This window comes from Bubalus kerabau, chromosome 8 (genome assembly GCF_029407905.1).
Source record: "Bubalus kerabau isolate K-KA32 ecotype Philippines breed swamp buffalo chromosome 8, PCC_UOA_SB_1v2, whole genome shotgun sequence".
NCBI lineage: Eukaryota > Metazoa > Chordata > Mammalia > Artiodactyla > Bovidae > Bubalus > Bubalus kerabau.
In genome coordinates this window covers 103,298,517-103,370,605 of record NC_073631.1, presented here as the reverse complement: position 1 = coordinate 103,370,605, position 72,089 = coordinate 103,298,517, and the positions used below count along the sequence as shown (strand labels likewise).

The 72,089-nt window shown below is 40.0% G+C and overlaps 1 long non-coding RNA gene across 1 annotated transcript; it reads right to left on the bottom strand.

The window, feature by feature from the left end:
* Nucleotides 1-32,617: 32,617 nt before the first annotated feature.
* Nucleotides 32,618-49,072, bottom strand: LOC129658658 (uncharacterized). Its single transcript, XR_008717494.1, has 2 exons — nucleotides 48,992-49,072; nucleotides 32,618-33,015 (listed from the first exon to the last, which is right to left on the bottom strand). It is a non-coding gene; the product is annotated as an uncharacterized LOC129658658 (long non-coding RNA).
* Between the last annotated feature and the right edge of the window lie 23,017 nt (nucleotides 49,073-72,089).

The window sequence follows — 72,089 nt, the reverse complement described above, 5'->3', positions numbered from 1 at the left end:
GACTGACTTAGTTAGAACGATATTCATAGCACAAGTGAGCATCTGGTCACCCCTCATTAGTTTTCAAGATACGTAGTTCTTCCTTGCCTCTTTCCTTTTCCAGCCTTCAACTTACAATGTTCTAGAGAATGCCTATGTTGTATTCTCCCCTTGTTGATTAAATTTACTTAACATTGAAATAATGTCTTTCTTTCTACTGTAAAAATGGTATCCTTCTGTGGATCTAGGACTGTGGAAATTTTCTCTGTCAGATTTCTAGTTTACGCTCTCTGCTTCCATTATTTTTCTCACTGGCTACTTTCTCCAGTTACAACCTGCCCAAGTCTACCCCAACCACATATTCTCATCTCCTACCACAACCAGGAAATTACTATTTCCCTTTATAATATTTTAGGATTTCCCTGTAGCTCAAATGGTAAAGAATCTGCCTGCAATGCAGGAGACCTGGGTTCGATCCCTGGGTCAGGAAGATCCCCTGGAGGGGGGTATGACAACCCACTCTAGGAGTCTTGCCTGGAGAATCCCATGGACAGGGGAGCCTGGCGAGCTACAGTCCTTGGGGTTGCAAAGAGTCGGACATGACGGAGCAACTAACTACTGCTACTGCTTATAATATTTTATTAATGCTTCTGAAATATAGAACTGATGTAAAAAACCAATATCATACTTTTAAAAAAAGCTCTTGGAACTATACATTTAGATTTTAACAAAGGACTCCATGTAGCATTCCCACGTTTAAAATCACTTCTTGGGATCTGAGATATTTTCCTAAATTGGAAATAACAAGAAAGAGCTTAGGTGAAATCAAATAGTGAAATAAAGAAACTGAATAGGATACTGCAAGATCAGGACAGGAAGGAGGGGACTGTAGTTTCAATTCCCTCCAAGTATGGCAACAAAAAAGTGGCAAGGACTACTGTAAGTTAAAAATGCCAATGAATGCTACCTCCAAAGGCGTCTCTGACTCAGATTCTGTGTGTCTCCTGCCTGTGTGTTCTTGGAAGTGATTTCCTGCTTGGTTGTAACTCGAAGTAGCTTGTTCCTTTAGGTGGAAAAGATGCAATTTTGGGAGAGCACATTATTTCTAAGAGCTTTTCAGAGCAATGAGCTACCCACAAATGACTCATCAGAAAAGCTTTCAGATCCCAGAATGGCCAAGTTTATCACCTAAAAATGCTCCCAGAGAACTTTTTTCTCTCCTGCATCTTCCTGTCATTTGAACTTTCACCCACTGGTCTCCCAGCAGCGTTTCTCAGGGACTCATGAGTCGGGCACACATTTCCCAATGAGTTCATCCCCCCAGTGAGTTCATCCCTCCTGCCATGCCTCGGCACCCCACAGCATGATGGGCGGCCACAGGGCATTGATGGCAACTGTAGGGAGAATGGCCATCTGGCCATGTGCACCAAAACAGAGAACCACACACCTTTTAAATTTAGTTTGGAAGTGTGTTTACAGTTAACAAATACTTGCCCTGGCCCAGTCTCCCCAACCTCTGCTGCTGCTGCTGCTAAGTTGCTTCAGTCGTGTCCGACTCTGTGCGACCCCATGGACTGCAGCCTACCAGGCTCCCCCATCCCTGGGATTCTCCAGGCAAGAACACTGGAGTGGGTTGCCATTTCCTTCTCCAATGCATGAAAGTGGAAAGTGAAAGTGAAGTCGTTCAGTCGTGTCTGACTCTTTGCGACCCCATGGACTGCAGCCTACCAGGCTCCTTCGTCCATGGCATTTTCTGGGCAACAGTACAGGAGTGGGGTGCCATTGTCTTCTCCACTACCACTGTTTTATAAGGAACTTTTTCATTCTGTAGTAAACTAGGAGTAACTTGGGCCCTGAATTAATCACCCACCTCTATCAACAAATGTTACCAATGTACCCCTTCATATTTCAGTTAATTGAGACTATTTAAGAAGAATGGGATTTGTTGTAGTTGTTGTTCAGTCTCTAAGTCATGTTCAGCTCTTTGTGATCCCATGGACTGTAGCACTCCAGGCTTCTCTGTCCTTCACTGTCTCCTAGAGTTTGCTCAAACTCATGCCTATTGAGTCAACACCTTGCAACCATCTCATCCTCTGTCATCCCCTTCTCTGCCTGCCTTCAATCTTTCCCAGCATCAGGGTCTTTTCCAATAAGTCAGCTTTTCACATCAGGTGGCCAAAGTATTGGAGCTTCAGCTTCAGCATCAGTCCTTCCAATGAATATTCAGGGTTAATTTCTTTCAGGATTAACTGGCTTGATCTCCATGCAATCCAAGTTTCTCAAGAGACTTCCAAATGGGACTTGGGTGGATAGTAAAAAAGGTTAGTGTTTTTGAGGGGAAAGGGAGATTGGCAAGAACCAAGGTATAGAAAACTTGGAGACTGACGTCTCATGTCAAACTTGGAAATAAATAACAAAACATATAAATCTAAAATGTTGAATATTGTTTTGTGTTAAAACAGTTCTAAACAGAAATTAGGCAAAGGTTCTTTAAGTAACAAATGAATCTGGAGATCTGGATTAACAGACTGAATGCCTTGACTGGATGGTCAAAGCTATGAAGTAGGAAAGCTCTTTGAAATCATAGGACAAAATGGAATGTGAATCTGTGTAAACAGTGAATCTGTGTAATTGAGGATACACTGTAATAGTTGCATTTGTTTCTTAGGGCCACTGTAACAAATTACCACAAAATGGATTGTGGTAACACAAATACAAATTTATTGTCTCACAGTCCCAGAGGTCAGAAAGTCAAAATGGTCTCACTGGGCTAAAATCAAGGTGTTGGTAGGGCTGGGCCGTGTTCTTTAGGTTCTAGGGAAGAACTCATTTCCTTGCCCTCTCCAGCCTCAAGAGGCCACTCCCACTCTTTGACCTGTAGTCCTTTCCTCCATCTTCAAGGTCAGCAATGGCCAGTTGAGGCTTTATCACATCCTATCACTCATACAGTCTTCTGCTCCCTTTTCCAATTTAAGCATCCTTTTAAGTACACTGGACCCACCCAGATAATTCAGGACAGTCTTCTTAAAGTCAGGTCATCAGCAACCTTAATTCCATCTGCTACAATTCCTTTTTTCCATGTAAGGTAACATCTTCATAGAATCTGGGAATTGGGATGTGGACATCTTTGGAGGGCCATTACTCTGTCTACCACAAGAACTTTTTAAAAAAGCATTAAGAGCGACTTCCCTGGCAGACCCGTGGTTAAGACTTCACCTTCCAATGCAGGGAGTATGGGTTAGATCCCTGGTCAAGGAGCTAAGATTCCACAGGTCTTAGGGCCAAAAAACCAAAACATAAAACAGAAGCAGTGTTGTATCAATAACAAATTGTATTAATAAAGACTTTATTGTATTAATAGACTTTAAAAATGGTCCACATCAAAAAAAAAAAAAAAAGCATTTAGAGAATGACAATCAGTGAGAGAAGAAAACCCAGTGGAGAGAAGGGAAATGGGAACCCACAGTGTAGCTCACAAATTAAGGTAGGAATTACAAATTGAAATGAGTTTAGGAACTAGCTCTCCAAACGAACTATACTAGACTACACTTTGTATTCTAACTCGGGATCATTTGTAATGCTTCCCCATTGAAAGGGTAGGGGTGGTTGTTGCCCTTTTGTGAATCCATATTAAATGGAACAAAATTCTTTAATGGAGATTACTAATTCACTCATCAATCAAGGAAAGATTCAAGCACTGGTGTTCCATGAAGTTCTCCCTACCCTATGGGCAGAATTAATTTCTCTTCCTTGGATCACTGTCCCTTGTGCTTTCCTTTCCAACAGTACTTATCATCTGTAATGTAATTTCCTGTCTCCCTGCTGGATGATGAGGTCCTTTTGAGAACAGGGACCATGACTTAGACATCTTTGTATTCTAAGTACCCAGCAAGATGGCTAGCATAAGGAAAGCATTCAACATGCCTTCCTTACTGAATGAAAACCAGTGGGATGAATTGAGAATATTCTGAACTACCTCCAGGTCTTAGGGGAAGGTGACTGGATGGTATTTGGGGATTGGAAAGTAGAGGATAGCTTTAAAAATAAGAATAATGCACAGTAAATCTTTAAGTCCTGAGATGCATCTAAGAGAGGGAGACAGGAAACTGAAAGGAATTAAGAAATGAAGACATTTTCCCTGATAGACTGCAGATTGAAAAAGCAAGGTCAAAACTCGGATGAGAAAATTTACCTGCTGTGCCTTTATACATTCTGGACTATACTTAGCATACAAATGAATGTTGAAAAAAATACCCCAAGCACCAAAATGACAGATCCAGGAAGAGGAATGGACTATTACAAAATTTTTTAGCAGTTAGAATTTTTGGTCAATTAATGATATATGTTAGAAAAGTGTCCTCCATACACAATTTATTTTCATAATACTTTAAGGAAAATGTTGACACTAACCACCTAGGAAGAAGAACAAATTTCTGAACTTCTTCCATTCCTTCTGGAAATATAAGATTGATTTTGAAGTTTCATGAATTCCATGTTATATTTGGAAGAGAAGAGAAACTAAAACTCTGATCTAGCAAGAAGAAATCAAAAAGAGGGGTCAAGTTGTCACTAAACCAAGTTAGTCTTGCTCCATACACAGCAAACCAAAATGCTGAGGTTCCAAGGGTTGAGGTAAAAAGAGGGCTTATTCAAAAAGCAGGATAAGAAGGTACCAAAATATCTTAAAAGGTAGTTTCATTTCTAATTTTAATTATGGACCAAAGAAGTTACAGTAGAGAATTAGTAAGTCTCCATTTTTTATCTTGTACCTAATGACCAATAGCCAATTAGAAAGAGTAAGTGAACAAGGAGACCAAGAAAATCAGACTGTGTTCCATGAGCATGAGAATAGTGTGGAAGAGAACAGTACACCAAACAAGGAGGGGAAAAAACAGGTCACGAATAGTGTCCAGTAAACTCCAGTATTTTCAACGCAGGCAAAGAAAGAGGAGTTCATTAAAGCACTTGATAAGGATAAACTGAAGAGATGGGAGGAAAATTATGAGAACAATGTCTGGGAAACCATAGAGATCAGTGTTTCAAGCAACCAGTCAACAGGAGCACCAGATACTGCAAAATAAAAAAACATATGGTCAATAAGGTGACCATAGGTCTAAATATTTCCACTGAGCATAACACAAAAGAAAGAATTCACTTCTGGAAATATTAGACTTTTCCTCCGTATAGTTTATTTTTTAGCATAAAACCTTAATATCCCATCTTCACTCCAAATACATAAATTCAAACACACACACACATTCCTATTGATGCCTCACTAAAAATGACAAATGTTCAAGTAGGTAAGAAGAAAAAACAGTAATGCTGTTTTCATTTTCATAAAGGTCAGTGGACCAATTGGCTTCATTGATTTGGAAAGAAAAGCAACTAAAGCATTCAGCCACAAAGCTAAAGGTTAGGGCATGGTTAACTGACAGCAACCATGCCATTTTCAGAGCTAGACAGGCAGTTTTCCAGCTAATCAAAAGTGAATTGTCTTCATCAGGTAAATCTCATTAGATCTAAATGATCTCACAATATGACTTCCACTAAATCTGAAGACCAAAGTCTATGGATTAGAAGTACTGTGCCAAAGAAAGAAAAAGAGAAGAACGGGTATGAGTAATTAATCATTATTCATAAAGCATTCACTGCATCATGAGACAGGAAAGGTAGAGATTATCAGTTGGGTTTCCACATAAGGAATAGAGCTGAAGGCAGCCACATGACGACAACAGCAACACAAAAAGAACCTTAGAGGAAAGTCTGAACTCTAAATCACAATCACATTTTCTATACATGAAAAAAATTTGAATTGTTGATGAAACTGTATAGATGGGCATGCATCAAAACAAACCAATTAAGGATAGACTAAGTGCTCTGCTTCCCTGGTGGCTCAGTTGGTAAAGAGTCTGCCTGTGATTCAGGAGACCCGGGTTCGATCCCTGGGTTGGGAAGAGCCCTGGAGAAGAAAAAGGCAACCCACTCCTATACGCTTGCCTGGAGAATCCCATGGACAGAGGAGCCTGGCAGGCTACAGTCCATGGGGTCACAAGAGTCAGACACGACTGAGTGATTAAACATAACCTAAGTGTTCTGCTAAAGCTGCTCACACTCACCAGTCATCCTAATGTGTGTATTTCTTTCCAACTCCATGTTCAGTGATATTGTGCTGGTATTTTGAAAGCAGGCTTACGAGGAGCATTTTTTCCCAGCTTTATTCAGGTATGGTTGACAAAGAAATATTGTATATATTTAAGGTGTGCACTATGATGTTTTTGATATAGGTACACATTGTGAAGTGATTACCACAATCAAGCTAATTAAAATATCCATCACCTCCCATGGTTATGTGTGTGTGTGTGTGTGTGTGTGTGTGTGTGTGTGGTTAGAATACCTGAGATCTACTCTCTCAACAAATTTCAAGTGAACAACACAGTTATTAACTGCAGTCACCATGCTATATGTTGGGTCTCCAGATTTAACTTATAACTAAAAATGTATACCATTTAACCATTTGAATCCTGTGTTCTACATAAACTTTCATCTAAAGTTCCCTCTGATTTATTTACTCTCCCTTTGAGAATTTTATGGGTAAATTTTATCATAATACTATTATGGGAAAAATGCTGTAGGACCACTTCGGGCTTCCCAGTGGCTCATTCATAAGGAATCTGCCTGCCAATGCAGGAGACATGGGCTTGATCCCTGGGCCAGGAAGATCTCCTGGAGATGGCAACCCACTCCAGTATTCTTGCCTGGGAAATCTCATGGAAAGAGAAGCCTGGCAGGCTCAGTCCATGGGGTCGCAGAAGAGTCAGACACGAGTTAGCAACTAAACAACAACAAAGGACCTGAGGAACTCAGGCTTCTGGGGTGCTTAATCACATACACACTATGGTTGCCAGGGGTTGTTCCCTTGCCAATGAGGCAGTTCATTTATCTATATCTATTGGCAGTATCTGTTCACTATACTCAGGTTTTTGCTCCCAAAATTAAGAAGTATTTTAGGGGCACGTAATGCCCAGAAAAAGTTCTAATACTAACATGGAAAATGTGCTTGAATTACCCAAAATATATTATTTAACTTTGCTAATTTTCATTTCTTTACCTTCATTTGCTTCCAAATTCTTCGCTGTTGCTCATTTTCCCCACTCCCTTTTAAATTTTCTTTCCTATCATACCTTTACTCCCTGTGATTTGCTTCCTGTGCCCCAAACTATCATCTCTGTTTTAAACACTATTAAGATCATTTTAAAGTATTAAAATATTCATGGGAATAGAAACATAATCTCTTTAATACCAAGTAAGTCCTCTGACAATGGCCAGGCTTGGGGAAAACATAATTAAGAAGTCAGCTAGAGGAGTTTCCAAGGAAATTAGTTTTAAATAGATGGAAGTAATTAATCAGTAAAAACAAATACCTGATGGAAGGAAAGAGGTTTCCCTGGTGATTAGAAAAGAACTATTAAGGCTAGATTTGGGATAGTGACCGGTGTGCACACTGTGTGGTAATCTCTCCTCTCTGGCCTTTGAGGGGCTAAATGGAGCATAAAGCTATCTTCCCATGATTCAGATAAATACAGAGTAAGCACTGAATAGAGGACAGCAGGACTGGACAACCTGCAGAGACTCAGTTATAGGAAAACTGTAGGAACTTGAACACTGTGAAGGGGTTGCTAGGGGTCTCAGAGCCACGAATAAGCCTCAAACAGGGAATATTGAGGGTTCAGCGTTAGGGCTGGATTAGGTAAATTTTGGAAACAGTACAAGATTCGTGAAGTAGCTACTGACTTGTGCCAGGTGTATCTATTCATTTAAAAACTGGTTTAAGCTACATCATATTCATGTAAATAAATGTCTGTTAATATTAAACAAGATTATGGATACAAATGCATTTATCTATGCCTCTGAGAAGCCCAAATGTTCAATCAATAATTCAATTAAATTCAAATAATAGAGGCGATCCACTTTGGCTGGGAGCAATTTATCCAAAACGCAGCTGTACCCACTCTCTTAGTTATGCTCCTGCTGCTGCTGCTAAGTCACTTCAGTCATGTCCGACTCTGTGTGACCCCATAGACGGCAGACCACCAGGCTCCCCCATTTCTGGGATTCTCCAGGCAAGAGCACTGGAGTGGGTTGCCATTTCCTTCTCCAATGAATGAAAGTGAAAAGTGAAATTAAAGTCGCTCAGTCATATCCGACTCTTAGCAACCCCATGGACTGCAGCCTACGAGGCTCCTCAATCCATGGGATTTTCCAGGCAAGAGTACTGGAGTGGAGTGCCATTGCCTTCTCCAGTTATGCTCCTACCATTCCACTAATAAGGGCTTCCCTGGTGGTTCAGATGGTCAAGATTTTGCCTGCAATGCTGGAGACCCGGGTTTGATCTCTGAGTCAGGAAGATCCCCTGGAGAATGGCCACCCACTCCAGTATTCTTGCCTGGAGAATTCCACGGACAGAGGAGCCTGGCAGGTTATAGACCATGGGGTCACATAGAGACGGATATGACTGAGCAAGACTTATTATGTAACCTTGCCTTTCTGCCACCACCACCCTCCACCCCCCACAAATGTTAACTTCTTAAGGGTAGGGTTTAACTACTTTGTTCAATATTATGTTTCCAGCACTTGGAATAGGTGCTTGCATGCAAAAGGTATTCAATAAATATTAACTGAATGAATGAACCGTAGGCATAGTAACAGGTTATTAAGAACATTCTTCAGCATCCCATCTGTTGCAGTTCCAAACACTTAAAGCAATGGTACCACACAGACTCAGCTTCACAATTCTCCATTGCTGCTGCACCTTCCCTGTTCTCTGTTCCCATCTTGAGCTCACCCATATCCTTTCTCAGACTTACTCTCATTCCAAATCCAAATAGTTTTTTGTTTACTACTTCTCTCACAATCAAAAGTCATTTGGACAACCTGGAAAGTCATTGGATAAGGAGTACATAGATAAAAGTTTCCTGCAATCACAATAAAGAACATCTTCCTATTTCCTGCCTTCCATCAGTCAATTCAGAAGTTGTATAAAACATCAACTAAAAGGGTATATTATGGATGGTGCTGGGGATGCAGGGAGAAATGGATATCTGCATTTATCAAGGTCAAAGTAATATGAGCAGCATTGTTTATCTCAACCTGACAAAGTGCTGTAAACTCATCTTCCAACTGCAAATTGTAATTCTAACAGCAATCTTGAATTCTAACCTTGAAGATGTCTTACTTTTTGACTTGAATTCCTTCTCTCTTAAATGTTTTTCATTTAAGAATTGTACTATATGATGCTAACTTGCCTCTTTAATCCATAGTATATGACTACCAACCCCAAATATTTTGATCATAGAAACAGGATAGTAGACTGTGACTCATTCTCACCAAACTTTCAATTAATATCCCTTTAATGATATAGACTGAATGCATCTTCACAAAATGCATATATTGAAACTTGTTTCCCCAACATGATGGTTCTAGGAAGTGGGGCCTTTAGGGAGTGATTAGAGCATGAAGGTGGAACCCTCATGAATGGGGTGAGTGTCCTTATAAATGTGACCTCAGGAAGCTCCCTTCCCCCTTCTATCATGTAAGGGCACATAGACAGCCATCTGTGAACCAGGGTAGCCCTCACCAGACATAGAAACTGCCAGTAACTTGATCTTGGACTTCCTCCAGAGCTGTAAGAAACAAATTCCTGTAATTTATAAGCCAATTGATCTATGGTGTTTTAGTTAAAGCAGTCTGAAACAAGCAAGACACATAACGATGCAGAAAAAGACAAAATCTGGCATGAATTATCTAAACTAACAGTAATACATACTATAACTACAATTTTCATTATTTAAAACTATTTTCCTGAGGCTTAGGACTCAAAGACTGCCTTAAAAGCACACTAAGCTGTAATTGCTCTGATCTCCTGGGACTTATGTTCTGAGCAAAAAGAGTCATATTAGCTTCTCTCTTCAGAATCTTGTACTATATAATGCAGAATATAAAATGCTGATACAGAAGATGAGTGTTGATAACACTATAGCCCTGGGTCTAATGACACAAGACAAGAATAGAAGAAATAAAAGCAAAATGAATGGCCCTTGGAGGAGCACCTGTATAATCATAAGGAATTTGATTTTAAGGAATTTTGAATTTAAGGGACTAGATCTGATAGATAAGAGTGCCTGATGAACTATGGACGGAGGTTCGTGACATTGTACAGGAGACAGGGATCAAGACCATCCCCATGGAAAAGAAATGCAAAAAAGCAAAATGGCTGTCTGGGGAGGCCTTACAAATAGCTGTGAAAAGAAGAGAAGCAAAAAGCAAAGGAGAAAAGGAAAGATATAAGCATCTGAATGCAGAGTTCCAAAGAAGAGCAAGGAGAGATAAAGCCTTCCTCAGCGATCAATGCAAAGAATAGAGGAAAACAACAGAATGGGAAAAACTAGAGATGTCTTCAAGAAAATTAGAGATACCAAGGGAACATTCCATACAAAGATGGGCTTGATAAAGGACAGAAATGGTATGGACCTAACAGAAGCAGAAGATATTAAGAAGAGGTGGCAAGAAGATACAGAAGAACTTTACAAAAAAGATCTTCACTACCAAGATAACCACGATGGTGTGATCACTCACCTAGAGCCAGACATCCTGGAACGTGAAGTCAAGTGGGCCTTAGAAAGCATCACTATGAACAAAGCTAGTGGAGGTGATAGAATTCCAGTTGATCTCTTTCAAATCCTGAAAGATGATGCTGTGAAAGTGCTGCACTCAATATGCCAGCAAATTTGGAAAACTCAGCAGTGGCCACTGGACTGGAAAAGGTCAGTTATTCCAATCCCAAAGAAAGGCAATGGCAAAGAATGCTCAAACTACCGCACAACTGCACTCATCTCACACGCTAGTAAAGTAATGCTCAAAATTCTCCAAGCCAGGCTTCAGCAATACATGAACTGTGAATTTCCAGATGTTCAAGCTGGTTTTAGAAAACTCAGAGGAACCAGAGATCAAATTGGCAACATCCGCTGGATCATCGAAAAAGCAAGAGAGTTCCAGAAAAACATCTATTTCTGCTTTATTGACTGTGCCAAAGCCTTTGACTGTGTGGATCACAATAATCTGTGGAAAATTCTGAAAGAGATGGGAATACCAGACCACCTGACCTGCCCCTTGAGAAACCTATATGCAGGTCAGGAAGCAACAGTTAGAACTGGACATGGAACAACAGACTGGTTCCAAATGGGAAAAGGAGTACGTCAAGGCTGTATATTGTCACCCTGCTAACTTATATGCAGAGTACATCATGAGAAACGCTGGCTAGAAGAAGCACAAGCTGGAATTAAGATTGCCGGGAGAAATCTCAATAACCTCAGATATGCAGATGACACCACCCTTATGGCAGAAAGTGAAGAGGAACTCAAAAGCCTCTTGATGAAAGTGAAAGTGGAGAGTGAAAAAGTTGGCTTAAAGCTCAACATTCAGAAAACGAAGATCATGGCATCTGGTCCCACCACTTCATGGGAAATAGATGGGGAAACAGTGGAAACAGTGTCAGACTTTATTTTGGGGCTCCAAAATCACAGCAGATGGTGACTGTAGCCACGAAATTAGAAGACGTTTACTCCTTGGAAGGAAAGTTATGACCAACCTAGATAGTATATTCAAAAGCAGAGACATTACTTTGCCAGCAAAGGTCCGTCTAGTCAAGGCTATGGTTTTTCCAGTAGTCATGTATGGATGTGAGAGTTGGACTGTGAAGAAAGCTGAGCACCCAAGAATTGATGGTTTTGAACTGTGGTGTTGGAGAAGACTCTTGAGAGTCCCTTGGACTGCAAGGAGATCCAACCAGTCCATCCTAAAGGAGATCAGTCCTGGGTGTTCTTTGGAAGGACTGATGCTGAAGCTGAAACTCCAGTACTTTGGCCACCTCATGCGAAGAGTTGACTCATTGGAAAAGACTCTGATGCTGGGAGGGATTGGGGGCAGGAGGAGAAGGGGACGACAGAGGATGAGACGGCTGGATGGCATCACCGACTTGATGGACATGAGTTTGGGTGAACTCTGGGAGTTTGTGATGGACAGGGAGGCTTGGCGTGCTGCAATTCATGGGGTCGCAAAGAGTCGGACACGACTGAGCGACTGAACTGGACTCAACTGAACTGCAGGAACACCTGGTAGAAGGGGAAGGAAGAAGGTTGACACAGAATGCATGAAGAAAAGCACATGTCACCTGACCACCACACAGAGAACCTGAGAGACACAGCAAAGAGCCTAGATAAGTTCAGTAGCTCCATACCTGATCAGTGCTTGTTGGGCCTTGGAAACTCAGGTACATTTTGTGTCAATATTTAGGAAAGAATAAATTCAATAACCAACATGGGCTGTGATGGGATAAATTATACCAGAAACATTATTTATTATCAAGATTGAGTTTATTTCTCCTCTTCAAAATTAATAAGATAGACGGTATATCAAATTTAGAAAAGTGCTTATCACAAGCAAAGTACTTGTTTCAGAAAAATAAGTTTTTATTATCAATATGTTGTGGGGGAAAAAAGTGAATTGAAATGGAATAAAGAAAGACCATAAGGTCACTTAAAACATAATCACAGAACTGGAATCTACAAATGGGGGTGCTTCAGAAACAGAACAAAGTCTACTGAAAAGAAAATCAGTAATACGGAGAGCAAACTTGAGAAGGATTTCAAGGATACAGACCAGTATACTTCAGGTACAAATTATAAAGATATAATTTGTATATTTGTACAAAGATACAATTTGTATGGGCTTCCTAGGTGGCTCAGTGGTAAAGAATCCACCTGCCAATGCCAATGTTGGACCCCTGGGTTGGGAAGATCCCCTGGAGAAGGGAATGGCTATCCACTCCAGTATTCTTGCCTGGGAAATCCCATGGACAGAGGAGCCTGGCAGGCTACAGTCCATTGGGTCGCAAAGAATCAGCCATGACTTAGCAACTAACAGCCACAACAATAATTTGTATATTTGTATAATTTGTATACCAGCATATGTATGGTAAAAATTATAAAATAATGAAGATTATTTTTATAAAATTGAGTATATGAATAAGAAAATGCACACAATCCCAGAAGGAAAACAAAGCCGAAAATACGGAGTTAAAACCACAACTTACATTAGAAGCAAATGTCCTTAGCTTAAATAAGATACACCAAGTCCGTGAACTGAAAGAGCCTACCATGTACCAGGTGAAAACAAGAATGCATATTGGAGCATAAGCTGGCGGATTCTTAAAAAGTTGAAGAAAATAATCATGTAAACACCTAAGTAGGAAAGATCCAGTCATCTTCAAAGGAAAAAATAACTTTCAGGCTAAACTCAGACTTCTCCACCCCCTCAACCACATGAAACAGAATAATTTTTTAAACTTTATTTGATAAAATTTGTGAATCAAAGTCAGTTATTTTCATTTGTTTAAGCAAAGGGAAAGCATTTGTGAATAGGTAAAGATTCAGAGAAATCTTTAAAAAGGATGGATAAAACTCATATAAAAGAATTGGTAATGATCATATCGACTTAACATCAATCTTAGGCATGGGACAACAACAGATATATGTACCAAATGATTGTTAATAGGGAATATATATAATATTAAAATAATGAGTCAATCTATCATAATCTCTCTTAAGCAAGCCATTATTGGAAACCAGGAGGAAAAGGACAAATTATTTAACCTATATGCATAAGGAAACTCTAAAATTAATTTCTTAATTGTTTTAGATTTTGCAAAAAGAAATATTTTTGAGGCATTTTTTAAGAAGTAAAATCATCCACTAATAACATTTAAAATAGGATATATAAGAAAGAACTCTTAACTTAGTATGCTGCTGCTGCTAAGTCGCTTCAGTCGTGTCCGACTCTGTGCAGCCCCATAGACGGCAGCCCACCAGGCTCCTCCATCCATGGGATTTTCCAGGCAAGAGTACTGGAGTGGGGTGCCATTGCCTTTAAGTCAAAAACAAGTTATAAAAATAAATGTTAATGATTTATATTATATTAATAGGAAGCAAACTCTCCTTAATTGACTTAAAAACAAATCTCAACTACATTTCCTCTCTCACTGAGTTAATTTTGCTTCTTTGTCCAAAATTAATTGGTCATATTTGTGTGGGTCTGCTTTTGGTTTCTCTATTGTGTTTCTATTGGTCTATCTTCCATGCCTCCACCAATGCCAGACTGTTTTGATAACTACAGCTGTATAATAGGCCTTAACAATTAATAAGAGTGGTTTTTTTCCCTTTTTTTTGCAAAATTGTTTTGGCTATTTTAGGGCCTTCCTCCTACACTATAAATTTTAGAATAAGCTCATTTATCTCAACAAGAAGACCTACTGAGATTTTGGTAGAAATTGTGCTAAACTTAATGTCAGTTTAGGGAGACTTGACCTTTACTATGTTACACCTGAATGCAAGCACTTTTAAAGCATCAATCAAAAAAAAAAAAAAACACTAAAAAATAATTCAAGAATTCATTAATAAAATTCAAAGGTACATAACTGACAAAATGATGGATAATATTAATATTCTTATAGATAAAACATTCACAGAAATCAATACTTATTCTCAATATACTAAAAAGGCAAACAAAAGCACAAAATACCTGAACAGGACAATCCACAGAAGAAGATTTAAAGGCACAACTCCACTAATAATCAGACAAATTTAAATTAAGACTAAAACCAAACTAAAATAATAGTTTATATCTACCAAACTGACAAATACTTGAAAGTATTCAGGGCTGAGTTATTAAAATGGAGTAAGGCAAGTTCTTAATCACTTTTAGTAACAGTAATACTGGTTATGAGTATTCTGCAAAGCATTTGGGAATATCTATCTGGAATCTTAAAAAAAAAGTTTGTCCTTTATCCCAGTATTTTCACTTATAGAAAACTACCTTCATAAAAATAATCAGAAATGCAGTCAACATTTTATATAAAAAATGTACATCACAAAATTGATTGTAATCGTGAAAAAGAGGGGGAAAACTCAATGTCCAATGATAGAAAATCGTTTAATAAATAATTATACAGCCATATGATCCAGTATTATGCAGCTATTAATAAATTATGTATTTGAATAATTTAGTGGTGTGATTCGGAGAAGGCAATGGCACCCTACTCCAGTACTCTTGCCTGGAAAATCCCATGGACGGAGGAGCCTGGTAGGCTGCAGTCCATGCTAAGGGTCGGACACGACTGAGCAACTTCACTTTCACTTTTCACTTTCATGCATTGGAGAAGGAAATGGCAACGCACTCCAGTGTTCTTGCCTGGAGAATCCCAGGGACAGGGGAGCCTGGTGGGCTGCCATCTATGGGGTGGCACAGAGTCGGATATGACTGAAGTGACTTAGCAGCAGTGGTGTGATTATTTACCATATAGTATCGCATTTAAACAACTATATACAAATATGTGAATGTAATATGAATTTAAAATATTTGTTTATTTTATATAGAAAATAAACTGAAAATATACAAAAATAATTTGTCAGTATCATAAGATTCTAATCAGTTTCCTTTTCCTATTTCTCTCTATTGCCTGTCTCTACAATAAGCGTGTAATGTATTCACTTTATAATGAGAAAAGTATTTCTTCATAAAGTACCAAGCAACTTTAGTCAAGACCTAGTTTTCCTAACTCAGATCATGAGCTGATGTAGAAGTGACCTACTTATGAAGTCCTTCTGAGGGCTGTTTGTTTGTGTGGGCATAGGAGCAGCTGATTCCCTCAATAGGTAGAAATATTTTTCCTAATGAATAGTTTCAGGAATGAACTGCTGACTACAATTGAAAAGGAAGATTAGAATAAATCACAGAAATGGCACTAATATGCATGAAGTTTTCCCAATAGAGAGTAGTCCCTTTAGGGGAGCCAGTGCCTATATCCTGTGGATTCTCTGTGCTGTTTCCAGCATGGAGTTCCTCAAAGTTCCCACTGCTGGAGAGAGCTGGAAATGAGGTGAGGCACACACCAAGCCACATATGCATGCCACTTGGATCTGAGTCACTCAAAGATTGACGGCCTGTTCCATAAATGTCTTAAAACTGCCAGAGAAGTACAGTGGGCTCAAGAATTTTTTAAATCATTTGTATGCAAATTATACCAAGAACAAAACTTAAAGCACACTTCAAAGTATTAAAAGTTCAAGCCTCATTAGCATCATAACCATACTCAGCAGTCCCTATTACTTAGCAATTTAAAGCAAACTTCAGGCCACATGAAATTGTGGCCTTTGAGTGATACAGTATATATCAGGTTGACCATCAGGACACTTTCGAATGTGAAGTGGATGGCATTCATAGTTAAGCTGGGACAATAAATGTAAACCAGAACTGGCTGGGCAAACTGGGATATGTGATCCACTGCCTCAGAATGATGGTATTTTAATCCAATCATATTCCATGCATGCTTCAACATCATAAAGACATTGGGTCTTCATTAAATTAATAAATAGCTACCTACTAGTACAATCTGTAGAACCGGCAGAAAAATCCTTAACAATAATTACCCAGTACTCCATTACCATATAAGTATTACTATGTGAATCTTCTGTTTTTCTGACAAGTATTTTAGGGAGGAATACTGTGATTTCAAACAGGTAACTTTGAGTCCAGGGCACACACAAAGATGTGTCAGCAAGTCCACAGTAAGTTTAAGGCAATATAAAAAGATATCTATTCTAAAAAGAAATAGCACCCCCTGCATGGCTCCATTTGGATGATTTACCCTTAATGGGCCTTCTCAACTCTCATGACCTTCCCCACATTTTCCCCCCAACACTCAGTTATGTACCCAAACCCCAAAATCTGACTCCAAAATATTGCATTTCAGTGTTTCCTGCAAATAAAAGACCTCTACTCCAGGCCTCTTATTCCCTCAAAACCTATCTTTCTGCCTCATGGAAACTTTCACTGCTTTGAGCATGTTCTTTCTTTAAGTCATTAGTCCTTCTCGATTTCTCATCTAATCCTGGGCATGATGATACATGTGGTAAGAGGCATAACTAATGCTAGCTGTTATATCAGACAATTCCAAGATCTCAGAGGCTTAATACAGTAAAAGGCTTTTTCTTGCTTTGTTGTTGTTGTTCAGTTGTTAGTCAGTTCAGTTCAGTCGATCAGTCATGTCCAACTCTTTGCGACGCCATGAATTGCAGCACGCCAAGCCTCCCTGTCCATCACCAACTCCCAGAGTTCACTCAAACTCACATCCATCAAGTTGGTCATGCCATCCAGCCATCTCATCCTCTGTCGTCCCCTTCTCCTCCTGCCCCCAAACCCTCCCAGCATCAGAGTCTTTTCCAACGAGTCAACTCTTCACATGAGGTGGCCAAAGTACTGGAGTTTCAGCTTCAGCATCAGTCCTTCCAACGAACACCCAGGACTGATCTCCTTTAGGATGGACTGATTGGATCTCCTTGCAGTCCAAGGGACTCTCAAGAGTTTTCTCCAATACCACAGTTCAAAAGCATCTATTCTTGGGCGCTCAGCTTTCTTCACAGTTCAACTCTCATATCCATACATGACTACTGGAAAAAACCATAGCCTTGACTAGATGGACCTTTGTTGGCAAAGTAATGTCTCTGCTTTTGAATGTACTATCTAGGTTGGTCATAACTTTCCTTCCAAGGAGTAAACGTCTTTTAATTTCATGGCTGCAATCAACATCTCCAGCCCAAAAAAATAAAGTCTGACACTGTTTCCACTGTTTCCCCATCTATTTCCCATGAAGTGATGGGACCAGATGCCATGATCTTCGTTTTATGAATGTTGAGCTTTAAGCCAACTTTTTCACTCTCCTCTTTCACTTTCATCCAGAGGCTTTTTAGTTCCTCTTCACTTTCTGCCACAAGGGTGGTGTCATCTGAATATCTGAGGTTATTGAGATTTCTCCCAGCAATCTAGATTCCAGCTTGTGCTTCTTCCAGTCCAGAGTTTCTCATGATGTACTTTGCATATAAGTTAAATAAGCACGGTGACAATATACAGCCTCGATGTACTCCTTTTCCTATTTGGAACCAGTCTGTTGTTCCATGTCCAGTTCTAACTGTTGCTTCCTGACCTGAATATAGGTTTCTTAAGAGGCAGGTCAGATGGTCTGGTATTCCCATCTCTTTCAGAATTTTCCCCAGTTTATTGTGATCTATACAGTCAAAGGCTTTGACATAGTCAATAAAGCAGAAATAGATGTTTTTCTGGAACTCTTGCTTTTTCCATGATCCAGCAGATGTTGGCAATTTGATCTCTGGTTCCTCTGCCTTTTCTAAAACCAGCTTGAACATCTGGAAATTCACAGTTCACATACTGCTGAAGCCTGCCTTGGAGGATTTCGAGCATTACTTTACTAGCGTGTGAGATGAGTGCAACTGTGCAGTAGTTTAGGCATTCTTTGGCATTGCCTTTCTTTGGGATTGGAATAAAACTGACCTTTTCCAGTCCTGTGGCCACTGCTGAGTTTTCCAAATTTGCTGGCATACTGAGTGCAGCACTTTCACAGCATCATCTTGAAGTGGTCAAACAGGAGATGGCAAGAGTGAACATCGACATTCTAGGAACCAGCGAACTAAAATGGACTGGAATGGGTGAATTTAACTCAGATGACCATTATATCTACTACTGTGGGCAGGAATCCCTTAGAAGAAATGGAGTAGCCATCATGGTTAACAAAAGAGTCCAAAATGCAGTACTTGGATGCAATCTCAAAAACGACAGAATGATCTCTGTTCATTTCCAAGGCAAACCATTCAATATCACAGTAATCCAAGTCTATGCCCCAACCAGTAATGCTGAAGAAGCTGAAGTTGAAAGGTTCTATGAAGACCTACAAGACCTTTTAGAACTAACACCCAAAAAAGATGTCCTTTTCATTACAGGAGACTGGAATGCAAAAGCAGGAAGCCAAGAAACACCTGGGGTAACAGGCAAATTTGGCCTTGGAATACAGAATGAAGCAGGGCAATGGCTAATAGAGTTTTGCCAAGAGAACGCACTGGTCATAGCAAACACCCTCTTCCAACAACACAAGAGAAGACTCTACACATGGACATCACCAGATGGTCAACACCAAAATCAGATTGATTATGTTCTTTGCAGCCAAAGATGGAGAAGCTCTATACAGTCAGCAAAAACAAGACCGGGAGCTGACTGTGGCTCAGACCATGAACTCTTTATTGCCAAATTCAGACTGAAATTGAAGAAAGTAGGGAAAACCACTAGACCATTCAGGTATGACCTAAATCAAATTCCTTATGATTATACAGCGGAAGTGAGAAATAGATTTAAGGGACTAGATCTGACAGATAGAGTGCCTGATGAACTATGGACGGAGGTTTGTGACATTGTACAGGAGACAGGGATCAAGACCATCCCCATGGAAAAGAAATGCAAAAAAGCAAAATGGCTGTCTGGGGAGGCCTTACAAATAGCCGTGAAAAGAAGAGAAGTGAAAAGCAAAGGAAAAAAGGAAAGATATAAGCATCTGAATGCAGAGTTCCAAAGAATAGCAAGGAGAGATGAGAAAGCCTTCCTCAGCAATCAATGCAAAGAAATAGAGGGAAACAACAGAATGGGAAAGACTAGAGATGTCTTCAAGAAAATTAGAGATACCAAGGGAACATTCCATGCAAAGATGGGCTTGATAAAGGACAGAAATGGTATGGACCTAACAGAAGCAGAAGATATTAAGAAGAGGTGGCAAGAATACACAGAAGAACTGTACAAAAAAGATCTTCAAGACCCAGATAATCACAATGGTGTGATCACTCACCTAGAGCCAGACATCCTGGAACATGAAGTCAAGTGGGCCTTAGAAAGCATCACTATGAACAAAGCTAGTGGAGGTGATGGAATTGCAGTTCAGTTGTTAAGTCATGTCCAACTGTTTTCAACCCCATGGACTGCAGCAAGCCAGACTTCTTTGTCCTTTACTATCTCCTAGAGTTTGCTCAAACTCAATCCATTGAGTCAATGATGCCATGCAACCATCTCATCCTCTGTCACCCTCTTCTTCCCCTGCCCTCCATCTTTCCCAGCATCAAGGTCTTTTCCAGTGAGTCAGTTTTTCACATCAGGTGGCCAAAGTATTGGAGCTTCAGCTTCAGTATCAGTCCTTCTAATGAATATTCAGGGTGGATTTCCTTTAGGATTGCCTGATTTGATCTCCCTGCTGTCCAAGGGACTCTCAAGAGTCTTCTCCAGCACCACAATTCAAAAGCATCAATTCTCAAAGTCAAATGCAGTCTGGGCAACTCTTGGGCAGAAACTCTAGGGTCACTAGAGACCTTCCATTTTAATACATGATTCTTCATACTTCGCAGAAGAAGAAAATGGAAAATCAAATCTTTGCTAGGGATATTATTAAGGGCTATGTCAAAAGTAGATTTTATTACCCATGTTTCATTGACCAAAATTGAGATCCTTACCCAATTTCAGGTAAGGCAGGGAAATGTAAGCTGTGTGTCCAGAAAGAGGAAATGAGATAGGTGAGTATGTAGCCATGTCTCTGTCATTGTATAACTTTAACTTTCACTATAGTTAACTCACTCACCAGGTATCTTTCTCCTGCAACTATTTAGAATATGTCATTTGTTGGGGCAGGGGGCATGATTCATCCCACATCATGAAGGGATACAGAATGTGGGATAAGGGTACGTTGCAAACCCAGGTCACCAACCTATAAACACACGTGCATAGCTATATGTACAAGTAAACAATTCACAAGACAGTTGGGTCTAGTGAGCAGTTAGAAATATAGGCAGCCTCACTAGCATACAAAGAAGTGTAAATTTTAAAAATAAGACACTATTTTCAAAATTAGGTGAGAAAAGACCAAAAGATAATATTAAATATGAAACAGAATGTAATGAAACTTGGCCCCTAAGGGAGGCAGTGGCAGTGAACAATCTTCCAGAGACAATTCAGAAATAAGTATCAAGGAGGGGCTTCCCAGGTGACTTAGTGGTAAAGAATCCACCTGCCAATGCAGGAGACATGGGTTCAACCCCTGGGTCGGGAAGATCCCCTGGAGAAGGAAGTGGCAACCCACTCCAGAATTCTTGCCTGGGAAAATCCAGGACAGAGGAGATTGGCAAGCCACAGACCAAGCAGTCACAAAGAGTCAGACATGACTGTGCAGCTCAACAACAACATCAAAAATCGTCACTCAAATCACTGAAGAAGTATTTATTGAATATTTACTAAGCACTGGGCACTGTTCTAAATCCTCTAATCTAGTAATTTCATTATTGGAAATGTATCCAAAAAAATTAGTGAACATGCAGACAAATATTAATGTACAAGGAATTCAGTGCAGTGTAAAAACAGCCTAAACTGACTAACAATAGTGACAGGAGTAAATACTTTCTGCTACATCTATATTTTAAATTATATAAAATGGAAAAAGAAAAATGTGAAGACTGTAATCTAAATAAATTCTACTTGTGTAATTTTATGAAAAGAGGAATAATCAAAATCTTGCACTTACATATGCACTTACTTCTCCTGTATATCTATTCAGTCAACATATATTTTTACTTTCTGTCAAATATGTGCTAGGACTTATAAAGAGAGAATCTGTAAGACCTCTGAGTGAATAAAACTAAAGGTCAACTCGTTTTATTTCCCATTATTGTTTCTCCATTTCACAGAAATTGCTGAAGAACAGGCCAGCATATAGTAGAGTGCTTTGTGCTTTGGTCATGAATAAAAATTTGTCTTAAAACATAATGGAAGAATAGAAGTCAGGAAAAAAAAGTGCAATTTCAGCCTCAAGTACATTCTGTTTAAGAAGAGATGGAAATTTGAATTTGAATTCACCTGTGAGGGCAGGCAGGTCCTTTAGAGGAAAGGAAAAGGCTAAGTGAGTCTTTTAAATTATGCATGGGTAAAGAGAAGATTCTGCTCAAGTGAAGAAGTTTGGAAAATCTGACACTCAAAATCTGAAAAAACTAAATGGAAAAGAGAGGAGAGGGCAATATTTTGGGGAGAGAAGATTGCTTCTGAGAGGTGTCAGGGAGGAAGAGATTCTCCTCTACACTTCTATGTTCTGGCTTGTCTAAGAATTAAATTGACATAAAACAGATTAACAGGAAAAAAATCACACAAAAATTCAAAAACATGTACACATTAGAGAGACTTAAGTCCTTTATCTAAACTTTTTAAAAGCAGTTAAGGGGGAAGTAACAAGAAAAACTTCCTGAGTCTTCTATTTCTTGAAAAAAACAATAATATTACTCAGCCATAAAAGGAATGAATGTGAGTCAGTTCTAATGAGGTGGATGAACCTACAGCCTATCATACAAAGTGAATTATTCAGAAAGAGAAAAACAAATATCGTATACTAATGCATATTTATGGACTCTAGAAAGATGGTACCAATGAAATTATTTTTAGGATACACAGACATAGAGAACAGACATGTGAGGAAGGAGAGGATGGGATGTATGAAGAGAGTAACATGGAAACTTACATTACCATATGTAAAATAGACAGCCAATGGGAATTTGCTGTATGACTCAGGGAACTCAAACTGGAGCTCTATCACAAGGGGTAGGGGAGAGGTGGGAGAGAGGGTCAAGGGGAAAGAGACATTGTACCTATGGCTGATTCATGTTGATGTTTGGCAGGAAACCAACACAATTCTGTAAAGCAATCATCCTTCAATTTAAAAAATTAATTAATTAAAAAATAATAATCAGTCTAAATTAATCTTCATGTCAATGAAACACATTTTAGTGTGGCAAATTTCTCTCCCCAACCGAGGAAAGGGTTGAAACTCAGGGGACTGGAAAGCAATGAAGAGAATATTTATTAGTTTCTGGGGTTGTGCTGTACCTTTAAGGGGATGGTAAGGAGGAGGGTGACAGGTTTTCACTAAGACCAAGGGTTCTGGGCCAGGCTGAGCTCCATGGAGGCCCAGGTGGCCATGTATACATGGTTCAGAGTCAGAGCAGGGCCAACTCTGGATGGAGCCTGGCAATTTCTGGAGCACGTCATCAGCACAGACAACAGTGTTCTTATAAGTGATGGTAGTGACAGGCCTTCCAAGTACTCATGACCAGTAGGCATGGCTAGTTGCGATCTGAAGCAGAAAAGGGTAAAAACAGACGTGATGGCATTTGTACCTGTGCCAAAACAATGGATGAGGAAACTCTCAGGTGATCCTGAGACTCCATCATCAAACAAGGAGAGGCTTAAAGCTTTGTGATCAAAACATGACTATTTTATTTGCTTTGCTAAGTTGTTTCAGTCGTGTCTGACTCTTTGCAACCCTATGGACTGTAGCCTGCCAGACTCCTCTGTCCAAGGGATTCTCCAGGTAGGAATACTGGAGTGGGTTGCCATGCCCTCCTCCAGGGAATCTTCCCAACCCAGGATCACACAAGTGTCTCTTATGTCTCCTGCACTGGCAGGCAGGTTCTTTACCACCTGGGAATAAAAGCAAGGAACATGGGTTTACTGTTCCTTTAATGATCAAGTTTCCACCATTTTCCACAATGAACACATACTTCTTTTTAAAAGGACAAATAGTTTCACACTCTCTCTGCCTCTTATTTTCCCTCTGGAAAGTGAAGACTAAAGAACCTCATTCCCATCCTCAACTGGGATTCCCCTAACCACAGACATATTCTCAGGAAAGTCGCCCATCACTTTCTAATGCTCAAAGCCAAAGGTAACTTCCCAACCTTTTTTTTTTTTTTTGTCTTCTTAGTCACACTGGATGCCATCAACCACCCTATGCTGAAAGTTCTCCCCTGAAGTCCCTGACTCTACTCTCTCTTCCCATTCCTTCTTCCACTCTGTCCACTCTTTGTCCAGCTTCTGGGCACCTCTTTTTCCAAACTGTCTTTCAGAAGCTGTTTTTTCCAGAGGTCAGCACTGAGTTGTCTTCACCTCCCTTACAAATTTTCCCTGGGCCATTTCATCCACACCAACCTATAAACTCTCATAGCTTCACTTACAGTTAAATCCAGAGAGCCTAAAACTGTTCCTTAGACATTGGAGGTATGGTCCTTACTTAGTCAGATTTCAAGTCAGATCATTTTTAACATTCTCCTCACCTAGGCAACAAAATTATTTTCAGAAATCATCACAAAATAATTAGTAGTAATCATTATTTTCTCAGTTTGCTTTCAATTTTAATACAACACACAATGAAGGATAAATTTGCATTTTAAAACATTATTCAGTGGCAGGGGATGGGGAACAGGAGAGGTTGGTAAAGACAAACTTTCAGCTATAAGATAAATAACATCTGAGGAGCCAGTGTATAATGTGGTGACTATAGGTGATAAAATGTGTTGTATGACTGAGGTTTGCTGGGAGGATGGAACTGAGATGGTCTCACCCAAAACAAAACAAAAAAAGGAGAGAGAGGGGGTAAAGATAGATAAGTGAAATGATGCATGTGTTAATTAATGAGATACAGTAATCCTTTCTTGATGTCTATTTGTGTCAAGCCACTGTGATGTACAATTTAAATATCTTACAATTTTGTCAATTATACCTCAATAAAGCTGAAATTTAAAAAAAAATGTTAAGTTTTAAAACATTATTCAAACTGAGTAAAATATTTCAGATATGAACTAAAATTCACACTTAATTTCCCACTATTTTCAATTAAAACACAAATGTAAAATTTCCAAGTGTCAAATGGCATGACAGAATTGGCATAACACAAGTTCTGTTTCTTCACCTTCACAATTCATTGTGCTAGCATTGTTATATCTAATCTATTGTTTAAATGCAAAAATTGCATCACAGAGAATGAAGACAAGAACTCAAGCACAAGTGTACTTCAAGTAATTCCGAACTATTATAAACTTACTCTTGAAACAAAAGCATGTAGCTGAACTCCCATGTGTCAAGGGATGAATACATAACAAGGAAGTCTTTGAATTAATTCCCCCATGTAGAAGACAATGTTTGTGAATATCCGATAAGAATTAAAATGTGGTAATTTGTAGCTTGCAGATATATTGCTAAAATCAATAGCAACCGCAGCAATTGTTTAGAATTTAAATGAACAAAAGACTTTTTTCAAGGAGGAGTATTTTATTACTGGCATCGTGGCACTTTGAGGACAGTAATGAGATCAACACTTACTCAGTTTTACTCTGTAGAGCCAATACACCGTCTCATTGCCTGCACCCCGGCCTGGCTGCTGTTAGTATAGTATTGACAACAGATATTTGCTGAACGGCTGAATCCATTTATCCCATGATTCTAGGGCTGCTTCTTCAGCTGAGACTTCTAAAGAGACCCTGTATTTCTTCTAGGCCTGTATTTCTGTCACCTGACGTGGGGAAATGAACAAGATGGTGCCAGACAGCCTCTCTCGCCCCATGTTCTGTGAGCAATGAGTCTGCACCGTTGTGTAACAGCTGAGCTCGCTTATAGCGTTACACATGCGCGTCACGAGGTACTCGCTTGTCCGCCGGCTACTTTGTGCGGTTCACCTGTGTGAGCGTCACCTGGAAAAGCCCGGAAGGGTTGTGTGCAGTTCTATTGTGTTATGTTATGTCTGGTGCTACCACTGCTGTGCTAGCCAGAAGAGAAGAAACGTGTCAGCAGTTCCAATGGCCCCTCGAGTCTTCTTCCAACCTCTTAGCTCGCGCCTTGCCTACCCTGGGTTCAGCGAACAGTGCGGACAGTGTATCCCGGCGAGACAGTTGGCACTCTGAGCCGGAGCAGCGATACACCTGAATTCACCTGACTGTCCCACAGCAACCTCAGGTCTGTGGCCCCAAAAGTGCTCCTTTTTCTGCTCCTCGTTGGTGAATGGCACCAAATTCTACTGTTTTCAGCCAGAAACTTGAGATTCCTGTCTTCTTATTGCTCCCAAACCCAGAAGCTACCTATTTTACTTCTTACGCATTTCCAGAACCTATTCTCTACCTCTCCATTCTCACTAACCTGGGCTAATTCTTCATTTGATCTTCTGCCCAAGACCATTATGAAACAAAGTTATTCCGTCTATTTCAGTCTTTCTTCATGCTAACCTCCCTGAACTTCCCTAAATCCCTCATCTTTAAAAGGGGTATTAATCTCTAGTGCAGAAAATTACTGTGGGGATTAAACAACATGTATGGCGTCTGGCCAACAGAAGATTTCAAAAGTAATATGAATTTTCCTTCCTAAAATATTGCTTGGTACTACTGCCTCCCGTTTCCGTATATTTTCTGAGAGCAATTTTATTTTGAGTCTGACTTGATGAAGCACCATTATATATGCATAAAAAGCCAAATTACGCAGATAATTTTAGTTGTATAAATGCAACCTAATTCAAAGTATTCCCAAACTCATTTATTCATTTTTATCATAGAAACAAACACTCACTGTTCATTACAAACAGACCCAACAAAGTAAGGTCTGATATTGACATAGACACATATAGACACAAGAAGACATCTGTGTTCTCAAGGACGTTGTCATTCTATACACACGTGTAATTCATAATGATATATGCATGAGAAGTGCTAAATGAATGCACATGCATGAGAGAGAGAGCGAGCTCACCAAGCTGGGTGAAAATGCTATCTGAGGAGGAGAGAAACCAAGATGTGACGTAAGGAAAGGTATACGTAGTCCCCTCTTAACCTCAATTTCTCTTGCTATAGTTACGGTTTCCCACTGTCAACAGTGGTTAGAAAATACTAAATGGAAAATTCCAGAAATAAACAACTCGTACGTTTTAAATTGCCCACCGTTCTGAGGACTGGGATAAAATCTCACAATGTCGGCACCATCCCCACCAGGACGTGAATCATGCCTTGGTCCAGCATGCCTGCCCATTAGTCACTTCTCGGTTACTGTCACTGTGGGGCTGGTGTTCAGGTCTCTCTTATTTAACAAAGGCTCCAAAGTGCAAGAGGCGCAATGCTGGCAATTTACATACACCAAAGAGAAACTGTAAAGTGCTTCCTTAAGTGAAAAGGTGAACGTTCTCAGCTTAATAAGGGGGAAAAAGCGGTATGCTGAGGTGCCAAGATCTACAGTAAGAACAAATCTTCTGTCTGTGAGACTGTGAAGAAGGAAAAAGAAATTCATGCTAGTTGTGTTGTTACACCTGTTGGGGCTCAGGGTAGGTCACCCCAAAATATACCACAATGGCATAGTGATTATTTTGAATTGGAGCTGCTTCAGAAGCAGCTGATGCAAGAAAGAAAATCTGACTCTCCTTTCTGTCTCCCCGCAAAGAGGGAAATACATCTCTCACGTAGAAAGTGCACCTCCTGTATCTGGAGGTAGAAGCACCCTTATCATCAGGGACTGGGAATTCAGAGCCCAGAAGCCTGTGTAAACAAACTTTGTTGCTTCGCTTCGTTTAATCCACTACCCCAACACCAAACTGTTTACTCACTGATTAAGCACCCAAACCAAAGTTTCTTAGCCTAGTCAGTTCCTCACAAATTTGTTTCTTTGCTTAAAAAGTATAAAAACTGCCTGCTTTGGTCATTTCTATGGGACCTTCATACCCATGTATTAAATTGTGTTTGTTTTTTTTTCTCCTTTTGATCTGCCTTGTGCCAATTTTCTTGTTACTCCAGCCACAGGAACCCAACAGGAATAGAGGGGGAAATTTACCCCTCCTGACATACCTCAACTGCAAAAGTTACAGCCATAGTGCATGGTAAGTGTTTAGGTCAGATGGAAAAGGCGTTATGTTTATACAATAAGATACTTTGATGGAGAGAGACCATATTCAGATACTTTTATTACAGCATATTGGTATAATTGTTCTAATTTATTATTAGTTGTTAATCTCCTACTGTGCCTCATTTATAAATTAAGCTTTATCATAAATATGTCCATATAGAAGAAAACATAGTATATATATATAATTCAGTACTATCCAAGTTTTCAGGCATCCACTGGGGGCCTTGAAATATATCACTAGCAGATAAGAGGAAACTACTGTAGAGCTATATTCTCAGGTAGGAAAAAAGAGAAAAGTACAATTCCAATACAAAAAGGAATCACAATTTCTTTACAATTCCACAATTCCAATACAAAAAGTTCTGAGATAGGAGTGCTAATGGGACAAACAGCCTATCTATCTTGAAGAAGACATGAAAAAATATAACAAGAGTGAGATTTGGGGAAAAGACTAAGTGTGTGTGGAGGAAATTTAATGCCAACAGAAGGTCTTTTCTTTGAAAGTAATGAAGTATCAGTATAGAAATTGTGAGAACCTCCTCACTAATTGCCCCGCTTTTGGTCATCTTCCTGTATAATCCTGGCTTCCCTGGTAGCTCAGACTAGCCTACAATGTGGGAGACCTGGGTTCAATCCCTGGGTTAGGAAGATCCCCTGGAGAAGGGAATGACTACCCACTCTAGTACTCTGGCCTGGAGAATTCCATGGACTGAGGAACAGTTCATGGGGTCACAAAGAGTCGAACATGACTGAGCAACTTTCACTTTCTGTATATTCTGTCTTCCACTTAGTTGTCCTTGTGACATTTCTGAAACCATATCTCACTATGTCATGTCGTTGTTTAAAATTTCTTCAGGGTTCTCCAAAGATGATATACCAGTGGCCAATAAGCCCTTGAAAAGTTCAGTATTACTAATCATTTGGGAAATGCAAATCAAAAACTACAAAAAGATACTACCTCACTCCTATTAGGCTGACTACTATCAAAAAACAAAGTAGAGAACAGCTGTTGGGGCACATGTGGAAAAATTGGAGCCTTTGTGCATATAAAGGTTCCAATTTTTCCACATGTACCCGAACAGCTGTTCTCTGTTTTGTTTTTTGATGTGGGAATATAAAATGTATGGCCACTGTGGAAAATGGCATGAAGGTTCCTCAAAAAACTAAGAATGGAATTACTACATGATCTATAAATCCCACCTCTGTACACAACTGAAAAAATTGAAAACAGGGACTTCCCTGGCAGTCCAGTGGTTAACATTTCACCTTCCAATGCACAGGGTGTGGGTTCCACCCCTGATTGGGAAGCTAAGATTCCGCATGCCTCCAGGCCAAAACAGAAACAAAATTGTTAACAAATTCAATAAAGACTTTAAAAATGGTCCACATCAAAAAAAAAAAGAATTGAAAGAAGCAGAGTCTCCAAGAGATATTCACACATCCCTGTTCCTAGAAGCATTATTCACAACAGCTAAAAGGTTGAAGCCACTCCTGTGTCCATCAACAGATGACTGAACAAACAAAGGAGGTATATACATACAATAGAGTTATTCAGTCTTAAAAGAGGAGAAGATTCTGACACCTGCTACAATTCAGATGAACCTTGAGGGCACTGTGCTAAGTGAAATAAGCCATCACAAGAATACAAATGCATTTGAGTCCACTTATATGAAGCATCTAGAGTAGTCAAATTCGTAGAAACAGAAAGTAGAATGATGGTTGCTAGGGTCTGGCAGTAACATAAAAATGGGGTGCCATTTAATGGATACAGAATTTCAGATTTGCAAAATGAAAAGAGTTCCGGAGATTGGTCTCATAACACTACTAAACTATACCATTTATAAAATGGCTAAGATGGTAAATTCAACATTAGATATGTTTCACTACAATTAAAACTAATTTTTTTACATTTCTTTCATGGGTTTCCACCAACAGGATAAATTTGAACCCCTGTAGAGCCATGTACAAATCTCTCTACAGTCTGAACTCTTTCTTCTGTGGAAAAAAACCAAAACAAAACATTAGACTATACTTGAGTTTCAGGGGGGAAGAGGGGAAAGTAGGTATCATTTTATTCTCAAATGTGTCCTGCTGTGAGGAAGTAAAGAGTGGAATGACTCTTAAAATAAGAAGAGTATTTATAATCTTTGAATACAGTGCTTCTTTAAGAAACACTTATTAAAATTACTGTTTACATCAACTGATGCAACGTTTGAACCATCATTAATTTTCACAATAGCCACTCTTTTATGACTTAAGTAATTTATTCAAACAATGTTTCACAAACATTTGGAACTAGGGAATCTTCTAAAAGTACCTTAATGCGTGTAACAAGAAAGTAAATTAAAAAGTTTATTAGCACTAGGAGTCTTATCTTTTCTCTGCATGTCAAAAACTTGACAGAAGTCTTCTATCTAGCTAGTAAGCACCTTCCTGATTAAAAGCTAATTTCCATTTTTAAAGGGTAAAGTCATATTTCTGAGCCTCAATTTCCTTCTAAAAAGGAGCATGGATGCTGCGTTAGCTCAGGGTGCCAGAATACAGTACCACAGACTGGGTGGCTTAAACAACAAAAATTTGTTTTCTTACACTTCTAGAGGCCAAGATGTCTAAGATCAAGATGCCAACCAATTCAGTTCCTGGTGAACCCCTGTCCCCGATCTGCAGACAGCCCCTCCTCACTGTGTCTCCACGTGACAGACAGCACAAGCAATCTTGCGTTTCCTTTTACAAGGACACTAAGAGATGCTGTGAAAGTGCTGCACTCAATATGCCAGCAAATTTGGAAAACTCAGCAGTGGCCACAGGACAGGAAAAGGTCAGTTTCAAAACTTCATTCCAATCCCAAAGAAAGGCAATGCCAAAGAATGCTCAAACTACCACACAATTGCACTCATCTCACATGCTAGTAAAGTAATGCTCAAAATCCTCCAAGGCAGGCTTCAGCAATACGTGAACCATGAACTTCCTGATGTTCAAGCTGGTTTTAGAAAAGGCAGAGGAACCAGAGATCAAATTGCCAACATCCGCTGGATCATGGAAAAAGCAAGAGAGTTCCAGAAAAACATCTATTTCTGCTTTATTGACTATGCCAAAGCCTTTGCCTGTGTGGATCACAATAAACTGTGGAAAATTCTGAAAGAGATGGGAATACCAGACCATCTGACCTGCCTCTTGAGAAATCTGTATGCAGGTCAGGAAGCAACAGTTAGAACTGGACATGGAACAACAGACTGGTTCAAAATAGGAAAAGGAGTACGTCAAGGCTGTATATTGTCACCCTGCTAACTTATATGCAGAGTACATCATGAGAAACGCTGGCTAGAAGAAGCACAAGCTGGAATCAAGATTGCCGGGAGAAATCTCAATAACCTCAGATATGCAGATGACACCACCCTTATGGCAGAAAGTGAAGAGGAACTCAAAAGCCTCTTGATGAAAGTGAAAGAGGAGAGTGAAAAAGTTGGCTTAAAGCTCAACATTCAGAAAACGAAGATCATGGCATCCGGTCCCATCACTTCATGGGAAATAGATGGGGAAACAGTGAAAACAGTGTCAGACTTTATTTTTTGGGGCTCCAAAATCACTGCAGATGGTGATTTCAGCCACGAAATTAAAAGACGCTTACTCCTTGGAAGGAAAGTTATGACCAACCTAGATAGCATATTCAAAAGAAGAGACATTACTTTGCCAACAAAGGTCCGTCTAGTCAAGGCTATGGTTTTTCCTGTGATCATGTATGGATGTGAGAGTTGGACTGTGAAGAAGGCTGAGCACTGAAGAATTGATGGTTTTGAATTGTGGTGTTGGAGAAGACTCTTGAGAGTCCCTTGGACTGCAAGGAGATCCAACCAGTCCATTCTAAAGGAGATCAGCCCTGGGATTTCTTTGGAAGGAATGATGCTGAAGCTGAAACTCCAGTACTTTGGCCACCTCATGCGAAGAGTTCACTCATTGGAAAAGACCCTGATGCTGGGAGGGATTCGGGGCAGGAGGAGAAGGGGACGACAGAGGATGAGATGGCTGGATGGCATCACTGACTCGATGGACGTGACTCTGAGTGAACTCCGGGAGTTTGTGATGGACAGGGAGGCCTGGCGTGCTGCGATTCATGGGGTCACAAAGAGTCAGTCGCAACTGAGCAACTGAACTGAACTGAACTGAACCCTATCAAATTAGAACCCCATCGTTATAACTGCATTTAACCTTACTTCCTTACTCCAAATACAGTCACACTGGAAGGTTAAGATCTCAGCATCCAAATTTGGAGGAGGTAACAATTCAATCTGAGAGCTTCTATGGTGGCTCAGTGGTAAAGAAGCTGCTTACAGGGCAGGAGACACAGGAGACACGGGTTTGATCCCAGGGTATGGAAGGTCCCCTGGAGGAGGGCATGGCAACCCAGTCCAGTATTCTTGCCAAGAAAATCCAATGAACAGAGGAGCCTGGCAGGCTACAGTCCACAGGGTCGCAAAGAGTCAGACACCACTGAGCGATGAAACAACAAAAACAATTCAATCTATAGCTTTTTCTCCCCAGCATAACCTCTCATCACCAACAACACAGCCCACCCCTGGAGTATTCCAGGAGGACAGTTGAAAGGCCACTCTTCTGTCTCCCAAAGGGTTCTGTGCATCCTCAAAAATATCTCTGACTGATTTTTATTTAAATTTTGGCCAGTTTGTGTATCTTCTTCAACAGAATATAAGCCACTAGAAGACAAGAACTACTGCTTCTTGATGTCTGCATCCCCAGAAACAGCACAGAACTTGCCACTTAGGAGATACTCAACAGTGTTTAAGAAGCAGAATTGAACTATTAAATTGATTTGATGAAGGGGCTTTGACAGAGCTGTGTTTGACAAACATTGATCTGGCCAAAATGTGCAGGATGGACTGGAGGTGGTGTATTAGTTTCCTATGGCTGCTGTAACAAACTACCACAAGCTGGGTGGCTTTAACAACACAGGTTTATTCTCTTATAGCCATAGAAATCAGAAGTATGAAATCAGTTACACTGGGCTGAAACCAAGGTCCGGCAAAGTCATGGTCCCACCAGAGGCTCTAGAGGAGAACGGTTTCCTTCCTTTTCCAGCTTCTGGAGCAGCTCTGCTGACACTCCTTGGCTCAGAGCCCCTTCCTCCATCTTCAGAGTCTGCAGGGCAGCATCTTCAAATCTCTCCCTCTCCCTCTCCCTCTCTCCGCTGAGACTAGCACATGGCCTTCTCTCTTCTGCGTGTGATGAAATCTCCTCTGCCTCCCTCTTATTAAGACCGTTGTGATTATATTAAGCCCATCTGGATAATCCAAGCTGATCTCCCTTTCAAGATCCTTAGCTGGATCTTCCAAGTACCTATTAACATACAAGGTCACATTCACAGATTTCAGGGATTAGAACCCAGCTGTCTTGGGAGAGGAGCATAATTCAGCCTACTACACATGGGTCGAGTGGCAACAAATTAGTTAGGAAACTACTAATAACACCTGCCAGATGCTTCCCCCTTAGCTGCACTTCTAGTCCTGGGTTTTATAGGTCAGTTTGCATCAATCACATGACTCCCATGTCCCAGTATGGCACCATAAGCTCTTTGACAATATTTGGCCTAACCATCCGTGCTAAGTGAATTGCAGCATTGATCAATGACCCAGTGAATTTATTTCACAAAGCTCATCTGTTTCAATTAGATCAAACATAAAAATTAAACTACTTTCCTTAAATAAAACTTTTTCAGTTGAATTATTTGGGCATTTATTGCAACTCATTATTCAGCTCCACCATGGGTCATAAGAGTTCATCATTTTAACTCAGATGAGAACCAAGACAATTTCCATTTTGTTCATAATTGGGACACCAAGAACCATAAGTGATAGTAAGGGTAAATCTGGGTATTAAAGCAGGCAGCAAACTAATAACCAAGTGGCTTTAGATATTTATCTGGAAGTGATGACAGATGGTTCCTGTCCCTGGGATACCTCCAGGGTAGAAGGGTTTATCTGCAGAGTTGACAAATAAACAGATCTTACAGGACTCATATAAAACCAAGTTTCTTAATTACAGACTAGTAAAATGTCAGCGGGCACAGTAGGGCAAGGGTAAGTGATCATGAGAAGGTGCCATTTAGAGGACAATAGACTCAAATGGAAAAGAGAAGAGGGACTTTGACGGGTCCATCCCAATAAACAGCAAACATTGTCAGGCTCACAAGAAAACTATTTCCAGTGTGAACTATGATCTTCATACACCCTGCTGAGATCCACTCACTCTTTCAAGTTTTCTGCCTTTTAAACAAAATGCAGAATTAAATCTTTTGAGGTTGCCACATGTTATTTGTGATTAGCCTCTCTCAATGCTGAATAGCGTATTTATCTATGGCTTTTAATCAGCAGTACAAATGACAAATAGATGAACACAAAACACACATGCACACACACATATGCCTCTTATCTGAATGGACAGATGCAGAAACATGCCGCCCAGAATAAATTAGAGCCAAATGAACTCAAGATGAAACAAGCCTGGGGAAAACATTCCAGACCCACTAAAGAATGTGTTGTCATCAAAAATGCCCTGATCCCCTTTGGAGGGAGGGAGATATTTACAACCTCTATTCAGGCTCAGCTTGGGACAGAGGGTAAATGAGAGTCTCACCAGGCAAAAATCAGCCTGGGTCCCCTGGAAAAGAGAGCTTCTCTTTGGTTCTTGACCCCAGGAGCCTCCTGAACCCAGGGAGGGAAGGAACAGCTAAGGAAGAGAAACCTCTGAAACAAGTTTCCACTGAAAAAAAAAACAAAACATGGTTTTCGACTTTTGAAAATAAAACATTAAAGGCAATAATTTTCTTTCATCATTCTGAAATAATGTTTTAGCAGTCGCATTGTTGAAACATGACTTCCTATCACTATCTCAGCCTGTTAATATTCTTCAATATCAGGACAACACAAACAGATGGGAAAGCGGCAACAACAAGCACAGCAGTGCAGGGCGTCAGGGTCGCAGGGTGAGTGAGAGGTGTCTAAGAATGTTCCATGCTCCCCAGGCAGACAGGTGGAGAGAGGTGCAGCAGACACCTATGTGTGAAATCACCCAGGCCACAGAGGACCACTGTGTCTTTCATCTGGTGTTAATACTATCTCAGAAGGAAGAACATTTCCCAGACTCGAGTAAAGAATAAGGGCTGTGCTGGGTGAGAATGATTCTTCATTCCAGTTCAGCCTGCAGATGCCAATGGCAGAGACACCACTCAGCATCTTCCACTGTATCTACAGTGAAGTGAAGTGAAAGTCGCTCAGTTGTGTCCTACCCCTTGGCCTATACAGTCCATGAAATTCGCCAGGCCAGAAGACTGCAGTGGGTAGCCATTCCCTTCTCCAGGGCATCTTCCCAATGCAGAGATCAAACCCAGGTCTCCCACACTGGATTCTTTACCAGCTGAGTCACAAGGGAAGCCCAGGAATACTGGAGTGGGTAGCCTGTATCTCCTCCAGTGGATCTTCCCGACCCAGGAATCAAACCAGGGTCTCCTGTATTACTGAGCTATCAGGGAAGCCTATCTGTAGTAACAGCCTCAAATCCATTTTTACAAGACATTTTATTTTCTAATGTCAGTTTTACTACTTTAATAAGTAAAGTATTGCTACTGACAATAACTTTAACTTTTGTTAAATGTAAAGCACACATCGTGTGAAAGCTGAATGACTAGAGACAAGACACTTTTCTTATTTTCTCCTTTTAAAACTCTGCTTCATGTCTTTTCACTAAGATGGCATAAACCCATTGAGGAGGGATATTTTTATGCTTTATTTTTTTGGTGTAACAGAGTCTAACACAAAGCAGATGCCCAATTAAAAAAGAAACATTGTTAGTGAAATTAAACAAGAACTTTACTGGTGGCTCAGGCAGTAAAGAATCTGCCTGCAATGCAGGAGACCTGGGTTCGATTCCTGGGTTAGGAAGATCTCCTGGAGAAGGGAACGGTTACCCACTCCAGTATTCTGGCCTGGAGAATTCCAAGGACAGAGGAGCCTGGCAGGCTACAATCCATGGGGTTGCAAAGAGGAGGACGTGACTGAGTGACTTTCACTTTCACTTTTCACTATCTAAGAAATATAATCTCCATCCATATGAGTTGAAATATGTAACTCAGAGTAAGAAGCAATCCTAGGTGTTGTTTAGTTCCAGCAATGGTTTGCCAATTACTGAGTATCTATCAATATTCTGAGTTTGTGTTGCTGGCACTAATTCCAGAATATTGAACCCTGATTTAGTTTCCACACTGAAAAGAGAAATTGATATTCCAAATTGTGTTCAGAAGGATAAAGGGTCTTGAGATAATCTCTTGCAATAATATTAATATTATTACTATTAATGTAACAACAAACTGAATGCAACAAATTAATGTAACAACAAACTGAAATGTAAAACCTAGAGAAGAGGAGATGCAATGTCCGTCCTCAAACATTCGAAAGCTCATGCTATCTTAGTGTAATTAAGCTTATTATTGCTGGGAAGGCAAACCAGGACCTATCATTGATCTGAATGAGAACTGAGCTATAGTGTAACCAGTCTTCTCACAAAGCAATGACCTCCATGTTCGAAACATTTTCCTATTCAAGCTTGTCAAATGCCAAAAACAAATAGCTAACTACTGCAGGCAGGCATTGTGCGATAGGATTTAAACACATCATATCCAGCTCTTAACACGTAAAGGCAGATATTATCCTCACTTTACAACTAAGAACTTGAGGCTCAGAGGTTAAGAAGCTTAGCCAAGGTCATAAAGCACTAGAACCATAAGGAAAATCTGCAAAATCTCAGAGACCATTAAACAGTTAAGAAATATGAGGACCATAAATAGCTCCTGGGCTCTTCTGAATCAGTCTCACCAGGGTCCTATATCCGGGATTAAACCACAGCAGGAGGTAAATTCCAGTCAATGCCAATATTGACATTGAATCAATAGTAAGTGAATCCATAAAAGAACATTTTAAAAATCAAGTGGCAAACCCAGCATTCAAACCTAGATCTTTGAGATGCCAAAATCCTAAGTCTTTCCACTATTTCATGTGGCTGCAAGGGGTCTCATCCTTCATATTCCTGTTGGCTCTAAAATTCTTCAATTTTGATACCACATACCCAACATAAAATATATACCTTTTCAAAAAAGAAGAGAAAACCTGCCCCTCCTCACAAAAATAAAAAGACCCACATCACAAAAATAGGCTTTAAACATATCATATTCAGCTCTTATAACAACACATAAAGGTAGATATTATCTTCACTTTGTAGCTAAGAACATTGAGACTCTGAGGTTGAAAAGCTTAGCCAAGGTCATAAAGCACAAGAACCAAAAGGAAAGTCTGCAAATTTTCAGAGACCATTAAACAGTTGAGAAATATGAGGACCATAAACAGTTCCTGGGCTTCCCAGATGGTGCTAGTGGTAAAGAACCTGACTGCCAATGCAGTGGTAAAGAACTGCAGCAGACTTGAGAGATGTGGGTTTGATCCCTGGATCAGGAAGGTCCCCTGAAGAAGGAAATGGCAACCCGCTCCAGTATTCTTCCCTGGGAAATCCCATGGACAGAGAAGCCAGGCAGGCTACAGTTCTTGGGGTCGCGAAGAGTCAGACACGACTGAGCACACACACACACACACACACACACACACACACACACACACACACACCATTACAGGGATTACTGCAGTTCAATGTGTATTATGAAGAGATAACTCTGATTTCAGCTTGAGTCCAAAGCAACAAGAGTTTATTTTATTGAATCCCATTAGTCCAGCATTCTTATCTATTTATAAGGCTTTCAAATTAAACAGAAAAAAGTAGTTAAAGAAGTACTCTTGACTGTTTATAAACTTAATCTGCCTGTTAATAATTCATTTTTATTAATCACATTACCAGATTTCCCTTCACTGAACTGACAGAGGACATAAACATTTGTGGTATCAGATTTCAGCCAGTGTCTGTTGTTGACTCATCTTGGGGTAGCTCATGGGAGAAAAAGGCTTCGATAGCAATTATTTTTTGTTCAGTGACTCTGTTTTTTCTGGATAAAGGGATTTAGTTTAATACCAAAAAGAAGTCATTTATGGATTAACATCTGATTTTATCATAATAACCTGAGCCACTTCACTTTTCCTAAGGACTTTCCTAATGCACAGAAAATGCCTTGGTCGGTTTCTGATTATATTCAAATCTTTCCATACAGTTTTCAAGCAATCCTTGTGTAGGAAATAGGATGGCATCACCTTACATCTCCTTTTCAAACATCAGTGAGGACTTCCCTAGTGATCCAGTGGTTATGAATCTGTTGCCAATGCAGAGGACACGGGTTCTAGCCCTGGTCCAGGAGGTTGCCACATACCTCGGGGCAGCTAAGCCTGTGAACCATGACTACTGAGCCTGCACTCTAGAGCCTGGGAGCCACAACTACTGAAACCCACCCACTCTAGAGCCTGTGCTCAAGAACAAGAGAAGCCAATAAGAAGTCTGCACATCTCAAACAGAGAGAAGCCCTCCTCGCCGCAACCAGAGAAAGCCCGAGTTCAGCACTGAGGACCCAGTGCAGCCATAAATTATTAATTAACTCATTTTAAATATATCAAACACCAAAGAAACCAGGAAATTAAGCCACAACCTTCTGTGAAAATTAGTGGAAGTTGTGGGTCTTGTTCCCACAAAACTTCACATAGCACAGATACACAAAATCTTGGAAACAGTTCCATACAGTGCATTAGAAAATTTTCTTCTCATAAAATGATGGGGAAAATCTTGAGTTGAATTTCCCTTTCCTGACAACCACCATAGCCATCTCTACCTTCTCCCCGCAAGTCTAACATGAAGAAACGATAAAAATAGAATATGTAGGAAAATCATCTCTGATGGTCTGGACCACTCTTGGTTCACAAGCTGGCCCTATACACAGAGGACAAGGAGACACTGAAGGAAAAGGCCAAGCATTCCTGACTGGCAGGACGCGGGCTGAATAAATATGGGAAGTTACTTTTCAGGCTGGTCTCAGGCGCTGCAAGCAGAGTTGGTCTCTGGGCTGCCCGCCAGAATCTCAAAAGTTTACAGAGGCCCTAAGAGGGTTCAGCCACCTTTTCAGGGAAGGTGGTCTCAGCAAAACCCTCTCTCTCCAGGGTGCCTTCTTCAGAATGGCTCCCACTGCAGGAGCGCTGGCCACAATGTATATTCCAAGGACTGGGGAGGGATGAGGAGGTCCCATTGCCCGGAGGCAGCTCCCGCTGGATTCACCTGTCACGTACTCTCCAGGATCTCCTGCCAACAACCAAGCATGACCTGTAGAATCTTCATCTGATTTTTAAATAGGGTAACATAGCTGGGTGTGGGCTCCTAGTTTCCACTCTGAAGCTAGTACCTGTTTCCTTGTTAGTGGTTTTAAGGAAGGAATTTATTCAATTTGTCGTTGAAATGGTTACAAATGTCATAAGGTCCTCATTTGGTGTCTATTATTTCAAATTCTCTGATATGTTTCAGAAGGTCTATAACAGTATGCTGCTGCAGCTGCTGCTAAGTCGCTTCAGTCGTGTCCGACTCTGTGCGACCCCATAGGTGGCCTCCCACCAGGCTTCCCCGTCCCTGGGATTCTCCAGGCAAGAACACTGGAGTGGGTTGCCATTTCCTTCTCCAACGCATGAAAGTGAAAAGTGAAAGTGAAGTCGCTCAGGTGTCCGACTCCTAGCGACCCCATGGACTTCAGCCTACCAGGCTCCTCTGTCCATGGAATTTGCCAGGCAAGAGTACTGGAGTGGGTTGCCATTGCCTTCTCCCTATAACAGTATAGTATTTGCCATATCAACTATACCCAAAAATCCTTTAAAAATTCTGCAGACTAACATTCCTGGTTAATGGCCATGTGACAGAAGTCTCTGTATCTAGGAAGAGCTGGGATTGATAAACTGTCAAACACCACCCTCTTCCACAGGACCACGAAGTCAGCCCCTTCCTCGCAAAGATAACACAATACGTACAGATTACAGAGAAAGGGAATAAAAACATGGAAGTTCTACAAACTCTTAAATGTTGCTCTTGCCCTGATTGACTAATCATACTTATTACTTTGTAATGGTGCATTAGAAGATAAACCTTGCCTTTCAGGAGAAAGGAACATTGTAATTAGGCATTATAATAGACAATTATCTCTATTTTTTAAAAAAAGAGTAAAGGGTGACCCCGGCCATAGGCAAGCAGTCAAGCTAAAACAAAAATCGAGTTGTTGTACGACAGAAATAAACAAAACATTGTATAGCAATTATCCTCCAATTAATTTTTTTTTAATTCTAAGAAGATAAAAACAAAGATCTGGACCATGAGACACCTCTTTTGACCTTTTTAAGCTAATATAGAAGGTTTTAATACTGCTCAAACTACAAAAGAAAAGAAAGAGATCTCACTATCTGAGACTATTGGGACTATCTAATGGTTATGTAATGTGATTGTAAGTATAAAATAGAAAAGGGACTTCCTTAGAAAACAGGCTTCCCTTGTGGCTCAGCTGGTAAAGATCCACCTGCAATGTGGGAGACCTGGGTTTGATCCCTGGGTTGGGAAGATCCCCTGGAGAAGGGAAAGAGTACCCACTCCAGTATTCTGGCCTGGAGAATTCCATGTGGCAAGAGTCGGACACGACTGAGCAACTTTCACTCATTGGAAAACACTTTTTGCCTGGAATTTCATGTCTTATAAGGTTCATTGCTTTAAAAAAAAAAAAAAAGGACTAAGTAATTAACTATGCTCCGGCAAAGAGAAGGAAGTCTGCCCAACCTCTGATCTAGATATTCTAAAATTCCTAGAGTAGAAGTATAGCCGTAAACAAAATATTTAATCTTAATACCAGATGTGTAAACAAACAATCAAGGAAAAAGTTTATATTTTATAATAACAATCCTCAGGATTACAACATAAATATGAATCTTTAAAAATTAAAAAAAACGTATTTAAAGCTAGGTTAAACCTTTTTTCTACAATATATGTTAAAGGAAATGTCCAATACAAGGACACCTCATTCTAAAGGAACTCAATTCCGGTATTTTAAAGCATTCAATATATTTTGACAGTAATGGAATCTAAACATATCAGTACATTACATATGTACATTTTCCCACCTCCAAAGTGGTTTTTTTCATAGGCTGAATTTCTAAGGAAAAAAAAAATGATAAATGGACAGTTTTAAATTATTTTTAGAGAATCTCTGAATCACTTAACATATTTACTGCAGGTACTTAGATAACGCTTAACCTGAGAAGCAGATAATAGGAATAATTAAGAAGTAAAATAGCAAAAATGAAAAAAAAACATGTTTTAAAAAAGAAAACAGGTAAATATTTTATAAACATTTTATAGAAGCTTTTGTGTTGAGATATTTCCAATAGCATTATAGACCTGGGTCAAAGATCATTTCTCAAGAAGTTCCTTAAATTTTCTTAGTAATTTTGACTATAATTAGGATAAGATGTTTCCAGGAGGATGGTAGTGTGAAAGCCTCATTGTCCAAATTGCTAACCTCTTTCCCACATGGTTTCCTGGGTGTTAATCTACTTCTCCATTCACTTGCTCTTAGAAATATAAAATAAGCACACTGTCAATTAACATTTCTATTCATTATTGAAGCTCCAATGTACAATCAGAGCAGCTTTTAAAGAATTTCAAATAATCTGTTTTCTCAAGTTTCTGAGAGATTGAAAGGGTTAAATTTTATCTCTCTGCATACAAAAGTATAAAATGAAGCATATGTTTTAATAACTAACTAGATTCCTTAAGAAAGCTGTTTGCAAACCGTGATGATGAGAGTTCCAGATTTCTAAGAAGTAAAGAAGAGACTATTCAAGGCGAGAGAGGCACAGACACTGAGGGCTAAGGCTCCCTTCTTGCTTCACTCCATCCCATAGCTACAACTGATGCATTGGGATCCCTCCTAGCACTTTACCTGAAAATGGAGTTCTGCTTTAGAACAAAGGCAGTTTTCAAGAGAGGCACTAAAGTCATAGCTAGCCAGATGACAGTTTTCTAGGATAGAGAGAAATAAATGGTGATAAAAGAAGAAACAAGGAGAGAAATGGAAAGGTTTATTATAAATATGTAAACCTGAAAAAGGGACAGAGGGAATCCTGGCAAGTATGCAATAGCCAATCACTTTCAGACTCTCTTTAGCTTGAACATTTTTAAAATTTACTAGTTGAGTTATATAATCCCTTGGGTACATCACTCTGGTCTGGGAAACACATGTAGTCATATGCTAGTGTGTACATAAAGCCTCAGGATAAATAAATGTCAGTTATTATTATTCCTAGAGCACCAACCTCATTTGAATTATATATTAAAACAAATTTGGATATATTATTGAATGAACCTAAAGTTCAAGTAAATTATGAGATAAAACACTAGTCTTGGAAATTTTATCCTTGCAGAGAGCAACTGGGATCTACACTCACAGGCCCCCAAGATGTGCATTTACTCTTCACTACCATTTGGAATACTTTTCATTGAAATGTACTAAATTACAGTGAAGTCCTGTCATAACATACCCAATGACAATGCTAACTAGAAGACAAAGTGATTGACTATTGGCTCCCTGTTCTCAAAAGAGGCAAGATAATGTTCTTATCTTCTGCAGTAGAGAGGGGAGAAGAGAGAAAAAAATGAATGCTCAGTACATATTTATTTATAATAACCAGTCTGTTTCTATATAGCTGATAGATGAAAAAAAGTTTTTTCCCCTTTTTATCATATAACAACTAGAAAGCTGATCAAAAAGTATTGTTTTTCATTATTTTTGCAGTAATGAGATTGTGCACGTTATGCATTTGCAAATTTTGGGACCTTATTTATAGCATTATGGCAGGGTGTACTGTGCTTATTCTCCCTGGAACCATTATTGGTCAAGACAGAAATCTATCTAGATTGTAGTTATCTGGTCTATAAAATTCAAATTTGACTATATTAGGGATAATAATTATGAGAAACAAATGCTTCCATCTGCCTCATGACCATGGCAAACATGAGCCTGGAAATAGTCTCAGATCCCTGTCTCTGTGTTTTCCAGGTAACCACAGCTGATCAACAGGGGATAAATTGTACAATATTTGCTATATCTGGACTAGATTATCCTCAAGTATTCTACAAACTAAAGTTTATACTTAATATGCCAGAGATGAGTCACAAACACATAGCCCTTCTAAGAAAAGCCAGTCAAATTGTGTTTGTTTTTTCTTTACTTGACTATACTTTAACATATACCTTTGTATAAATTTAAGGTATACAACATGTTGCTCTGATACACTTATATATGGTAATGGGATTGCTGTTGTAGCCACATGTAGCACCTCATATTCTTCAATAGACTTTCTTTGGCCCTTGCCATGTGCAGGGATGATGGCAACCAGCCACACTGATCCTCAGGGTAGACAGCATAAATCAAAAGTAATTACATACAAGTTGGTCGCTGGAAGACAACCACCTCTGAAACCCCTCTCTTGGGAATTGAATCTTCTCTCTTGGCACATATATTTCCAAGAGATACCTGCAGTGAAAGACTGTCAACCTAATATCAGGTTAGATCCCACATGATATAAAGCTAATCTATCATTTCTCTTCTCCGTAACACTCTTCTGTATATCCTAGTCAAAAAAAAAAAAAAAAACCAAGCCCCAGCGTAATAGGGACATTGAGGTCAGAAAGGTTAAGTAACTTTCCCAAAGTTACACGGCACAGGAGTTAAGTAATGGCTTCCAGTTGTCTCTCATTTCATTTTACATGTTCAAAATTTTAGATTTGAATACTGGAGTTTAAGGTTTCCCTCTATAGAAATGCAAATCAAAACGACAACGAGGCATCACCTCACTCAGGTCAGAACGGCCATATAAAAACGTCTATAAATAATAAATACTGAAGAGACCTTTTTATGATGGCGGCCACTTGGCTGCACCAATTTATATTCTCATCAATAGCATTGGAGGGTTCCCTTTTCTCCATACTCTCTTCAGTATTTATTATTTATAGACCTTTTTATGATGGCCGTTCTGACCTGAGTGAGGTGATGCCTTGTTGTAGTTTTGATTTGCATTTCTACAGAGGGAAAACTTAAACTCCAGTATTCAAATCTAAAATTTTGAACATGTAAAATCAAATGATAAACAACTGGGAGCCATTACTTAACTCTTGTGCTGTGTAACTTTGGGAAAGTTACTTAACTTTTCTGACCTCAATGTCCCTGTTACACCGGGGCTTGGTTCTTTTTTTTTTTTTTTTTTTTTTTGACCAGGAAATACAGGAGAGTGTTATGGAGAAGAGTATCCCAGGGATGGTGGAGCCTGATGGGCTGCCGTCTATGGGGTCGCACAGAGTCGGACACGACTGAAGCGATTTAGCAGTAGCAGCAGCATGGAGGTTCCTAAAAAAACTGAAAATAGAATTACCGTATGATACAGCAATCCCACTCCTGGGCATATATCCGGAAACAACTCTAATTTGAAAATATACATGTACCTCAGTGTTCACAGCAGTACTATTTACAATAGTCAAGACATAGAAGCAACCTAAATGTCCATTGACAGATGAATGGATAAAGAAGATGTGGTACATATACACAATGGAATACTACTCAGCCACACACACACACACACACACACACAAAATTAAATAATGCCATTTGAAGCAACAAGCATGGACCTAGAGATAATCACACTAGGTAAAGTAAGTCAAAGAAAGACAAATATCATATTTCACTTATATGTGGAATCTTTAAAAATGATATAAATGAATTTATTTACAAAACAGAAATAGACTCACAGACATGGAAAACAGACTTATTGTTACCAACGTGGAAAGGGAGGTGGGGGATAAATTAGGAGTTTGGATTAATATATATCCACTGCTGCTGCTGCTGCTAAGTCATTTCAGTCGTGTCCGACCCTGTGTGACCCCATAGACAGCAGCCCACCAGGCTCCTCTGTCCCTGGGATTCTCCAGGCAAGAATACTGGAGTGGGTTGCCATTTCCTTCTCCAATGCATGAAAGTGAAAAGTGAAAATGAAGTCGCTCAGTCGTGTCCGACTCTTAGCGACCCTATGGACTGCAGCCTACCAGGCTCCTCCACCCATGGGATTTTCCAGGCAAGCCTAACTGGAGTGGGGTGCCACTGCCTTCTCCAATATGTCCACTACTACATATAAAATAATGAACAAGGATCTACTATATAGCACAGGAAACTATATTCAGTGTCTTGTAACAACCTATAATGGAAAAGAATCTGAAAAAGAATTCCTATAGATATTCTTTTTCATATCCTGAAAACTGAACCGCTTTGCTATACGTTGATATTGGCTCTCTTTGGAGAAGGCGATGGCACCCCACTCCAGTACTCTTGCCTAGAAAATCCCATGGACGGAGGAGACTGGAAGGCTGCAGTCCATGGGGTTGCTAAGAGTCGGGCACGACAGAGCAACTTCACTTTCACTTTTCACTTTCACTTTTCATTTTCATGCATTGGAGAAGGAAACAGCAACCCACTCCAGTGTTCTTGCCTGGAGAATCCCAGGGACGGGGGAGCCTGGTGGGCTGCCGTCTATGAGGTCGCACAGAGTCGGACACGACTGAAGCGACTTAGCAGCAGTAGCAGCAGCAGAGTTTTTTGTGAGGATTAGAACGTAGCTGTATAAAGCAGCACCTGACACTTGCCCAGCATTTTAAATGTAGCCATTTGTATTTGGTCAGTCTGAGGACACATGTGGGTAAGAGGGAAGGAGTGAAAGACTGACCTTGAGATTTGTCAGATGAAGGACTGTGGGCATGGGAACACTGCTAATCAAGATAGGAAACATTCATTTCCTTTGCGTAACTGTATCTCAAAGTAAAAACAACATTAAAGGAACTATCAGAGAATAGAAATGTTTAAGCTTTCAGAGACTTCCAGAAACCATCCGCCCATATCTCTACCCTTATACAGGCAAACAATTCAAAATAAATAGTTATCTCTTTTCTTCTTTAAAGCCACTGGGGAAAGAAAATTCGTAACCTTCCTGAACGTTCCATTTCAGTATTTGATCCCTTTGCGTTTCCAAAGATCTTCATTAGATCCAACTGGAATCTCTCTTGCCTTAGTGTAAGCCCTCTTCATCTTATCCTGTCCTTCGCTGACAGAAAACGTGTTCTTGTGTGTGTGTGTGACTAAAACTCTTTCTAAATGGTAATTACCTCAGCCTTCTCTTCCAAAAGCAAACATATCTCCATAGTTTCCATTTTTTTCATAGCATCAGTTTCCAGCTTATTATTCATCCTTCTCATTCTTTCCTGACCTTTTTTTCCGTTTTGCTACAGCTATCTTTTCTGTCTTTTTTTTTTTACAAAAGATGAAAACTATGAGAATTATTTTCTTGCCTTGAAAAACTGAATTTCTTTCTTTTGAACTGGTTGAATTCTTCGTCTGCCCTACCAAACAGAGCAAAACGATTGTTTAACCCAGAGGTTTCACACCCTGGGAAGCTTGAATTTTGAATAATTAGCTGTTAAATTACCTTTGTGCAGAAAAGGGGAGAATGTATGGCAGTGTCTTTTTAAATGTTTCCCCCAGACTATTCACATGCTAATCATAATAAAACCTTGAGCCGCTGAAACAATGCCGAAGACATTTAGAGGTGCATAAAGATTAAGTGCTAAAATAAAATTCTTGTTTTAAATCTGGGAAGTCTGTAATAACCTCACATTTTTACTGTTCCTTAAGAAATAAACACTGACTTGAATACAAAACAAAACAATTGAAGCTGAAAGTTTTAAACTGCGGGTTGGCAATGGCTACCTCTAGAAAAGAGGGCAAGAAAGCTGGGGTTTGCAGGGTCACCCTGGTTGTGGGCAGAGGTTCTTAGCACTTTCACCCTGACAAGAGGTCAGGACCCTAGGGCAAGGTCAAACAGCCTTCAGTTAAAAGGAAGCTGACGGAGGGATGAAATCTTTATTAAGTACAGTTAGACAACAAAGGGGATATACAGTACTCAATAACTGTGCTCCCCAAAGACCCACTGAAAGAAAATGGAATAAAGAAACTAAGATGTTTCCCCGCACAAACTTAATTAAAGTTTTTCTCAAAGGTTGGTCTGATTTTTGTTTTTTGGTGGGGGGTTGCAGGGGTGCGTGGGGTGGGGGGCAGCAGCATGAAGAAAAGGAGACTGGAGTTTTCATAAAATCTGAAATCTGCTTCTTTTTTCAATCTTTCACCTGGGGCTTTAAAAAAAAAAGTTGTTTTATTATATATCCTCTCCAATCTTTGTTTCTAGCAGGCATAGTTCTCATTAAATCCACCCCCCCCCCCCCAAAAAAGCTTTGCCTTTGACTGATGGCTTTTGTTTAATGCTTAATCTGGTTTTTCTTGTAATTGAATGGCAGTGCGTCCAATACACCCTTCGCTGTTGCAATGAATCACCATTTCCTGCATCTCCTTAATGCAGTTAAGGGATGTCAGAATTATCTCAGGGGTGGCAGGTTTTCCTTATCTTAGGATGATAGCAATGTGTCCAGTGAAGAGAACGCCTCATTGCTGTTTTTAAAGACTCCTCTGCAATATTCAAATCATTCTGAATTTAAAGAGTAAGAAAGGCCTTTCAAAGAAAAAGAAATGGCTAGAAATTATTACTGGAGTCAGGCACTAAAAGTGCAGAACTTAGTCATTAGCTGACCCAGGGCTGGGATCTACAAGAACTCTCATAGAGATCTGAGCTTCTGAGTAGCAAGACAAGTCTGTGGATTCAACTATGGTACATCCAAGGAGTTCTCCTGAAAGGAAGCCAGATTTGTGACAGTAGAAATGACACTTTGGAGAAAGCTGACTATTTGTTGCCTGCTTTTTCACTAAGAAAGTCAAAAAGGTTGACATAGAAGCTTTCTGAGCACCACGCCTTTCTAAGCTGCAACGCCCCACCCCGCGCGCACACACACATGAGTTCACCTTCTCACAAGCCTCCACTGGCCTTGAAACAAGGGGGAAAAAAACACACAGAGCCCTCTCTGGGCAAACAATGAGATCAGCAGGATTCAAGACTTTCTTCTTAAGCTCTTTGGAGTACCCAGTGACCATCTTGCTGATCTTCTCTGCAATCAAATTCAAAATGAACTAGACATCAAACATCCTTTACTTTGGCTCACTAAATGGATTTTACTTTAGTAGGAAATAAATATCCTGAGTGACCTCTGTTGTGGTCCGGGAATGGGTTGGAAAAGAATTTCCAGACATGAGACAGAATGAGAAGGAAATAAAGTTTATTAGAGTGGGAGATGTTGTTAGAACAGCGGGCCAGCTCAAGGGAGAACCAACATTGAACAGGGGTCCTTAGTCCACTTTTATACCCAGGGTACAAGGAGTGGGATAGGGGTCTTGTGGGTTATTTGCTGATTGGATGAGGCACATATACTGGGTGGAGGGGAGAGTAAGGCAGATACCTTCTCCCTATGAGGTAGGAGGGGAGACACATTATACTGCTCAGGAGGACCTGAAATCCATTAATAGTTATAACATGGGGGAGGCAAGGATGATTAAGGGTCTGGTTTTTCCTTCCTGCATTCCAAGACCCTCCTTGGTTTTATCTGCTCTTTCAGTCCTTGGGTCACCACAACCTCTCCATGCATTTCTGGTTTTTTATGTCTTTGTAGGCTCTGGGAGTTGGTGATGGACAGGGAGGCCTGGTGTACTGCCATGGGGTCACAAATAGTCGGACGTAACTGAGGGGACTGAACTGAACTGAACTGATGTCTTTGACACATAAAAACACACTGAAAATTTTTGGCTCAAGGAGCCCCCTTGCTTTCCCTGAAATCTTACTATACTTTCTGATACTGGATTCTGTCATGGATAAGAAGCCAGAAGAGACACTTGTCTAAATGGTGCCATGCTCTCCTAAGACAAAGCTACCCAGTCGCCCAGCTGGAACTCATGAGCACCCCTTTCCCATCCCCACCAGTGGTGCTCAGTCATGTCTGACTCTTTGTGGCCCCATGGACTGTAGCCCGCCAGGCTCCTCTGTCCATGGAATTTTCCAGGCAAGAATACAGGAATGGGTTGCCATTTCCTTCTCCAGGGGATCTTCTTGACCCAGGGATTGAACCCATGCCTTTTGCATCTCCTGCATTGGCAGGTGGACTCTCTACCACTAGCGCCACCTGGGAAGCCCCAACCCAGGTATTCCTTAAAGGCCAGGGAAGTGTCTTATCATTCTCTTATTTCCAGCTGGAAGAAGTAAGCCACTGGACCTTGTAAAAAGAATTTTCCCTGTGAAATTAAAGTTATTGAGAGATGGTAGCTGTCACTTACCTTAAGCTCACCTTGGCTCAACCAAGCTGACCTTTCATGTGTTTATTTCGCTCAGATGTGTCTCTACTCAGAAAGCTCAAGACATATTTGTTTTGTACCTAGAATAAAGATTAAATATATATAATCACTAAGCATTTCCTAGGCCCCAAGGTAGAACAGAAACTCGTCAGATCCACTGGACAGACTCTTCTCTAGGGTAGTAATTACTGACTATTGCACCACCAAGACTATCCTTGTCATTTCCTTCTATAGACCACATGATTTGAAAAATTTTGTCTACAAACAGGCACATATTAAGGAATAATTTATTTTCTTTTTTCATTAATCTAATAGATGCAGCTGTCAGTAGTCAGAACTCTGGATAGATTGAGATAAATATATTACAACAATGGATTTGTACAATCCCAGCCCAAAGCAAAGAATCTTAACATTTTAATTAGTCTGTTAATGCTATTATGAATAAACGTGTCATTCATATTTTATTTTTAGAGACATCAAAAGTAGCTCATAGATCCTCATTACTATCCTGGGAGCTACTAGACGAGGACAAAGCTCCCAGACCCTCCATCCCTCTTTGATTACCTTTATCCCTCGGTATTTCTCTTTTCTAGTGCCAGATTGTGAAATACCAGTGAAACATTCTGGCCCATCAAACTATTAATGCCTTACCCATGTCATTCTCTAATATTTCATGTCTTCATTCCTGCTTCCCAATAAAGTATTAACATGGGTTCCTAAGGTGGTAACACCCCTCACCCCTAGCTTGGCCCTGATGCCCCTGTACTTCTAAACCACCCTCACAGATAGTGATGTCTGTGAACTAGCCTTGCAGGTTAGTTTCCCTGCAATGAAACTATGTTCCTGGGACATTTTCCCAGAAATGTCCAAGTACTTAGGTTTGGTTGAAATGCATCTTTGTACAATAAGGCTTTGTTAATTCAGTGGGGGGAATCCAACTGCTTCCAAGAATAAAGTAGTTGGCTTAAGAATTTTTTTTCTTTCTTTTATGTAAGTAATTTATTTATGGGCTTCCCTGGTGGCTCAGAGGTTAAAGCCTCTGCCTGCAATGTGGAAGACCTGGGTTCAATCCCTGGGTTGGGAAGATCCCCTGGAGAAGGGAATGACAACCCACTCCAGTATTCTTGCCTGGAGAATCCCATGGACAGAGGAGCCTGGTGGGCTACAGTCCATGGCGTTGCAGAGTCGGACACAACTGAGTGACTTCACTTTCACTTTCACTTTAAGTAGTTGGCTTAAGAATTTTTTTTTTCTTTCTTTTATTTAAGTAATTTATTTATTTATGGGCCATGGAGGGAAGCATTATACAAACAAAACATCACTTAATTAATTGTACCCTATACATTTCAAATGGTTTGACTTGGGGTTGTGGACTCATGATCTGACAAAGCCATTGAAGGGGTAATGCCTAACACTATCCTATAAACTCCAACTTGTTGTTGTCGTTCAGTCATTAAACCATGTCAGACTCTGCAACCCCATGGACTGCAGCATGCCAGGCTTCCCTGTCTTTCACTATCTCCTGGAGCTTGCTCAAATTCATGTCCATTGAGTCAGTGATACCATCCAACCATCTCATCCTCTGTCGCTCCCTTATCCTTTTGCCTTCAATCTTTTCCAGCATCAGGTCTCCAAATATTCTACTTTAAAAAAAAGACTTTGTTCTATCTCTAGAGAAATATTTGTAGCACAAATTTAGTCTGTGTGTGGTATTTTCTTTAAAATACTGTTGTCTGTCATAAAATACAGGGGGGCTAGAATGGCTAACCACATTGGAATGACACTGATGTATCCACTGCCTGGCAACCACTCCTAGAATTACCTTGCTCTTTAACCAGGAATGGGGATTTGAAGAGAATCCTATTTGCTGCTTTAAGCAAAAAGTGATTTCAAGTGATATGCCCATGATTATCTGTATTCTGTCCATTACTATTTCCTCTGTAAATTGTATCAGTGGCTTTAGCCAGATCTTAGCACGTTCCCTCCACTTGCCTGGGTTCAGTGAGAGGAGAAGTCATGCTACACCTGATCACTCTGCAACCTCCCTGACGCTCACCAGGTTTGCTGGAATAGTCCTTTCCCAACAAGCTAAAGAAGCCAGGTCTCTGTCTATGCACCACGTGTGTCCCTAATCAGGACAAGAAATGTCTCTTAGAAACAGGAAATGAAAGACAAAGCAAATGAATTATGATCCCTTACGTGACTCAGAGGAAAAGAGAGGCTCTGTTGAGGTTTTAGAGGAACAACATCTTGCATCAGCACATCCTCACCAAGATAGGGATCCTTCCCAGTGTTCAGTATCTGTTACCTTAGTTCTCTAAAGCCTATCAATTGAAAGAAGCAGTAATTTGTCGTGAAATTATAGCCAAAAGTAATTGTATGGCGGTTTCATGACAGTGAATCTCATTTTAAGACTTTTACACCCATTCATGAGAGCAGGTCATGGCAGGCAGGTGTGTTTCTCTCCCAACAGAATAACGTGGTGCCAAGAGGCTATTTTTCTTGAGTTACCACTGAACTAAGCACTTACTGGTGAAACATCCAGCCCTCTGGGCTGGTCAGCAGGAACAGACTCCACCACAGGTCCTGCTGTTTATTTACTCTCACTGGTCAAATGTCAGCACATCACTGTTTTGCCTGTAACATTAAACTGTTCATCCCCTAGAATGTGGAGAAACTGAAGCAGGTCAGAGGTTCCTATGCCAGGACACCAACTCCAAGTCAAAACATCCTGCCCGCGACATGATGTGGCTCCTCCTGGAGGCCTGTCTATCCGTTACGTCAGAGTTCTGAGCCGCCATTGGCCTTTAACTACCTTCCAAGGAACATGTCCTGACATTGATCCTTGTTCATCTTTGGGGTCGTAAGATCTAATCTGCTCATCCAGCTCTAGCCCCCTGTGATCTCAGGAGCCCTACAGTGGTATATCTTGTCTTTTTTTCAGGTTTGGACCTCTATGACCAATCACCCCGCAGGAGCCCAGACCAACACAGTAGACCTCACTTACCCTCCTGGAGACCTAAGGTCACATTTCCTGTGTGCTAAAGATTTGCCTAAAGGAACATTAATTCCTCACCCCCAAAGTTAACTGAAATGATCACAGTTTTTTACAAGGCAGCTCTATGATATATATATCCATTCCTCTTCAAATTAGAGTTTTCTTAAGGCAGACACCATGTCTTTTTAGCCACAGTTCCCTGGAAATCTCCTTCTTAAAGTGAGAATTCCAGAGACACTGGTTGAATTTAACTGAAACAAATACTTCAGATATTATATATTTTTTAAAAAAGGCTTCAGGGACATCCCTAGTGGTCCAGTGGTTAAGACTCCACCTTCCAATGCAGTGGGGAAGAATTTGGAGAGAATCCTATTTGTTGCTTTCAGTGAAAAAGATTTCACCAGTTCGATCCCAGGTCCAGGAGTTAAGATCATACATGCCTCAAGGCCAAAAAACAGAAACTAAAACAGAATCAATATTGTAACAAATTCAAAAGCCTTTTAAAATGGTCCACATGAAAAAACAAATCTTTTAAGGAAATAATAGTAATTTTATGAAAAGCTTTCCTAGGTCCAGTTGGACTTGCTACTGTGTGAAGGAATTTGAGTGATTTAGTGCACAATTCCCCATGTGTGTTAGGCCAGGGATGAGATGGGGAAGCAGAAATGGAGTTGTCCTCCTTACCCCATGTCCCATATCTTGTCCTATAGCCCCTTTGAGAACCACTGCATGAGAGATGTCACTGAAGGTGGCATGCTGCCTGCACACATTAAAGTGAGAGAAAACAGGAAGGGTATGTGAATCACCCATTTAGTGATGGATAATCTGAAAGAGCTTGTAGCAGCAGCGTCCATGTACCAGGAGACAGGATGCTGAGTGACAATGGAATTTATCAGCAGCCTGTGAATGTTGAAATGAAATAGGACAGGTAGTGAAGAACTAAGACAGACAATGTAACCCACCATGATAACAAGGAGCCTGGCAGCTGGGAGTCACTGCATCCAGCAGCTGGCTGCAGACTGAGCGCTGCTTAGGGAATTGTAAATAAGCAGGCAGATCTCTGCAAGGCAATGATGGTGTAATCTGCCTTAACTGTGCATAAACACAAATGAAATACTAGGACCTGCTCCCTGACGCAGAGGGAGCAAACCTCATGGAAAGAGAGGGCCTCATATTCCTCTTGGGAGACATGGAAAGTCCAGCCCCATGTATGTGACCCTGCCTTCTGACATGCATCCTAAAGACCTGAAAAACAATCCAGGCTTCTCTGCACACTAACTCCCCAAAACACTGAGAACCTCAGGCAACAGGGCTCAGCTCCTCCAGGAATCTTCCTGAGGTGTACATGACTATAGCGGCATGTGCACACACATGCACACACACTCACAGGCCTCTGCACACGCAGGACTAGATGTTCCCTTCTGTGCTCCCATTACTTTCTACCAACAGTTATAAGTGCCCAGAGGTTGCACTCTCACGGCACACCTAACAGAATGGCTACAGTAAAAACTAGTGACAACACCAAATGCTGGTGAAGATCTAGAGAAACTGCATACATTGCTGGTGGGAATACAGCCACTTTGGGAGAGAGTTCAGCAATTTCTAAAAAAGAAAAAATTAAACATGTATCTTTATCATAGGACCCAACAATTGCACTCTTGGACATTCATCCCAAAAGAATGAAAACTTCCTCACACAAAGGCTCAAACACAAATGTTCATAGCAGCATCTTAGCAGCCAAAAACTAGAATCAGCTCAGACATGCTTCAACCAGTAAATAGTCTGAGAAATCACCGAAATATGCCATAAAATACTATTCAGCAATAAAGAGGAACAAATCATTGATAAATACAACAAGTTGGATGACTCTCTAGGGAATTATACTAAATGAAAAAAAGCAATTCCAGAAGATAACATTCTGTATGACTACATTATACTCTTTTGAAATGATGAAATTTCAAAAATCATGGACAGATTAGTGGTTGCCAAGGGTTAGAGACAGAGCAGAGGTAAGATAGGAGAGAGGCAGGTGTGATTATCGAAGAGACACAGAGGGACCCTAGGGTGTGGAACAGTTCAGAATCTTGACTGCAGGGTGGGTAAATGCATCTATACAGGTGGTAAAAATTATATACATGTTAACACACACATTTACATACACACACAAACACGAGTACAAGTACAACTGAGAAAAATCAGTGGATTGTATCCATGTCAGCATTCTCATCTTGATATTATACTATTATTTTGCAAACTGTTGTAACTGAGAGAAAATGGACAAAGTATACAAGGGATCTCTATTTTATACCTTACAACTGCATATGAATCTTCAACATCAATGAGAGAGAAAGAATGAGAGATTGACTGACTGAAAAGATATAACCACAAATTGCAACATGTCCCCTTGTTTGAGTTTGTTTTAGGCTCTAAATGAAACTTTGGGGACTTCCCTGGTGAAGCAGGGGTTAAGAATTTGCCTGCCAATGCAGGGGACATGGGTTCCATCCCTGGTTCAGGAAGATCCCACACACCACGGAGCAAGTAAGCCCACTAAGCAGTATGTCACAACCACTGAGCCTGGGCTCTAGAGCCCATGCTCCCCGACTAGAGAAGCCACCACAATGAGAAATCTGAGCACCACAAAGAAGAGTAGCCCCCACTCACAGCAAGCAGAGAAAGCCTGCATGCAGCAACAAAGACCCAGTGTAGCCGAAGATAAATAAATGTTAAAAAAGAAGAAACTCTGGAGAAACTGGGAAAGTGTGAATATGGACAAGATGCTAGTGATACTGGTAGTGATTGTTAAATTCTTTGAGGTGATAACAGTATAGTTCTTAGAAGACAGATGCTCATATTTTGAGATGAAGTGACATGAGTCTAAAATTTCCTTTTGAATGTGTGTGCATGCATGTACAGGTATACATGTATAGATATATAAATAGCATTATTCACTTAACACTTTTATATTTTTAACTGTTCATTTTTAAAAGTTGGATAAAAGTTGAAAATGTTGTTGAAATAATTATGGCCAAAGAAATAATCAGAAATGGTGTCCAAGATTAATATGACAAGGATTATCTATGTTCAATATTATTTATAATAGCAAAAAGAAAATGGAAACAGTTGGAATATTAAGTAACTAGAATGTGAGCTCTGGAGAAGGAAACAGCAACCCACTCCAGTATTCTTGCCTAGAGAATCCTGTGGACAGAGGAACCTGGTGGGCTGCTGTCCATAGGGTCGCACAGAGTTGGACACGACTGAAGCGACTTAGCATTCATGTATGCATTGGAGAAGGAAATGGCAACCCACTCCAGTATTCTTGCCTGGAGAATCCCAGGGACAGAGGAGCCTGGTGGGCTGCCGTCTATGGGGTCGCACAGAGTCGGACACAACTGAGTGTCCGACTTAGTAGCAGCAGCAGCAGAGTGTGAGCTCTAGGAAGACATGGAACTTGTCTCGGTCCCCGAAGTATCCCCAGCACCCAGGACATTGCCTGAATAAAGTTGTTGTCTAGTTGTCAAGTTGTGTCCCACTTTTGTGACCCCATGGACTGTAGCCTGCCAGATTCCTCTGTCCATGGGATTTCTCAGGCAAGTATACTGAAGTGGGTTGCCATTTCCTTCTCCAGAGTATCTTCCCAACCCAGGGATTGAACCCATATCTCCGGCATCGACAGGTGGAGTCTTTATCACTGAGCCACCAGGCACTAAGTAGAAACTCAGTAAAAGTTAATCAAATGAATAAATGTGTAACATTAAGATAAATCATCATGTTGCTATATAACAAAATATTAGCAAACTTTTAAAAGCTGCTTTTAGACAATATATAGTAATTAACAACATGGGGAAATGCCCAGCGTAAAGCAGTTCATTAAATTCTGTCTAACGCCAAATGCTAAAGATAAATGAATGAGTAGAAGACAAAAGGACAGCTTAGTAAGTCATGAAGAGGGGCTATTCCTTGGTGTAAGGCTATGAGGGGTTTTGATTCCTTATAATACTTTTTTTGTCTTTTAAGTTACCATAAAAGTTTTATATTATTTTTTAAATCAGAAAAAATTTGAGTAAAAATGTTTTTAAAACCTTGAAATCCAGTAGATAGGGCTCAGATCCTTGATTCTCATTTTCCATCAAACATGGACACTCTTGTATCTGTGTAGTCCTGGATTTGACACAAAATTATTTTCCCCATACCATGTTAATCTGGATCTAAAAGTCAGGCTTCCACCTTAACTCCCTACCTAACACTCCAGTTCTGAGGACCCTGTCTCAGGACCTAACCAATAACTGAAAGTGCTGCTACCCTGTTTGGCTCCTTTTAGCCATCCTCCCCTTAAAAAATGACCCTGTTCTCCACGCCTCTCATCGTCCACCTCCACAGACATCAGTGAATGAATGCTCTCCTGACACTGACTGGTTTCTGGATCCCCTCTCTACTATGCCCTGATTGGATTAGTTCTCTTAGAAACAACGGTTGCTTTAATCAGCCTGGGCTCATTTATCCTTTTAACCACAGTCCTAGATGACTGGTTTTCCTCCCAGGGCCTCCTCTGTGGCTAGCGCTCTTCCAGCCTGATTTCCTCATCAATGCCCTCTGTTAAAGTTCTCCAATGGTTCCTGTGAATATTCATTGTCTTTAGGACATGACAGCTGTATGGGCAGAATTATATCAGCAAGACCAAAGTAGTTCATCTGTCTCTTCACCATAAGTCTTCTATCCTAATTTTTTTTACCTGACAACAATAAGATGGCTCTGAGAATAATATAGATTGTGATTCTCATTCATCTCATGCCTATCAAAGAGATAGGACTTAGGTTCAATGTCAAGTCAGTGGGTCTCTAAGAGCAATGAGGTATTGTCAATTATGTGGAGAATTCAGATGACCTTTTATTGGGCTCTTTGAACAACACAAGCCAAGGGGGAAATTTTAGGGGATAATTAAACTCATCAGAGCTAAAGGAAGATGATTATATGTGAAACTAAAAGTCCTCCTTAATCATTACTTTGCATGACAAGGAATAGGGACAGAGTAAAAGTGTCCTAAAATAAATGTATGGATAGAGAAATTGTTGATGCTGTTGAGGTGAGATGATGACGTTCTTTAGAAGTTTTTAGAACTGGATAAATGTTAGTTTATAATGAGTTTCAGTGATAAAATGTTCACTAAAGTTCTATCTGCCTGCCTTTCAGACATTATCAGAAAGCGTTTTCCTCAGACTAAGGGAGAATCAAAAGTGACAAGCCTTTATCTGTTATATAAAGTTCCAGGGCCATTTTGGAAGAGAGAAGAGAAGAGTATTAGCAGGACGGATTGAATATAATGAAATATTAAATTGCCACCAATATATACAAGACAGTGTGACAAACAAACCTTAAGTCACAAACTAATGTTCTTTTTTCTAGAACAACATACCATATCAGAGACAGGCAGAAAAATAAGCTTTTTATCCTCACAAACCCATGTCAAGAAACTTAACTATTCACTCGCCTGAGACAGCCCATATTTAAAATAAGGAGTTAGTTCATCCTTGCTTGCCTGAAATGTGATGCTGCTGAGGATCAAGGGAGCGATCTGGTCCAAATCCTTTCTCAGAGCCTCTGATGCTAAGCCTGCCATCCTGTGGCAGCCACGTTTGAGGAATTTGAGGAAGCAGAGTCAGGTAAACTGCAGCTGCAGCCCTTGATCCTGATCTCAGAGCCACAGGGCTAGGAAGAGTACACTTCACCTACCCTCCTGAACAGTTTCTCTCTTGACAAAAACAAAATTGTGTATAAACTTGCACAACTCACTTCTATTCAACATGGGAAGAGTTAATTATATTTAAGAAATAAGTTCTTTATTTACTCCAGCTGCTGAGATACTGTTTCCAGATTGGTGGATAAGTGACATTCCTGTTACAGACAGTGCAAGAAGATGAAGGGCTAGATCTGTGCCGGTGAACGAGCCCCCTCAGCACTCTGTCTTCACTTACCTCATCTGCCTCCATGATGGCATTTCCCAGTAGAAGGGCTTCATGGAAGCAACGAGGTAGAACAACTCCTCATTATGGGAGACTGTATATTTCAGGACATTTAGCATCTGTGGACCCACACCAACTAAATGCTAGTATTTCTCTCAGGCCAGTGACAATCCAAAAGCCCCTGGACATTTCTGAATACCCAGAGGACAATCTGACCCCAGCTAAGAAATATTGGTGAATACTGGTGAATAATGGGGCTCATATAGAGTATTTTAGACCTAGCAATTTGGTCTCTGTGCCTGATTTTTAAAATAAACATAAACTTGTTTGTTTTAAAATACAATGAGAAGTAATACCAAGTAAAAATGCAAAGCAAATTTGAAATATACATGAGTCCTTTGTTTCAAATGAGTTAAAATTCAACAATCTAAATTTGTTGACTTCTTTTCCTCCCTCTAGGAGAAAGCTTCAGTCACCCAAATATTGATTTTATCACCAACAGTTGTCTCAGACTTTTTGATTTTTTAATTTTTTTAGCTTTATTAGAGTAAAATTGACAAAAGAAATTGTATATTTGAGGTGTGCAATTTGATGTTTTGAAATATGTATGCACTGTGAAATAATCACCACGATCAAACTAGTTGATATATCTATCATTTCATATAATTACCATTGTCTGTGTGCACTATGAGAACACTTAAGATCTCACAAATTTGAAGTATACAACACTATATTGTTGACTACAATCACATTACTGAACACTGGATCTTCAGAACTTATCCATCTTATAACTGAAACTTTGTGCCCTTTGACCAACATCTCCCACTTTACCCACACCTCCAGCCCCTGGCAACCCCCCACCTCCTCCATCCAGGTCGAGAGTAAAACAATATTCATGATGCAAAAGTATGCACAGCGAAGATGAGTAAAGACAAAGAGAGCAAAAGCCAGCCACCACCACCTCTCTGCCACTTCTGGAAAGGCTTGGCATGCAAAAAGGGGAAAATAAATTTAATGAACATTTAAGGATAGGTTAATATCTAGGAGTAGACATTCTAATCACAAAATTGAGGCTGTGTTTGTGACATCATTTAAGAGAGAACAGTCAAGATTTTATCCAGAGCCAGGGAAAGATTACTTTCACAAATAAAATTTCTAAAGGAGAGCAAGTGACAAAAACAAATTTGCATTTTGATTACTTTATGAGTCATGCTCATTCAAAATATCTCTTACACTATTTTTATTATTCCCATACCACCCAATCTAAATTAATCACTGTGCTGTGATAGTCACTGTCAATCCTATTATTTGCTTCATAGCACTGACCCGAGATGAAATTATCTTATGGACCTCTTGGCTTCCTTTGGTATCTTTCACCCTACACTAGAATGCAGACTCCTTGATGGAAGGCACCTTGCTGCCTAGTTCTTGGCTATATCACAGCGCCCAGAATGGGGCCAGATACATCATACTCAGCAATATATCATCAAGACTTAATAATAATTTTATAAACAAATGAAACCCGAGTGTGTGATTAACCTCAGTGCTTTTTCAATTCACCTCATTACTTCAATTACATTTTCAGATCTAATGAGTGTAGCTTATTAATCTGAAGACCCAAGGGTCCTTTTTCCAAACAAAAGGAACAGACAACAGGAAAACTTAAGCTCTGAAAGTCAGAGGATGGGAGAGGTAAGGATTTGAAAAGAAAAAGAGGACCTAATATTACAATGAGATCGGAATCAACGATAAGGCAGGCTGAGTACTGTAGCCAATGCACTTGGGTGCCCAGGTCTCTTCCTCTCATCCTTCATGTGACCCCACACTCTCGATACAATACTCCTCCCCATAAACCCCCATCCAGCAAAGACATCAAATGCCTAGTCTATTTGTTTATTTATTTTGGTTGCACCTAGTCTTCATTTCCAGGTGGCTCAGTGGTAAAGAATCTGCCTGCTGATGCAGGAGACATGGGTTTGATCCCCTGGCTGGGAAGATCCCCTGGAGGAGGAAATGGCAATCCACTCTAGTATTCTTGCCAGGGATATCCCATGGACCGTGGAGCCTGGTGGGCTATAGTCCATGGAGTCACAAAGAGTTGGATACGACTGAGTGACTATGCACATGTGTATGCACAGTCTTAGTTATGGCCTGTGAACTATTAATTACAGCATATTGGATGTAGTTCCCTGATCAGGGATCAAACCCAGGCCCTCTCCATTGGGAGCACAGAGTCTTAGCCAGAGGACAACCAGGGAAATCCAACACATGCTATAATTTTGATCATTTTATGTACTTTAAAAAGTGGGGGAGTTAATTTGCCCTAGATGATAAGAATATTTTTACAAAAGACTTAGTCCTCAGGTTCAATCACAGTTCTTGGGTTTTGCAGTGAATAATGTTTATGTAATTATTATATTGTAAATATGTTTTTGTTTTCAATGTTTTAAGTCAATAGGCATAGTACGGAAGCCTTACTTAACGTTACCAGAAAAGAATGAAAAATGTTATTGTTGAAAATGTAAACAGTATACCTACAGAAGTTGGGCTTCCCTGTTGGTTTAGATGGTAAAGACTCTACCTACAATGCAGAAGACCCAGGGTCAATCTCTGGGTTGAGAAGATCCCCAGGAGAAGGGAATGGCAACCCACCCCAGTATTCTTGCCTGGAAAATTCCATGGACAGAGCAGCCAAAGAGTTGGACACGACTTTCACCTTCACAGAAGTTAGAAGATTATGAAGGACAATGTAGAGGTGAACTGAGCGCTAATTTCATCTTAAATAGTGGAAAGGGAAAGAATATTATCTAGTGATGAATCAAAGAATAGAAGTTTATGTTTATCATTTGATATGATAAATTATATATGAAATGAAGTGAAAGTCACTCAGTCGTGTCCAATCCTGTGAACCCATGGACTATAGCCCACCAGGTTCCTCGGTCCATGGGATTCTCCAGGAGTCTTGGATTCTCCACTCCAAGAACACTGGAGTGGGTAGCCATTCCCTTTTCCAGGGGATCTTTCCAACCTGGGGATCAAACCCAGGTCTCCCACATTGCAGGTGGATTCTTTATCATCTGAGCCACCAGGGAAGCCCAAGAATACTGGAGTGGGTAGCCTATCCCTTCACCAGCAGATCTTCCCAACCCAGGAATTGAACCAGAGTCTCCTGCATTGCAGGTGGATTCTTTACCAGCTGAGCCACAAGGGAAGTACATGTATACTATATCCCTAACAGTTTGGATGAGAAGAGAAAAAATGAAAAGATGATATAAAAATTTTACGTAATCCTCACACATCTTGGATTCCCCCCTTTTGCTAGCTAAGCCCTGTGTCTCCTTCTCCTTTAAATGGCATTTCCTTAGAAGGGTCTTTCCTTGTTCCCATACACACACACACTAAGGGAATGCTTCTCTTATAAACTCACTTGTTCATTATGCTTCCTGTTTGGTAACAACCATCACATTTATAAAGTAAAAGTGAGAGTCGCTCAGTCGTGTCCAACTCTTTGCGACCGTATGGACTATACAGTCTCTGGAATTCTCCAGGCCAGAACACTGGAGTGGGTAGCCTTTCCCTTCTCCAGGGGATCTTCCCAACCCAGGGATCTGTTGTAACTTGTTTAATCTATTTCTCCATCCTGTTAGAGTGTAAATCCCATGAGGGTAGAAGCCAGTTCTATCTTTTTCACTGCTCTGTCTCCACCACAGAAGTTTCTCAATAAATACTTCTTGATGGACTAAATGCTGCATGCAAAAAATATATGTGTAAATAATCTAAATTCCTTATCTTTTATATTGGGGAGTCAGTAAATAATATTTAAATCTGGTAAATAAATCAATGCTAGTATAAAATATAATTAGTATTACAGAGACAACTTCAATCCCCAAACAAAAAAGAAGTCTGAAAATGAGGGCTTGGGAGAGCTGAAAAAGACTTTTAATTTTGATTTTCATCTTCCAGTACTGCTTAAGTGTTTTTATAAACATATATTACTTTTATAATTATATTTTTTAAGACCCAAGGTTCAATCACTGACCTGTGGCGGATTCATTTTGATGTTTGGCAAGACTAATGCAGTTTTGTAAAGTTTAAAAATAAAATTAAATTAAAAAAATTAATAAAAAAGAAAGATGTAAATCACAAAATTGAAAGGGTCTCCAGATTAAAAAAAGAGTAGGAAAATGAAAGCAATACATGTACAAGAAATAAAAATAAAATAAGCTATAAAATTTATATCAAATTAATATATTCAAACTGAGATGAAAATAAAATTAAAGAAAATAATGTCATTGCATATCAATCTTCTTTGAAATAACGGATTTTAAAAATGGTAATAAATGCTCAACACCAGGCAACCAGACAGGAGCTTAATCTCATAACTGGTGAAAATGTAAAATAGCACAAATATTCTGGAGAACAATATGGACGTTTATAATAAAAATGACAGAAACAAACTATTTTCTTCTTATATGGGAATCCTATGAGAATTATACTCTAAGAAAGAGAGAATAATTTTAAAAAATTAAAATTGTAGTAAAAGCACATATTTAACAAACTATATTGTACTGGCCATAAAAATACAATACAATCAACAATAATACTTATGAAACAATGTGTTTAGATATGTAATTTTAGATTTAACATAATAAAAAAGATAAGAGCTGAAGGGTATTATGGTAAAAAATCTAAAACCCATAAACATGAATAAAAGTAATTTTTCATGATTTCCTAATACAAATAGAATCAGAAAAGTAACATAAATAGCAATAAAATCACCAGAATCATAATCAAACCAATATAGTTAAAAGAATTCTTTCAGACTTTTGAAATTTAACAGTATGTCTAGAGTTGTCTAAACAATTGAACAGAATGTGTGTATTAATTTTTCTAAAATTTCTAATAAAAACTAATTTACAAAACATTTTTCAAAGCATATTTTAAGTAAATGGCTCTGAAATACACGTATTAGCACAGAAAGCTGCTTTGAAACTCTGATCATCCTAAGATGCTCAAATGTGTTAATAGTTATTCTAATTACCTAGTTATTGACAGCTTCCTATGTTCCAGACACTAGCAAGGTGTCAGGGAGAAACTGAAGACAAAAAAGCATCCTGAGATATTTCTGGTAATTGGATTTTGGTAATCCAAGAAGCGAATGAGATTGAAAAACTAGTTCTGATGTAATTTTTTAGATGCAATGAAAACAACTGTAGTTTTTGAAAATAGCCTATAGGAAAATAAAAATTCAGGGAAAAACACAAATATACATCTCCAAGTATAAATATAGCTGAATATATGAAAATGCAAATGAAAAGTTCAATCACAAAAGAGAAAAGTGTCTGAGGAGAGGAAAAGAGAGAGAGCAATCTCTTTTATCAAGTGAATCACAAATACTTTTCTGTCATCAGGCCAAATTTAAGGACCCTGCAAACTGCAGCCCAGCCAAGGTGGCCCAGAGAGTGCTCTTGCTGCTTCTGTCCAGAAAGATGAATAGCCTCTCCCCATTGCTCATAACTGAGCCCCCGCCTTTGAAATAAGGGGAATCTTTGTCCTATTAGTGTGGTTTTTCCCTTAAAGTTCTTTATCTTTCCAGGTGTGAAGTGGCCTATGGTCTAATCCGTGCGTGCATGCATGCTGTCGCTTCAGTTGTGTCCAACTCTTTGAGACCCCATGGGCTATAGCACAGCAGGCTCCTCTGTCCATGGGATTCTCCAGGCAAGAATACTGGGGTGGGTTGCCAAACCCTCCTCCAGGGGATCTTCCCGACCCAGGGATCAAACCCACGTCTCATTCTGTCTCCTGCATTAGCAGGAGAGTTCTTTAGCACTAGCCACCTGGGAAGCCATGGTCTAATTCAGGGGTCCTTAACCTCCAGGATCTAATGCCTGATGATCTGAGGTGGAGCTAATGTAATAATAATAGAAATAAAGTGTACAATAAATGTAATACCCTTCAATCACCTCTAAACCACCTCCCATCCCCAGCCCATGGGAAAATTGTCTTCCACAAAACTGGTCCCCAGTGCCAAAAAGGCTGGAGACTGCTGGTCTAAATCACTCTTCACAATATGGTATCCAAACAAAGTTCATTCTTTCATTCAGTTATTTATTCACTCATTCGATAAATATTCTTTGAGTTCCTGGCACTATGCTGGCTTAAGTGTATACAAGGGTGGAAAAGGGCTCTGCACTCCCATAAAGATAACAGACAAGAGTTAACGGTTTGATGTAGAAAAGCAAATACAAAGCTGCTTCACAGTAGGTCTCCAGACGTCAAATTTTGATGGCATTGTCTCCAGCTTATTGATAGGAAAGTGATGGATGTCTAAGGAAAACAGGGCCCAAATTATTCATTTGACTGATTCCAAAGTCAACAACACAAATCACTTGTCCTCGGGTTGCTGAGGACAGGAGAAACAGACAGGCTGCTCACACCCTTAGTCAGACAATATGAGCTCCCTCAAGTTTCAGAAGGATAAACGCAGGAAATTTTAAGAAAGATACCAATATTGTTTTCCAGGCAATACAGAAAAGTTGCTTGGATAAAATAACTGACATCCAGTCCTAGAAATTATCTCTTTGGCTAATTAAATCTGAAATAGGATGCTTTCTTCTTACATAAACGTGGCTGAGACATAAAGTATAAACTCAAAGAACACTAAAGATAAGCTGACTTGGACCTAGAGAGCCAAACAGATGCTGAGGATTATATTAATAACTCAAGATTGTGGCCGGGTACAAACTAGAATCCAGTTCTCCTAACACCTAGAATTCTTTAATTATTGTTCTTGTTTTCTCCCACTTTAAAATACTTCCTCTAGGAAGGACTAATTTTGTCTAAAGATAAGAGAATGAGTTTATTGGGGTTTTTCCTTACAGTCTTATACTTAACAAAACAAATTTCTGGTACATAAAAGCTGTCACTTCATTTACCATCATGCACAAAGCTAAAAAAAAAAATATTTCATATGTATTATAAAGAGAAATCCAACAGTCTATTTTCCAATGTGTGTGTTTCGCTCAGGCGTGACTGACTCTTTGGGACCCCAAGAATTGGACTATAGCCCACCAGACTTCTCTGTCCATGGAATTTTCCAAGCAAGAATACTGGAGTGGGTTGCCATTTCCTACTCCAGGGGATTTTCCAACCCAGTGATCAAACCTGTATCTCTTATGTCTCTTGCATTGGCAGGCAGAGTAGCACTGTGCCACCTAGGAAGCCCAGTATATTTTCCAAAGTTACAATTAATAATTTGGATACTTTTAACCATGATAATCAATTAGTATGAGTGGCTTTTAGAAACTTAAGTCTACATTCTATACTCAATATACTAAAATTTAATGTCCCAGATGTCTCAAAAAAGGTTGTTTTTTCACAGAAAGCCTTTAAATACAGGTTCATATTACTAAATCTACAACAGAATTTCACTCCTGTAAATGTTTTCAATATGTAGCTTTACCCAAAATGTCTCTTACATCTGGCCCTTTGCATTTGAGTTTGCAGCATTCCTTTCTTTACTGGAACTGCTCATTGTGAAGGACTATGATTCCAAAGCATTCAGGCAAGATCATTTGCTAGAATCAAATCAAAAAGTCCAAGGACATAGAAATTTAAGACTTCATGTAAAAATATAGACATTATTTACATTTTTATACATGAAACAGGAGGCCTGTAATAATTTTCTACTTCAATGATCATCTAGAATTTATGGTTATATAATTTTCAAGAATATGTGGGTTTCCCTGGTCTCTCAGTGGTGGAAGAATCCACCTGCCAATGCAGGAGACATGGGTTCCATCCCTGATCTGGGAGGATCCCACATACTACGGAGCAATGAAGCCCGTGCACCACAACCAGAGAAGGCCCTCGCACAGCAACGAAAACTCAGTGCAATGAAAAATAAATGAATAAAAAATCTTAAAAAATAATATATGTGAAATATGCTCAAAAGATAAAAGAAAAGCAAAGAAGCACTTGTGTAAATTTTAGTCTAGATGATGACAGAGCTACCGCTCTTCATTTATTTATTCAACACATATTTATTGAACATATACTATGTACCAGGCAGAGTGCTAGGAGTTTGGAATAAATCAGTAAAAATGAACCAAAAAAAGACCCCTGCCCTCATGAAATTTTACTGGGATTGTAGGTAGACATACAACAAACACTGAACCTGATAAATGGGTTATATATATCATACGTGAGAAGATAGCCTGCATGCATGCAAGCTAAGTCTCTTCAGTCATGTCCAACTCTTTGCAACCCAATGGTCCTATAGCTTTCCAGGCCCCTCTGTCCATGGGATCCTCCAGGCAAGAATACTGGAGTGGATTGCCATGCCTTCCTCCAGGGGATCTTCTTGATCCAGGGGTTGAACCCTCTGTCTCTTATGTCTCCTGCATTGGCAAGCAGGTTCTTTACCACTAGTGCCACCTGGGAAGCCTGAGAAGATGGTACATGTTAACAAAAAGGAAGAGTCAGGCAGGATTAAGTGATGTCAGGAGTGCAGGGGGTCAGAGCAGTTTGTAGTATTGAAGAGAGTGGTCAGACAGGCTTGTTGGGAAAGGTGGACATACAGGCAAAGACTTGAAGATGTTGTGCAACGGAGCCAAGAGGATATCTGAGAGAACATCCAAGAGGAAGAGCTCTTAAGGAATAAAGTACAGAATATATTTGAGGAGTATTAGGTGGCAGGTGTGTCTCAGGGGAGTGACACAGTGGGAGAGTATTAACAGAGGAGTCGGTGGGGCAGGGTGGGGGGACGGGAACAATGGCAGTCAGATCATGTTGGATCTTTGGCTCTGATTGAGATGTGGATTTGAAGGGAGGGGTGTCATGAACTGATGTGCATTTTAACAGGATCACTCTCAGCCACTGGGTTGAAAACAGTCTGTAGGAGAATAAGAAAAATAGAGAAATCATCCAGGAGTCTCCCTCTGCAACCCTAGTGACAGATGATGATGGCTCAAGTGAGGGAAGTTATAGTGGATTGGTAAGAAATGCTCCGATTTTGCATATAATTTGAAGGTTTTCCAATAGATTAAATATAGAGTATGAGAGAAAGAGACAAGCCCAAGATGACTGCAAGGATGACTGGAGGAATCAAATTGCCATCAGTTGAGTTTGGGAAGGCTACAGGTGGAGAAGGTAGAGAGATCAGTTGCCTAATAGTCAAGAGTTTGGTTTCACACAGGCTGAGATTGGGATCCCTCTGAGGCTCCCAAGTAGAAATGCCAAGTAGGTAGTTGGGTAGATAAGTCTAGAATTTAGGAAAGAATTCTGGACTAGAAGTACAAATTTAAGGATCATCAGCAAACAGATATTATGTAGATCTATAGTATGTTATCTGGTCCTAAATAAAATAGATCTAAATAAAATCACCCAAGGAGTAAGTAATCATAGAGAAAAGAAGAGCATGGTCTGAACCCTAGGGGTTCTCCAATATCAAAGGCTGGGAAGAAGAGGAGAAAACAACTAAGGAGACTAAGAAGGAGCAGCCAGTGAGGTAAGAGTCAAAGACCCACCTAGTGAACGGCTTGGATCAAGGAGGAGGGAAGGACCAAACACAGCCAATGGAAAGAGGTCCTGGACTGACAAATAGAACTGACAAGATGTAGGTCACTGGTAGACTTAATGAGGGCGGTTTTGGTGAAATTTGTATAAATGAAAGCTTGATTAGAGTGGTTTAAGAATGCATGGAAAATGAGAAATTGTAAGCAAAGAGCTGAATACAAACATGTTGGAGGGAGTGGAGTCAGAGAAGATTTTGTTTCATTTAAGAGAAAAATTATGTTTAAATTAAAGGGGAAATGATGCATAAGGGAAAGGATAAAGAATTGCTAGAGCAATGTCCTCCAGTAGGCAAAAGGGGATGAGATATACTGAGCAAAGGGAGCAACTAGCTTTTGATAGACGCAAAGATGCTTAATAGGAACAAGCAAGGAATCTGAGGGTATGGATGTAGATGTTGGTAGGGAGGTAACTGGGATGTGGACTTTTAGACATTCTCCTCTGATTACTTCAATCTTCTCAGTGAAATAAAGATTCATCCCTGGGAATGAGAACAAGGACGCAAAGCAGAGAAGGAAGGAGAGAGTCCTGCTAGGTGAGTGAGGAGGGAGGGAACAGGGGATGGATAATTCAATAGCCTAACCAAGGAAATGGCAACCCACTCCAGTATTCTTGCCGGGAAAATCCCATGGACGGAGGAGCCTGGTCCATGGGGTCGCAAAGAGTTGGACACGACTGAGCGACTTCACTCTCTCACTCTAACCATTTCAAGAACCCGCTGAGCTTTACCGCCCTGAATTTAAAGTAAGAGAAGACATGACTGTGTGTTTTTCTCCAGAGATATTCAGTTGCATGATTGCAAGTTTGGAAAGGCAGAGAGATTCTATTTTTCAGGGTTGTGACTTTGCCAAGCATGTAAGGGGCCAAGGAAGACAAGGATATTTACGGCAAATGCACAAGAGTAATCGTGATGATGGACCATGAAATTGAAGCTTAAGAACTAGAAGCAATGCAAAGCCATGCACTCTGCCTGCCCTTCTGTTATTGTCTTGCTTTATCTTTTTAAGGACAAGACCATATTTCCTATAACTCTTTACAGAAGCTACACTTTATCTGTGATGATCAGTAAATTAATATGTATTGTCAAGTTACTTCTGGGTGTGCAAATGTAGCAGGTTCTCCAATCTTCAGTCATCCTTCCAGACTAAAGCCCCACTAGATCTGACAGATGGTCTATAAGTTTTATATTTGAAACACCATATGTCATGTACCAAAGCTCTGTGCATATTTAGCTTCAAGTTTTCAGGTTTGGGTGATAATGTAGTTGATAGCACCTGTGCTTCAAAATCTGCCATCCAGAAGCTTCAGTTTCTCTTCCCCACACATTCATCACTTTAACCAGATGCTCCCAATTTCCTGGTTCCTCAGAGCACAGTCTGGCCATCCTGGGGTCTGAATCCTGTTTCACCAGGTCTTACGTAACAACCCTGGTCCAGGAGCAGAGAGTTGCCATCTGTCTGCTTCCCTTCTTCATTTCTTATAGATCTCTTGACTCATAACTACTGTTTCAGAAATATTTGAAAGATGAATTAATTTTCCACAGTCACATGGAAGGTTTCATTTCTGCCCCACAGCTGTGTCTGACCCTTTTTATTACTGTCAACATAATCCAAGTTACCTACGTATTCACCATTGCTGGAACTGATAACGTATTATTCCATTTGAGTTTAAATCCTAAGTGCAGACACTACTAATCCTGGTTTAAAAACATGGAAACTAAAGCCCCAGGACATCCTTATCCCAGATCACTCGATAATGAAGTAATGAAAGGAAAACTGACAATCTTCAGATTCCCATTTCAATTCATTTGAGAAAATATTTTTAAAGTACATATGGTTGCAGGTTATGGGTGTTCAGGTTGCTAACTTGAAAAAAAAGTCATATTGCCAATGATTCAAATAGGAATTTAGCCTAATACTGATGCCCCATCACTTAATTCAATACACAGAATCAAAATATTCCAGCAAAAATGTTTACCTTATGTCCCATTGACTTCCTCTTTAAAAGCAAAATAGTTTTATTATAAGTAAAAAGTCAGACATGGATATGATGAAATCATGTCATAAGATGCAGCAAATAATTTCATTTAAAGTCAAGTGCTCTATTTTGTATCAGTTCAGTTCAGTTCAGTCGCTCAGTCATGTCCGACTCTGCGACCCCATGAATTGCAGCACACCAGGCCTCCCTGTCCATCACCAACTCCTAGAGTTCACTCAAATTCACGTCCATCGAGTCAGTGATGCCATCCGGCCATCTCATCCTCTGTCGTCCCCTTCTCCTCCTGCCCCCAATCCCTCCCAGCATCAGAGTCTTTTCCAATGAGTCAACTCTTCCCATGAGGTGGCCAAAGTACTGGAGTTTCAGCTTCAGCATCAGTCCTTCCAAAGAACACCCAGGACTGATCTCCTTTAGAATAGACAGGTTGGATCTCCTTGCAGGCCAAGGGACTCTCAAGAGTCTTCTCCAACACCACAGTTCAAAAGCATCAATTCTTTGGCACTCAGCTTTCTTCACAGTCCAACTCTCACATCCATACATGACTACTGGAAAAACCATAGCCTTGACTAGACGGACCTTTGTTGGCAAAGTAATGTCTCTGCTTTTCAATATGCTGTCTATGTTGGTCATAACTTTCCTTCCAAGGAGTAAACGTCTTTTAATTTCATGGCTGCAATCACCATCTGCAGTGATTTTGGAGCCCCAAAAAATAAAGTCTGACACTGTTTCCACTGTTTCCCCATCTATTTTGTATAGGACTATTCATAATTAGCTTCCCAGATGGCGCTAGTGGTAAAGAACCTGCTTTCCAATGCAGGAGACATAAGAGACACGGGTTCCATTCCGGGGTTGGGAAGATGCCCTGAAGGAGGGCATGGCAGCCCACTCCAGTATTATTGCCCGGAGAATCCCATGGACAGAGGAGCCTGGCAGGCTATAGTCCATGAGTTTGTGAACAGTCGGACATGACTGAAGTGACTTGACACACACGCGTTCATAATTAATAATACAATAACATTAACAGGTGTGCACATTCTTTTAGTGCTATCAAATACACTGTGCTCAGCTCTGAAGATACAGAAGCAAAGGAAATAGATACAGCTCTTGTCTTCAAAGAGATGCAGTCTAGTGAGAAGCAAACAAATACATAGTTACTATGGCATCATATCATGAAAGCAATACTAGGCCAGGACTAGGCAAAGATCCTCTCAACTTTATTGGACATTGTCAACAAAACATTTTTCTAATTAAAAAAAAAAAAGGTGCTACCAAATAGAAGGTTGAAAGTAATCATTTAGTCTAAAACCAGGAGTCTTGGTAATGAAGTTATTGGTCCATTGTTCTGCCTGTGAAGATGCAATTCCCAAGATGAAAAAACCTTAATTCTTCCAGCTTGATATCCAAGTTTACTCCTTTACAATACTGGTCTAACTTTTACAGTTTTATTTACTTCTTTCCAAGGATATTTACTTGTCCATGTCTCCTACTACATCCTTGGCAAAAATCATGTTCATATCTAAATGAAACAACTGGCTTTTACACATACAATTATCAGGCATTCAGAATAGTCATTCTCACACAGGAATGTGGAAATAAACTGAGGGCATGCATAGAATTTAAATAGGATTTACTTTAGACCGCGAGTGGGTGGCTACATAGGCGTACATTTGTAGGTTTCATTGAGGTTCCTCCTTTTCCGTCATCAATCAGTCCTGATAGTTCTTAAACTGAGAAGGAAGTCATTTCATTCCATTGTCAAAGGTAAGGCTTTAAATGAAAACACAAGATCTTCATCTTTTAGTCTTCAGTCACAGCTTTGTTTAGAGATATCCCTGAACAATTGACTTCCATTTTTAAAAACATCTATTGAATGTTTACTGTGCATAAGACATAGGGATTAATTATGAGCCACCAAAGAAACCAGTTTGGGGTACCGAATGAATATTCAGCTCCTCATAATATGCTAACCTGTCCCACAGGAGAACTAAGTTGAGGACAACAAAATTTGCTGTGCTAACGGATCTGTGATAACCCAATTCCTGTCTGTCATGGAAATGGATAAAAAAAAAGTACCCCCAAAAAAGGATTCACTATCTTTTTGTGATCAAGTGTACTTTTTCAGATGGATATCTTGTGCTCAAAAAAGATTAAAATTTTCATCTAGATTAACTCCTTGAGTGGGCAGAAATTCAGATGCCACATGAGTGGGCACAGGAAAAGAGGAACTCAGGGAAAACATTCTGAGACATACCAAGTTATAAATATTTGCAGCTTGCTAGTCCTCTGGTTTTAAACATGAGAACTCTGGCATTTTGTTGCTAGTAGCCAGATTCCCCGTCTCTGGGTGATGAAACACCACAGGAGAGTTCGAAAATCAAGATCTGTGCAATTGTTTCTCCCCACCCAATATATTCCAGGAGAGAGCATTTAGTGATCACAGACTGCACTAGAAGAAGCGTGTTCCTTACCGCTGTTGACAAATGGATCTTCTAAGCTGCCCTGTCTTCTTTGGAAGCCAGCATCTAGTAATTAACCCTTCCATCTGGCA